Source organism: Macaca fascicularis, chromosome 1 (genome assembly GCF_037993035.2).
Source record: "Macaca fascicularis isolate 582-1 chromosome 1, T2T-MFA8v1.1".
NCBI classification, from domain to species: Eukaryota; Metazoa; Chordata; class Mammalia; order Primates; family Cercopithecidae; genus Macaca; species Macaca fascicularis.
The window spans coordinates 53714990-53787078 of NC_088375.1; the positions used below are offsets into that span (position 1 = coordinate 53714990).

Sequence of the window (72089 nt, forward strand, 5' to 3'; positions counted from 1 at the left end):
CCATCTGACCAAACAACTGGCCACATCCTATGAGTCAATATAAACCTATACTTCTAACTATTTCTTCTTCCAGGCAAAAAAAAATGAACGGTCAGGTGCACTGTTCAAGTTATGCCCACTGGGAAGATTTACCTTCACCACCGTCTTTCAGGGACATTTGAAAGACAGGCTGTAGGGCAGCAGCTGTCCTCTTTTGACAAATACTTGAATATTTTGCAGCATCACCAATAAATCACAGACCCAAATTTTATCTTCCTCATTAAATTAGTTGTAGGGAATTTTCCATGAGATTATAGTTGTGCACTGGGAGAGATAAGTTAACAAAGCAGAAGTAAGGACCATGGGCACTTGGGTCATTCCTTGGTCAACTCAACTTTCTTGTGCCTTCAGGGTCTGTTCAAGTCCCATCTCATCTGTACCACTGCCATTTGATAATGGACTGCTGTTGTGCATGACCAGTTTTATGGCTTGGTAGGTCAGAAAACACCCACTTCATGATGGGTAGTTTAGATCACATAATAACTTGGTGGTCTGTGGTCAAGCTTTCAATCTCAACTAAAGCCCTAAGGCAAGCCAAAAAAGCTGTTTCTCTCAAAAGGAAAATAGGTGTCCACATGGTTTTGCTCCAAAGCCTAATGGTGTGCATAATGATTCTCCTTTAGTGGACTGCTCAAGGCCCCAATCAGCACTCCTATCTGCCACCAACACTTTAACCACCATCAGATGTGGTGGGTCATAACATCTCACAGTCACAGCAGATTGTCCTGGACCTGTTGCAGAACCTTCTCTTACTCTGAACCCATCCATAACTGTAGATTTTAGAGGTAATTTGGTAAATAGGTTGAAATAGTACACCAAAATAGGAATTTCTGTTAATATCTACAGTCTTCTATGGTCATTGAAATAATTTCCTGGAAACATAACAAATTGAATATTATATAGGCATAATCTGATTCCTAAATAATAAAAATTCAATCATATTTGGAGATACTTATAAAGATACTTGGTCAGGGAATTTCAAAATTGTCTATCTACCACTCTTTAAAGATTTGATTGTTTTCAAATTAAAAACAAAATGTATTTCAATCAATGCTTCCATTTGTGGTCCACGTGTTGATGTGTACCTGGGAGTCTATTTATGTGGTAATTTCTTCAGTAAAAAATTCTGAAAAAATATTGATGCATTAAGTTTGTAAATTTCAGTAAATTCAGTTCATACTGATCTCTAGAGAAGGAATATTAAGATAGACCGTCAAAAAGCTGTATATGAGAATCCACAAAATATTTTATTAGATTGATAAACACAAATAATGGGGAAAACTTAATGCAATGTTCATTATTTAATTTATAGAAGGAAAGGCTAAAAGAAACTGACTATTTTATTGAAGAAGATGCAGAAATTTTATCTTCAGTGAATCAAAAAAAAAAAAAAGATGAAAAAAAGGAAAAAAGAAGAAAAAAGAAAGAAAGTGAGAGAGACAGAGATGTAGATTCTCAGCATTGAAAATATAATACATAGAATCAAAAAAAACCAGAAGACAGGTAGGTATTTATATTCCTTCAGCTTCACTTTTGTATTCACATTTATAATCCATAAATAATAAATATTTATAGAAATATTTAAGAGTATGATGAAACTTGAGTTTGTTGTAAACAGATGATTTCTAATAGAGAAAAATAAAATATGCTCTGCTGTATTTCTTGCTTGTCTTTATCTGTTTCTAACTTGGATAATTCATTTGGCTTCCCTCTATGCTAAATGTACACACACAAATTAAACTGAAGGTTTATTCAACATGCTGATTACTCAAGTTAACACCTTGTTAAGATACAGTAAATTGACTAATTTATTTGCTCTATTTAAGACTAATACCTTATTTTACAGCAGGTTTTATTCTGTGTTTTCCAAAGAGGTGCTGATACAAACCTCTGAGCTACTAATGAAACTGTTAAGAACTCCTCCTCCGTTTGTTAAAGTGCCAATTCCCATTTCTCCCTGCTGTGACTTTTACTGCTCTTTATATGGAAACCACATAGTGTCTTATCCTTCAAGAAACCATCCTCAGTAATTCACAATGGTGAGCGGGGCTCCTGGTAGGAGTACAGATGATTAACTGCAATCTCTCCTGCTGTTCTCAGTCAGCAACCAGCTCTATAACTGGCTCAACAGATGTTTCCCTTTTAGAGTTTTAAGAACTATAATTGGGTGGAAAAATAGCGTGTTTCACTAAACTCAATTTGCTGCTTGCATTCATTTGTTAGAAAACTCATAATTTAAAATCCAAATACATATATTGGCTTGATTAAATGGACTATGAGGTACATAATTTTTCCCACATGTCAACAAAATATATTGCACAGTGGTTGGTACCCATGAAAGGCAGTTTATCTGAAATTCAAGAAATTATATTTTTGAACTCAAGGGACTAGTTTTGTTATAGGCAATTTTTCCGTAGATGGGTGGGAGGATGATTCTGGGATGATTCAAGTGCATTACTTTATTGTGCACTTTATTTCTATTATTATTATATTTTGATATATAATGAAATAATTATACAGCCCACCATATTGAAGAATCAATGGGGGCCTCAAGCTGGTTTTCCTGAAAATAGATGGTCCCATCTGGGGGTGATGAAAGATGGTGACAGGTCATAAGGCATTAGATTATCATAAGGAGCATGCAACCTAGACCCCTTGCATGCACGGTTCACAACTGGTTTCGCACTCCAATGAGAATCTAATACCACTTCTGATCTGACAGGAGGCGGAGCTTAGGCCTCTTTTCTAGTTTGAATGGCTTTGTTTCTGTCTCTTGCCTGATTGCTCTGGCTAGGGCTTCCAGTACTGTGTTAAATAAAAGTGGGCATCATAGAATGAATTAGGAAGAAGCCCCTTCTCTTCAATTATTTGGAATAGTTTGAAAAAAATTGGTGTTCTTTAGAAGTTTGTAGAATTCAAGCAGTAAATCCTTTCTGTTCTGGACTTTTCATTTTGGGAGACTTTTTGCTGAATCAATCTTATTATTTGTTATTACTCTGTTAGAGTTTTCTACTTCTTCCTAGTTCAATCGTGGTAGGTTATATGTGTTCAAAAATTTATTCATTTCTTATTGATTTTTCAATTTCGTGGTGTATCATTGTTTATAATAGTCTCTAATGACCTTTTTTATGTCTGTGATATCAGTTGTAATGCCTTCTTTTTCATTTCTAGTTTTATTTTTTGGAGGGTCATCTTACTTTTTCCTTAGTAAGTCTAGCTATGGTTTCTCAACTTTGTCTTTTCAAAAAACAACTTTAGATTTCATTTTTAAAATATTTTCTTGTCTCTATTTCATTTAGTTCTGCTGTGATCGTTATTATTTTCCCTTCAACTAAGTTTGGGTTTGGTTTGTTCTTGCTTTTGTAGTGCTTTGAGGTGCATTCTTAGGCTGTTTATTTGAAATATTTCTACTTTTTTGATCAAGGCATTTATTCCTATAAATTTCCCTCTTAGTGCTGCTTTTGTTGTATGCCATAGGATTTGGTATAGTTTTACAGTTTATTTTTATTTGTTTCAAAATATTTTATAATTAAAAAAAATTTCTTCATAGACACATTGGTAGTTCAAGACCATGATGTTTTATTTCCATTTATTTTTACGGTTTTCAAAGTTTTTCTTGCTATTGATTTTCAGGTTTATTCCATTGTTGTCTGAGAAAATATTTTATACAATTTCAAGTTTTAAAAATGTGTCAAGGCTTGTTTTGTGGCCCAACATATAGTCTATCTTGGAGAATGTTCCATGTGCTGAGGAGGAAAATGTGTATTCTGAAGCTTTTGGATGAAATGTTTTCTAAAGGTCGTTTGGGTCCATTTGATCTAGTGTGCAGCTTAAGTCTGATTTTTAAAAATTTTCTGTCAAGATGATATCTCCATTGCTGAAAGCGAGGCGTTGAAGTCCCCTACTAATATTATTTTGGGGTCTCTTTCCCTTTAGCTCTAATATTTGCTTTATATATTTGGGTGCTCCAGTATTGAGTGCGCATATGAATTTAATCATTCTTGCTGAGTTTATTCCTTCATCATTATATAATAACTACCTTTGTATATATTTTTTATATTTTTTATTTATTTATTTTTTCGAGACGGAGACTTGCTCTGTCGCCCAGGCTGGAGTGCAGTGGCCGGATCTCTGCTCACTGCAAGCTCCGCCTCCTGGGTTTACACCATTCTCCTTCCTCAGTCTCCGGAGTAGCTGGGACTACAGGCGCCTGCCACCTTGCCCGGCTAGTTTTTTTTGTATTTTTTAGTAGAGACGGGGTTTCACCAGTTAGCCAGGATGGTCTCGATCTCCTGACCTCGTGATCCGCCTGTCTCGGCCTCCCAAAGTGCTGGGATTACGGGCTTGAGCCACCGCGCCCGGCCTATATATTTTTAATTCTTTTGACTTAAAGCCTATTTTACCTAATACAAAGATAGCTACTTCTGCATGCTTTTTGTTTCCACATGCATGGAATATAACTTTCCATTCCTTCACTTTCAGCCTATGTGTGTCTCTACAGGTAAAATGAGTCATTTGTAGCTAGCATATAGCTGGGTCAAGTTGTCTTATTCATTCACCACTCTATGTCTTTTAAGTGGGGTATTTGAACTATTTCCAGGTGTAGGACTTCCTTACACATATCTCACAGGGCTGGGCCAGTGGTGATGAATGCCCTGTTTTTGCTTGTCTGAGAGGTATTTTATTTTTTCTTTATTTTGGAAGAATTGCTTTGCTCAAAATAGTATTCTTGACTAAAAGTTTTTTGTTTTTGTTTTTTTCCCCCTATTTCAGCACTTCAAATATGTTATTCATGTCCTGGACTATAAGATTTATGTTCAGAAATCTGCTGTTAGTCTGATGGAGATTCTCTTATTTGTGACTTGACACATTTGCTATTTTTACAATTTTCTCCTTGTCTTTGACTTTTGACAGTTTAACTATTTGCCTCAGAGATGATCGTTTGGGTTAAATTTATTTGGGACTCACTGAGCCTTCTATATCTAAATGTCTATATTTCCCGCAAGGCTTGAGAATGTTTCAGCTATTTTATTATTAAAGACGTTTTCTATGCTTTTCTACCTGCTTCTGTGAATTTCAATATGCAAATATTTGTTTGCTTAATGGTGTCACATTAGTCACATAGGCTTTCTTCGTTCTGATTTTTATTTTTCTTTTTTTTCTAATTTATTTGAAAATATGTGTCTTCCAGTTCATAAATTATTTGTTTCTGTTTGATCTAGTTTATTGCTGAAGCTTTCAACTGTATTTTTATTTTATGGATTTAATTATTCATTTCCAAGATTTCTGTTTGGTTCTTTTTTATGATATCACTCTCCCTTTTGAAAGTCTCATTGAATCATGAATTGTGTCCTTGATTTCTTTGTATTATCTACCTATTATCTCCTTTAGCTTGCTGAGTTTTCTTAAGATCAGTATTTTTAATTCAGTTGTAGAAATTTTATAGATTTTGTTTTATTGGGGATCTGTTCATGGGAAATTAACATGTTCCTTTGGAGGTATTATTTCTTTATTTTTCATTTTTTGTACCAATATTAATATCTATGCATCTATTGTAACAGTCACTTATTCCAGTTTGGAAGAATGTAGATTTTTCCAAAATGTGGATTTTCCTGTAGATTCATCTGTGGTATCTGCTACGCAGGATAATTTGATTTTGGTTCTGGATGAGCAGAGTAGTGTAGCCTTTACATTATTTATTTGGCTATAATCAACATCAACAGTATCTGTGAGTTCCTCAGTAGCTTAATTTATAGTTGTGTGTGCAGGCTGTATTATTTTGCATTTTACTACAATAAAATGAATATAAAGGAATATATAAAGGGATATATAAGTTGACATCTTTTAATATATGTAAAAAGACATAAAGAGATTGTAAACTTGGAAGATGGAGTACTTTTCAAATATCTGTGATTTTAACTTTTTTATTACAGATGAGAGAGAATTGAAACAACATTGCAATGTCTTTATTCAGTTACTCAGTATTTCATATCAATTGCGTTGTTACATCGTATTTTAATACTCGTTTAAATTTGAACTAATATAGTATATTACTTGATCAGAATACTGTATAATTATATTTGTGGTCTAGTTGATAATTTTTACAATAGGACCAATAAAACCTTTTTTTGGATATTTATTTTGCTAGGCAAATATTATTCCAAATTATTCATCGTGGTTTACATATTTTTAGTATGAAGAGGAAGACTATAATTATAATTTAAATTTAGTTTTAGAACATGCTAAGAAATCCTGTAGAGCTTCTTTATAGTCTTGGAGTTGGGACTTGAATCTATCCAATGTCCAAAGTGTAAATAATTTAATCATTTAATTTTAGGGTTTTACTATATGTACTTGTTATGCTGCTGTATAATTACTGTATAATATTTCTGGAATAATTTACACAAAACAACCTTTAAAAGGCTCATCAAACATGAGAATCAACTATAAATCCATGAAATAACTCTTAATTTTAATTTACTTCACTACTGTATATGCAGTACATAATTTTCTTCTTTAATAAACACCTTGTCACATAAATGAGGCAGTTTGTGGGGCCTTCTAAGAAGTTCAGAACACATGGGAAAGGTTATTTTCTATCTCTTAATAAAGTTGTAAATTATTTTTCTTGGGAAAATTAAAGTCATATTGTAACAATTAAAATAATCATAAACATTAATCTTTATTCAAATCATATAGTTTTTCAAATTTAGCAAGTAAGAGAAGGCATTCCTAAAATAATCATAAATGTAGTGTAAAAACATTGTTTATAGCAAAACATTAGAAAGCAGCCCACCAACAAAATACTAAGAAAAATATTTATTTCAATTTAAAGAGTATTCACTTCTTAGAATCATAATCTGCATCATATTTCTGATTCTCTATAAATTATAGTCACAATTTTATCATTCTATTTTAGCTATAATATGTGAATTCCTCAATGTAATTCCATAAGCCTCAAAAATACTCTCAATTCTCAGTTATGGATAGGTTCTCTTCTATTCAGACTTTCCTTTCTCTCAATCTTTCTTTTATTTCACACATTTCTTATAGTGTCTTGAATTATCTAACTACATTAACCACTTTTCCATGCATACTCAATGTCATCAAATAATTTTGGTTATTTATTGAAGCCAAACACTCTTAATTTTCTCTCTCATTGATAAGGAGTGTCTCTTTGGGGTGAATTATGTCTCCTTTTCACCTTTCTCACCCCGACACCACTCTATATGGCTAAAAAACAAAAGAAAGTCTTTAAGAAAAACATTAGCCACAATATCACAACATAAAAGCTAATCAATTCATGTATAAAAAATTTTAGATAATGGAAACCTAATTACTGAAAGTATGAATCATTTCCCTTAATGCAAAAAGGATCCTATAATAATATCCCAGAAAATAAAAAAAAAAAAAAGGTTAATAGTCTTTGCTTGAACAATTCTCGCAGTGGGGAAAATCTCTGCTTTATTAAGGAGTTCATTTTCTTGCTGGACAGCTTTGAAATTAGAAAGTTGCACCTGATATTTATTCATTTCTTCATACAGATTATGAGCAAAGTATAAAAATAATGTAGCTGACCTCATCTGGACTCTGATCAGTGGCTGTTTTCCTGCATTTGTATACTTTGTTTTCTAGATGATGAGATAGAAAATAGCTCTGTAGGATTAATCATTCAAAATGTTCTCATATAAAAATATCTACAGTGATTTTTTTCTTTGAAATTTTACAAAGATGATAAAAATGCTCTCTTGATAACTGAATTCATTTTCTGAAATGAGAATCTAAACGCACAATGAATTTTAAATCTTCATCTCTTCCTCATCAGTAAGTGATGAAACTCTTAGCTCCTGTTCCTGAAATGACCATCCTGGCCTGGTCTAGTCTGGGTCCTACATAGTGTCCTACATAGTTTGTCATATTCCATGTAGTCTATAAATACATTTGTCTCTTTTTAACTAGGTGTGCTAGCTTACTCCTCCTCCCTTTGCTTAAAGCATAATATTTTATATTAAATATTTTGCATTTAAGGAAAAATCTCGTCTTCCTACAGTGTACCTGCTGACTGTGTAGCTCTGTTCATCTATCGGAGTGTTGGATGCAGTGAAAATGGAAAGGAGATGGTTAATGGCACTGGCATTAAGTCTTTTTGCAAGGCAAATCCAATCTTCTGAGTGCGAACTCAAAATTTATAATATATCCTTTCAACTTTACCACAATGCCTGTGTAATGGTCCTCAGGTATCATTAGCTGTGAAAATTTTGATATTTGAATTTGACAGAGGGGTAGAACACCACCAGAAGTCCTGCCATTGGTGTCTTGGTTGGAAGGTATTTAGGATGTGTAAATACAATTTTTATTTTGAAGATATATATATATATATATATCCCTGTATAACTTTCAAATAAGATATCAACTATCATCTTTAAGTATCTGAATATATATATATATCAACTAGACATACAAAACTAAACCTGCTAATTGTAATTAACTAACAGAGGTTCAGATGTTTATCTAAAATATAATAATGGAATAAGTGTAGTTTCTTTGCTTACTTTGATGTATTCTAAGCCTTTACTATCTTTTATCTACACATAATACAAATAAATACTTTATATATAGTTTGTAATATATCCAGATTATCAAAAGTAAGATACAAAAAATTAAAACTACTATAAATGTGTAATATTTCTAAAGAAATCTTTTTTCCCCTTTGCTTTAAAATATTGCAATATGGGCCGGGCGCGTTGACTCGTCACTGCACTCCAGCCAGCCTGGGCGACAGAGCGAGACTCCGTCTCAAAAAAAAAAAAAAAAAAAAAAAGATTGCGATATGATAAAAATATATTAAGTGAATTGATATTTGACACAAAGCTAAATTGAATTGTGTAGATTTTACATTCAACAAATGGTTTAGACATTTCATTTCAAAAACACATTCTTCTTTTTTTTTTTTTGAGATGGAGTCTTGCTCTGTTGCCCAGGCTGGAGTGCAGTGGCACAATCTCTCCTGACTGCAACCTCCGCCTCTGGGTTCAAGCGATTCTCCTGTCTCAGCCTTCCGAGTAGCTGAGATTACAGGCATGTGCCACCATGCCCAGCTAATTCTTATATTTTTAGTAAAGACGGGATTTCACCATGTTGGCCAGGCTGATCTTGAACTCCTGACCTCAAGTGATCCTCCCTCCTTGGCCTCTCAAAGTGCTGGGATTACAGGCATGAGGCACCGTGCCCAGCCAGAAAACACATTCTTATAATGGTTTCAAATGCATCAGAGCAACCAAATAATTTACTTCTTTTTCCCAGGTTTTGAGTGTCATTTTTATACTATTTGTTATTTAAAAAATATTTCCAGTGATTCTGCAAGAAATGTGAAAAATAGGGATAGGGGTTTCTGAAAATAATAAAAAGGAGATACTTTATACTGGATCTGTCTTTGAATAAATGATATATTAAGGATTGGGAAATAGAAACATTAGTATTCAGGTATCATAGTAAACTCAGAGAGAAGTTTGACTAAATGAATAATAAGCATATGGAACATGTCACCAAGGAGACCAATTAAAAGTGTGATAAATCAAAAGTTCTGCCATCATTTCGAGTGCAATAGAAGTAAAGAGAGTAAGACAAGAGAACACAACTAGATGCTTGCTTTATTGACAAAGTTAAGCCATTATTTCTTTTCTTTATATAAAATATTCCAATTGATCTCTCTATTGGTGTAAAATGTTTAACAGCAACCTCACCTTTACATACATAATTTTTAAAATTAGCACTTTTCCTATCAGAATTCTATTTTAAAATACTAATTTTTGTATCTTTATTGTGTCATTATCTTTGTTAAGTCATTTTGCTGACTATAAAAATTCTGAATTTTCTTAAACTTTGAAGATATATATCTTCTTTTTTGGTATTATTGTAATAGATGAATATGCAACCAATTCTATTTACTGAGATAATCTTTCACACGTGGTAGCTACGAGCATCTTTCTTCACTTCCTGTATATCTTCACCATTTCCTCAGATACTATTTAAATAACCAAAAATGCAATATTTGTAATTAAGGCATCCTTGACCTTTCTCTTAAAATGAAAACTTCTCCAGAGATATAATGTATACATAACCAGCTGTATCTTGTAATAAGATTTATTATATTACTTTCCAACAAGACTTAACAGAGAAACTAAAACCTGGGCCACGTTAACTTTTGATTAGTCAGAGGGAGCTGATATTGCAGAGTGCAGAGTTTTGCTCATCTCTAAAGATGTACAATCTCTGGGCAGGCAGAGAACTAGAAAGAAAGGATATAGGCCTCTGGAAACAGAACTGCATGGAAGAAAGATTAGGGATATCAGAATGGTTATGAAGAAAAATTTTAAAAAAAACTGATTTCATAATGCAAACTCTACATTTGGACTAGTCAATGTGTTTTACTATTTTAGTTTTATATATCATTAAATGTTTATAAATTTCTGTGAAAATAAACATGCAAATTAGCTCATCAAAATTTCGACTGTATGATTTTATTATTGATATTTTTAAAACACTTAGTAACAGACCACAAAATGGAACTGATATCTGCTCAATCACTCTACTAATAATGACTGAACATTGACTTTGCTCAGTGAACTGTGCTTGCACATAATTCGCAATACAGTAGCGAGTATGAATAATACTTCTTTAGTACTCTACAATGGATTATTACAGATACTTTCATACGTAGTCTAGTCTGATCTTATGGTGCTAAATGTTTTGATCTAGCTTTCAGTACTGAAGATAAATTTATTCATAAGATGGCAATTTAAAAGGAAAGAGAAGAAATACTGCATCGAAATGTTTTCAAGGAAATTGCATTTTAAAAACTATAAATGTACTTCATTTAGAAAGGATTTGTAACACATATACTTTGAAGAATTATGTGTCTACATGTTTTCTATTTTTCTTAATCTCTGAATGAAAAAAAATTATGAAGTGATATATTTGAGTATTATGTTTCTTTGAAAAGGAATGATAGCTCATTGAAATGTTTTCTAAGTCATTTCATAGTTTCATATAAAATGTCAGCAGTGGATAAAATCTTTGAGTTCCTGCTAAGGTAAATTATTTTGCATTATGCTTAGTTTTCTATTTAACTCCATATAAAATTGAAACTGGATTCTTCTAGAAAATAATTGTAATGCTAAGATGTTATCAAAGTGCACAACAGATTGCATCACACTATAAATTATATTTTTAAAATTAGTATTTTCTGTTAATGTTATGACTAAAATACATCACAAACACAACAGTGAAAGATAGCCAGTTTGCTAAATATTGGAATACAAGCTTCTTTTGGTATATTTGTATATAAACCGTGCCTAAAATAGTCCCAATCACTTAATAAAGGTACTTAATAAATCTTTGTTAATTTAGAGGGAGAGAGAAGTTAGAACATTTACTATCTACATTTACCTATAGTGCCTTCGCCCTTCCTCTCAGTACCCTTCATCTCCTGGTTCATGCATCTTTCTCCAATTACTACTAAGGGGATCAGAGCTACTACAGAGTTTCTGGGATACATTTGAACCTGCACTGGCTTATGCTGGAAATCGTCAATGCCATACTTAAAATACTCATACTGCTTACAAAATGTTCTAGTTACATATTATTCTGCAATACCACCCTCAACTGTATGCTATATTGATAATTACCTAATGAGAATATAGATAACCTTCTATTTGATAATTAAGAATGGTCATTTCACAAGATATTTCTTTATAACCACAAAACAAGCAAACGATTAAAAAAAAAAAAAAAGTCTCTTTTCCTACACTTAAGATGTCCAGGAAACCCAAGGAAAAATAAACTCTGTATTTTTATGTATTTTAAGAACTTAATGTTTTAATTTCTCATCAGGACATTTGACCCTGCCTATTAGTCTCTTTTCTCAATTTTTCTTTTATACTTCATTACCCTCTTCAAATCCCCATCTCTGGTGAACATTCTGCTAATTATTGAATGATAATTTACAATTCATGAATTTTCTCAAATTTTTATTCTCATAGAGAAATATGTGTTCTCCTTTTCAACTACACTCTCAGAAACAATAAAAAGCATAATAATACTCTTTACTGATCTGTTAATATATTCAAAGAATTGTGCTAAAAAGAGTCATTATCAATAATTATGTTACTTAATATCAGATAGATACTCACATTGGCATCTTTTTAAAAAAATAATGAAACTGAAGTTTCAAATGGTTAGGTAATATTGCAGAGGTTAATTAATATCCGCGTAGTTAATATGTAGCGAACAAGAATTTGCACCATCATCATTGGAGATCTCTCTGTTACCTAAATTGAAAGGGAATAAATATTATTTCTTTCCATCAGATTTAATTCTCAGCCTGTGCTATAGACACTTCCTCCATAATTATCCATTGGAGAAATAAATAGAAGAGAGTTAGAAGAGAATGTGGTCAATTGTTTTATTTCTTAATTTCTCAGCTTCTTTCATTACCTCTACTAATGGCCCTTGCTCTATTACACTTTATTTTTTAGTTATATTTAAGCTGTTTTTGTCTTCCACTATTTCATGCACACCCTTTACCTCCAAGTTACATATTTATATAGTTAACTTTATTTCCCTCTAGACTTAAACCTTTTTTGTGGGCAGACTCTTACCATTTCTTTTTTAATTTTATCTCCTGTGTCTTGAGTATCTGCTACAATTGATATAGTTGATCAATTGTATCATAGTTGATACTCAATAAATAGGTGTTTAATGAATACATCTCAGTGTCTCTGTCATAATCATTAAGAATTGTCTTCTTCAGGTTTTTTGGAAACTACATGGTAACTCTTTTGTTTCTTCATTCAACTGGTAAAGGCTAGTGACACCCAGAGTTTTTTCCTTAGTCATCTATCTTCACTCTATCATCTTCCTTTGGAAAATTTGTTCCATATTCAACACTGAATTTCTACTTGTAATATGCTAGTTATTTCTGATGAATCTCTCTTCTGCTCAGGCCTCTATTTTCTGCATTTGTCTTATATATTCAACTTCCATTTATACGTGAGTGTCCCATATGCATCAGGTATAAAATTAAGCTTCTCTTCCCCCATAACATACTTGTCCTATATTCACTGCTGGTGAAAGACACCAGTGATTACCTACTTTCTTAAGCTAGAAGCCTGTGAGTTATATAAAATAGATGTACTTTCTTGTTCACATATAACTTCTCTACACCAAAATATAACAGACTTCCCCTTGCTTGCCATCACTGCTACCACTGTATTAACTTAGTACTTTATCTTTTCTTTCATGTATTAATAATTTTAACTAATATTCTCTATTTTTCTCAATGCATTATGTATGAATTTTCAAAAGTACAGTCCTGATTCTGCAATACTCTTATTTAAAATCCTTTGTGTTTTCCTTATTTTCAAAACAAAAATCCAAACTACTCTACATGTTATGTACAAAACATGCTTCATAAGATATACAAGTTTTTTACTTTATTCATAGTGAAATAAATATATAAACTATGTTAACCAAATCGAACAGTTTTTTTATGCATGTGTGCAGTTGAATGCTATCATAGCAATGAAAAATATGGGTTATTTCTTTTTCTCTCAATTGATATATTTATTCAACTCAGAAATTTTATGTAACTGTGAATTTCCTCATTTTTCTATTCTGTTAGTCAAAAACAGCACATCTAAAATTGCAAATGAACTCTTCAATTTCAGAAATATTGTGAATATCATTTGGACCACAGTCTCTGTTCTGATTATTCTGTTAGAATTCCTTATCTGGATACATGGTTTTTAACTATATTTTCTATGTACATAAAAAATAGCCAGTGTCCTGCAGATAGAAAGTTTAAAGTCAGTTTTTAACCTGATGTTAAATTGATTTACCATCATTATTAGAAGTACATGGAGATAAAGAAATTAACAATCACATTCATTTTTGCTATGATGTTTTCTGTTCCTTTTTCCCCCAAATAGCAATGTTGTTGAGTAATTCATTTAAGGATATTAAGATTTTTAAACGCTGTAAGTTTTATTTTTCTAACCTGGTTGTTTTAAGATTAGCTATATATAATTTATTCCTTGAATTTAGGGCACAAATGTTCACTTTTCAGACTGTAGCAGCACAGTTTTTATTTCTGGCTTGCAATTTTGATATTAAACTTCATACTTCTAAAAATGATAAATAAATACCACACTTTAATGAAAAACCTGTCTTCAATGAAACTCTAGTTTCTAGTCTCCTGGTTAGTCAACCAGAAAAAAATAAAAACAACTTTTGCAAATGTTCTTTGCTCTAAAATACTTGACATTTTCTATTCCTATTCTTCTCTATTTTTTGTGTGTTGTTCTTCCTGCAATTTTTTGCATATTTTTTCTGGCAATTATTTGCAACTCTGGATTATTTTGATTCAAGATTTAATTTAGCTGGCATTTGTTGAAATTCTGCCAAGTAACATGTTGGTCATAAAGGGTAAGCACATGAGATAAGCACAGACTCTAGACTTCACTATTCACACACAAAAAATTGGGAAAGTCAGCATTTATTGAGCTCGTACTATTAGATAATACGCCTCTGATATTTATGACAGACATAACCTCTCACGTTGAAATGACTACCCTTAAGAGGTGTTATCACCTATTATTTATGAATAGGAAGAGCTCTAAACATTAGATGTGAGTCTTAAACAGTTGGGCCAAGATTTAAATGTACCACGATGTAATAGTATGCACACTATGTCTACTACAACATGGTGCTTCAAAAATTATTATTTTTTAGTATCAATACATGTTCAATCTTATAAATTTGTTTAATGTAAATTTTAGCTTTAGTTTCAATTGAGTATCACCAGACTCTGGATATTTTCAAGTATGTCTTCCTAATATGACCCAAACATGGCCTCTGTTGTTTTTTAAATACCTTTGACATAAAGTAAATTGAAGAATTTGTCTTTCTTGACATCAATACATCATACTCTGGATTGATGTAGCTTTACATTGTGTTTGAAAGATAGTATTAATACTCTTTGTCTCTTCTGAGAGTTTTGTGGGATTTCTTTTTAAACAAAATTGCTTTGATTATTCCAGGCCCTTTGTATTTTCACATGAATGTTAAAATCAGTTAGTTAATCTCTACTAAAACTTTTGTGGAAATTTCCATTGGAATCGTATTGAACCTATATACTAATTTAGGGAGAATTGACATTTCAATGATTAATATGTCTTCTGACTCATGAATATGGTAATCTCTCTCTGTCTATGTTTCCTTAATTATTTCAGCAATTTTTTTGTAGTTTCCAGCATACGTATATTTCACAATTTTTTTTTCAGATTTATCTCTATGTGTTTACCACTTGTTGATGCTATTGTAAATGGTATTTTTAAATTTTAGTTTCTTATTTTCATTGTTAATATATAGAAATGTAATAGATTATTTATATTTATGTGTATCCTTTCATATATGCATTACTATTGTTCTATTAGATTTTAAGTAGATTCCAGCAAACATTTTAAAAAGACAATTATGCCTTGTGTGGATTAAAATAGTTTAATTCTTCCTTTCCAATTTGGACAATTTTTGTTTCATTTTTCTTTTTTATTGCACTGTTTAAGCCTCCAGTAAAATGTTTAACAGAAATGATTAAAGTAGACCTCCTTGTTTTGTTCCTGATTTAGGCAGAAAGCATCCAGTCTTCTACCATTAAATATGATGAGATATATAGATTTTCATAGATGGTACTTATCAGGTTGAGGAAGCTCCTTCCTATGCCTAGTTGTCTGAAAACTTTTATTAGGAATTCTAGATTTTGTCAAATGACTTTTTCCATAGCTATTGAGATGACGTTTTTCTAAATAATTTAATATGGTGAACTACAATGCATTTTTTGCATTCCTAAGTAAAACCCACTTTGTCACCATGTATTATTCATTTTGCATATTATTGTATTCTGATTGATTTTGTTTTAGCTTTTTGCAACTTTCATCAGGCAGTATTTTGGTATGTAATTTTCTTGAAGTGTTTCTGTCTAGGTTTTTGTGTCAGGTTAATTCCTCACACATGATTCACTTGGGAAGTATTCCTTTCCACTTTTCTGGAAGAGTTTGTTTAGAATTTGTATTATTTTTCTCTCGAATATATTGTAGAAATCACTGGTGATGTAATTTGGACATAGAATTTTATTTGTTGGAAGGTTTGTTCCTACAAATGTAATTCCTTTATATATAGGACTCTACAATTTATTTCTTCTTGGGTAAGCTTTGGTAGTTGATGTCTTTCAAAAAACTGGTACATTTCATATAAATTGTTAAATATATCTGTATAAAGGTGTTCATAACATTCTCCTAATATTCTTTTAGTATCTAAAGAAACTGTACTAATATCACTTTTCCTAATAAATCTTTAATTAGGTTAAAGGTTTAAACCTTTAATCTGGTTAAAGGTTAAAATCAACTTCATTAATTATGCTAAAAAAAAACTATTGATTTTGATTTTGACCTTTCTTCTTTTTTATTATAGGAATTCAGTGCTATAAAATTTTTACCACTGTGGTATAAATTTTTCCTATATACTGCTTTTGCAATATATAATGTATCTTTTCAAATGTTATCTTTTCCTTTTCATTTAGGTCGAAATACTTGTAATTTTCTTTCAGATTTCTCACTGGCTCATCAGTTATTTAGAAGTGATTGTTTATTTTGAAACTACTTAGGGGTTTCTCAGAAATCTTTCTGTCTTTAATATCAAATTTTATTCCATTGTGGCCAGAAAATGTACTTAGTAGACTTGAATCATTTTGGATTTATTAAAAGTTGTTAGTTATTATAGCTGATTTGTTAAAAGTTGCTAGCATATGATCAATCTTTGTAAAACTATTACATGCAGAAACTCTTCCCAAAAAATGACAAAGTATGAATACTTCCCAAATAATTCCCTGTATTCAACATCAGAAGAATGTGTATTCTGATTTTATTGGGTAGACTACTCTATACATTAAATTCAATCAAGTAAGTTGACCTAATTTCAATTAATATATATTGTTCAAGTCAACTACTGTATACCTGGGATGATTTTCTGACTATTCAATAAACTCTTATATAGAAAGTGGTATTAAAGTCTCCAGCTATCATCATTAATTTATCTATCTTGTCTTAAAACCCTATTAGACTTTATGTATTCTTAAGTTCTGTTATTTTGAAACCATTTTTAAATACATAAACATCTAAACTTTTAATACTTTATGCTTTTATTATTATGAGATGGACCACTTTACCCCTAGCCATATTCTTTGCTCTGAACTCTAATATTTAAAAAGAATCTTTAGCTTTCTTTTGATAGTATGACAGTCTTAGCATGGTATACATTTTTAAAATATTTATATCTTTACATTTAAAGTATTTTTCTTAAAGGTGGTATTTTTTTTTATGCTACTCTTCTCTTTTAATTTTTCTATTTGTACATTTTGACTTTTTAGATCATTTACATAAAATGTGACTATGGAAATTTTTAGGTTTAAAACTATCAGTTTGCTGTATACTTTGTATCTCCCACTTATTATTTATTCTATTTCTTTTGATTATTTTCTATTTCTCTGCCTTTTGGATTTATTTAATTTTGTGATTCCATTTTACCTTCTTTGTCAACATATTAGCTACAACTCTTTATTTTGATAGAATACATTTTTAACTTATTACTCTTTATCTTCAAATGATGTTATATTACCTCACTTATACTATAAGAACGGTAAATAATGGACTTCCCTTTTATCCCCAGCTGGGACTTGTTTGTTATTGTTACATCTACTTGATACACTTCACTTTCAATTTTGTTGCTATTATCTATATTTAAGTAGTCAACTATATTTTAAATGAATTTAGATAAAAATAGATGTATATTTTTTTCTCCACATATTCACATTTACATTTCCAGTACGTTCTTTTATTTGTACAGCTGATGAATTTGAAGTTTTCTGTAAGCATATTAAGAGTTACAGGTCACATACAGTCTCTGTTTTAGATTCTCTCTCTTTTTTTTCTTTATCATCCTTTAAAAGTATAAAAAGCAGGCTATCTCATGGCTATACAAAAAGAGGGTGCTAGGCAGATTGTGATACATGGTTTGCCAATCCCTGGCATAGATCTGTGTTTATATCAAGTATCACTTTTTCTTCTGCCTGAAAAATATAGCTTAACATTTAGATGGTGAGAGAATGCCAGTGATTAATTATTTCAATTTTTCATTGCCTTAAACTGTATTTATTATTCCCTTTTTAAACTCACTTTTCTTTTTTTTAATTTTTGAAGGATATTTTCATGGGCTATACAATTCTGGGTTGACAGTTTCTTTTTCTGCAGCACTCTAGATCTTTAAATATTTGTATCTACTCTCTTCTTGTTTGCATTGTTTCAGATGAGACAGCTGATGTAATCTTCATTTGTTTCCTCTGTACATAACATGTTTCTTTCCTTTGGATTTTTTAAAAGATTTTCTCTCATCACTAGTTTTGAAATATTTGATTATTATGTGTTTTGGTATAGTAGTCTTTCATTGGGATTTACTGAGCTTCTCAGATCATCAGGTATGTACCTTTCACCAAATTTGAAAGCTTTAGCCATTACTATGTCAGTTTTCTTTTGGACTCCTCTTTTTTAGGGACTCCAATTACAGGTTTATTAGGTAACTTGAAGTTGTACCACAGCTCACAGATGCTGTTCATTTTCTTCTCCTCGTTAATGTCTATGTGAAATTATAGATGATTTGTATTGCTATGCCTTCAAGTTTATTATTTTTTCAATTTCTACATAGTCATTAACCTATCAAGTTATTTTTCAAATTTGACATTGTAGTTTTTTCTTTAATAGTTCCATTTGAGTCTTTTTAAACGTTTTCTCTCTCTTTTTAAATGCATGGAAAACAGTTTTGTTAGTTTTTCTCCTCTCCTCATTATAGGTCACATTTTTCTGTTTCTTTGCATGCCTGCTAATTTTTTCATTGGATTCAAACATTTGAATTTTACTTTTTTTTTTTTTTTTTTTTTTGAGACGGAGTCTCGCTCTGTCGCCCGGGCTGGAGTGCAGTGGCCGGATCTCAGCTCACTGCAAGCTCCGCCTCCCGGGTTCACACCATTCTCCTGCCTCAGCCTCCCAAGTAGCTGGGACTACAGGCGCCCGCTACCTCGCCCAGCTAGTTTTTTGTATTTTTTAGTAGAGACGGGGTTTCACGGTGTTAGCCAGGATGATCTCGATCTCCTGACCTCGTGATCCACCCGTCTCGGCCTCCCAAAGTGCTGGGATTACACGCTTGAGCCACCGCGCCCGGCCTGAATTTTACTTTTATGGAGGATGGAAATTTTTATGTTTCTATAAATATTATTTATTTATTTATTTTTGAGACGGTGTCTCGCTCTGTTGCCCAGGCTAGAGTGCAGTGGCAAGATCTTGGCTCACTGCAAGCTCCGCTTCCCGGGTTCACGCCATTCTCCTGCCTCAGCCTCCTGAGTAGCTGGGACTGCAGGCGCCGGCCACCACGCCCGGCTAATTTCTTGTATTTTTAGTGGAGACGGGGTTTCACCGTGTTAGCCAGGATTGTCTCGATCTCCTGACCTCGTGATCTGCCCGCCTCGGCCTCCCGAAGTGCTGGGATTACAGGCGTGAGCCACCGCGCTGGGCCTATAAATATTCTTAAGCTTTGTTTTGTGATGAAGTTAACTACTTGGAAAGAGTTTTACCCCTTTTTGTCTTGCTTTTGAAGTTTGCTGGGTGGTTCTGGAGCAGTCCTCATTCTAGGGCTAATTGTTCTCCACTGCTAAAGCGTTACTTTTCTGTATACTTTACCCAATGCCCTGTCAATTATGTTATTTTCCATCCTGTTTAGTGGGAACAGACACTACTCCACAAACTCTATGAGTGCTAGATATTCTTCTTCTAATCTTTCATGCTCTTCTCCTGGCCTTGGGTAGTTTCCTCCTACATATTGCTAGTCAAGACTCATGGAATATTTAACGGTGATCCTCTATAGATCCCCAGAATTCTATTTCTGGATATCTCTTTAGTCTATGGTATGCTGTCCTAAAAATTCTAGTGTCTTTGTCATTCCTCAACCCTTAGCTTCATCTCTTTAACTCAAGGATTCCATAGTCTCCATCTGGTTCTCTCTCTATATACCAAGATCTGGAAACTCTCTCAAGGCAATACACTGGAGTAATTCTAGGACTTGCCTCATTATTTCTCATCTTTCAGAATCACTGTTATCTATTGCCTGATAATAACTCTCTCGGGTCACCATTTTATATATTTGGTTAGTTTTTATTTATTCCTATAGGAGGGTAAACCTGATCCTTGTTAATCCATCTGGTCAAAAGCATAAGTGGCCTTCAGCTGTTTTTAATCTATTCTACAATATGGTCAGAACTGAATTAAATATGACTATAGGGACCTGGAATTAAAGTAAATAGACAAGTAACATTTTAATTTTTTCTTGATATCTATTTTAGCTATAGATTTACACCAATTTGGACTTTATTTCTCAAGTTAAAGTGTTCTAATTGTAATTTGCTTTAAGTAGGGTAATCATGTTGTACATGATAAGTTTCAATTAGCCTAATTATTTATTTGAATTCCTTCCAAAGGCTCAAGACCATTTCCTAGTAGTCTTGAGCCTTTGGAAGGAATTAAAATAAATAATCTGGCTTTGAGTTTCCTAGATCTTACAGACTAAGTTCTCCCTTCCTGATTTTTGGGTCAAAACACTTTGCATTTTAACTGACCACTTTGTAATAAAAAATAAATACAACTAATTATTTGCAGGTCTCTTTTTCTATTTCCCTATGGCTCCAGTATAGTAAGTTTAAGGGACTTGGAGCCTGATCAGAGAAAAAGATATAATCGCCAAGTGGCAGAAACACACAATGAGCTTTATTTGGGTAACAGTTTAACAAGTTTGCATGCTTGGGAAGACCATTATAGCCTACGACCATCCAGAGGCTATGACACAGAAGGAGAAGAAGGCAAAGGAACTCCCACGGGATATGGTACCAGTTAGGGGGATTATGTGTCTGGGGGACATCAGTCAGCAACACAGCAGGGGGTCTTTGGGTCGGAGAGCACCAAAGGGCAGCAGCAGCTGAGGCTCCTTCTTAGCTACAGTGTTTATTTTATCAATGGCTTATGGATGTTAAATGCAGTTTTGCATGATACACATAGAAGATAGCCTAAGTTGCTGTTTATAATCTGCTTTTTGGAGCTATGTGTAAAACCACAAACAGCTTTGGGTTTGATGCTGGAGGCCTTCTGAGCTAATTGGCCCCAGCTTACTATGAAGAAGTAAACAGCAGAGGGTCAATAACACAGAGGGTATCCTTATCTTATGTATATCACAACGCATTCCTTGGTCTCGTATTGTTTTACAATCTAATTCTTGCATTTAGAGCCAGTGATGAAATATCTTTAAGATTCAGACTCTTAAAAGGATGTGAACTAGTATTTTAGAGGGAATTTGCAGCTTGTCTGACCATGTACTAAGGAAAAGCAAAGCAAACATCTCAGAAAAGACTTTAATTTGCTCAATCTCTTTGGGCAGTACAGTGCTATTATGGCCCCTTTGCTGCATGTTCCTGTCTATCCACATACTGCAAGATGTTTAACTGGAGTACAGACTCCTCATTTGGTAGCCAGTAAAAAATCTAGGACTATGGAATTATCTAACATAATGACCGCTAATGTATGGTAAGATTCAGTCAAGGGTTCTAGTCCTTGGGTCATTTAATTTGTGTGGCTAACACCTTACACATGGATAACCATATTTCTTTAATTGTGTTTGGTACGTTGTACATATGCTATTCTTATTGTCCCAGAAATGTGTGACCCTAAAGTGGTTAGTACTTTGAAGACTATTAGGAAAACTCGTTTGCAGCATTGGAGAGTTGTGGCTAGTGTGGTTTATAGAGGCAAGAACTTTGGAAGGAGGAGGCATGGTGGGCTTCCACTGCCAAGTAAAAAGGTACTGGAATTTTGATCCAAATCCAAGTGCAGGAAATAACGTCCAGGGTCTGATGAGGGAAAGCCATTTGATTCTCTTACAGGCCCACAAGACTTCCTCTATTCTGTGTCTCTATGAAGGTTTTTATAGTTTGGTGCAATTGCAGACAGTGTTGGTAAAGGTTAGGGTAAAATAAGCATGTATGATATGAGCACTTGGGTCTACTAAATCGGTTATGGGCTCAATTTATCATTGTCCAGATATTTGCATGATATCAGTCTCTGTACATTATTGTTGGATGCGGAGAGTTATTGGAATAGGCTCATTATGATCAATGAAGTTTGCAGGGGAACTTGGACAGGGGAGAGTATTATTCTATGTTACTTAAAATCAGATTGGCAGAAGCAACCCCAGCATGTGGTTAAATATGCCATAGTACATGTTTCTGAGTCAATGACTATGTACACGTTTGGTTTGGTGGACAATTGCATGTCCCTCTTTGTTCAGATTGGTATATACCAGCGCTTGAATTGCCTGCCAACTGCCATTAGTAAATGTCATAAGCTATAAGCATGGGAGAAGCCTTGCAGGTGCTCTTGGTTATTTGAACAATCAACATTACACGTTAATATTTCTTGGTATTTTCACTTACTCTACTATTTTACAGGAACATGTATCATAAAAGAAATATGGGCCTTAAAACAGGGCCTATTGAGAGAACTTGGATGACAATGGCCTTCCAAGTGGTTAAAAATACTCACCACAGACCTAGTAATATTAAGTTCACAGTTTTATGGCATAAGTACATCATATTTAAATTCACAGCCAATAAGGAGACCACCTGGAGAGACACTGATATCTCTGCTGGTATATACACCCACAATAGACACAACCACAATTTCTAGTTTGCACAGAAAAATGCAAACCAATTTGCATGGGAGCCCTGGCAGTACTGCCGACACCAAAGGAATATCACCGGATAATTTCATCTTTTTCTTGTCTCTTGTAGAAAATTCAACATGTAGAAATTCAACATGATGTAGAAATAATTGCCCCCCACCCCAGACCAGATAATATCATTTGGTCGATACCAAGGGTAAAATCTGATCTCCTGCTTCTTGCTGAAGATGACCTCCAACTTTAACCTCTACTATGTTGTTCTTCCTTCTTACGTGAAAAGTTCTTACCTTTGCTAGTGGTAACTACACATCCACTGCAGAATCATGTTAGTCTTGGTAATTTATACCCTATCACTGACAAGATATGACTGAAAACAGCATGCAATCTGTACACCAGGAAAATAACATGAGTCAGTATGGGGATAATGGAACCACACTGTTGACTATTTGGGTAGGTCAGTCCTAGTAACATCACCATGAACATTAACATTTAGGCTAGCACTCCTCCTCCTATTCTACCTCCAGTAGCAACACTCATTCCAGCTAAACCAGAGTCTTGGGTATCACTTGTGACTCAATGACACCTTCTAAGTCCTATCAGCCAACTTCTACTTCAAATCAACAAAATAAAACACACTTTATTAACTAGTGCTATCAAACAAACAGAACAGTGAATCACTGTCTATCAAGTCTTATTTATGGAATGTCCAGAAATTGTGTTCACCCAATATTACAATAAAAATGCTCACACGTGCTACAATCAAAATGCTATAATTCATAGCCAATACCAACAAACACTACAGCATTAAAGCAATAACATTATAGCTTTTACTAATCCCTGCGATAGCAATAAAAGTAACCCTTGCCAAAAATATACACCCCTTGCTATGTACTAAATATTTGTGACCCCTCTAAAATTTACATGTTGAAATGTTAACCCCCACTGTGATAGTATTGGGATGGCACCTACAGTAGGTGATTACATTAAAAGGCCAGAACCTTCACAGACAGGATTAGTTTCCTTATAAAGAGAAGTCAGAGAGCTCTCTTGCCCCTTTTGCCCCATGAGGACACCATGAGAAGTTGACAATTTGCAACCTGGAAGAGGACCCTCACCAGAATCCGGCAATACTAGCATCCTGATCTCAGACGTCCTAACCTTTAGAACTGTGAGAGATAGATTTCTGTTGCTTATAAGCAGTGCATGGATTTTTTAAATTTATTTATTTATAGCAGGTGTAGCTGACTAAGACAGCTTTACAACTCTTAGTCTCTTTTCCTGCGAGTTATGTGCCACATAAGGACTTTTGATAAATGACAGACCACATATTCGATGGTGGTACCATAAGATTAAAATAATATATTTTATTGTACCTTTTCTATGTTTACATATGCTTAAACAAATACACATGACTAATTACTGAAATTTACATTAGAGTTGAATGTATTAAGGTAATTGCCCTGATTCTTCACTTTCAGGCACACAGAGTTTAATTATGGACTTACCTGCATTTCAAATACTTGGTTTCAACAAGATAGAGAACTAAGAAATAATTAAGAGAAAATGATAAAGTATCATTCTACTGAGGAAAATGTTAAGAACCATAATATATCTGAGTAAAAATAATAATAATCTGAAATTCAAATTAAAAGGTCAAAAGTTACTTAGAAGGTTGCAGTGCCATACAAGGCATTGAGCGATGTTACATAGCAAACTGTGAATGAGATAATAATAGACAGCCAAAAGGACAATTATTCCCTATGCTGCATATCAAAATGCATTGTGCTGCCAACTAGTAAGATCATGATCTCCATATATTAAAAATAAAAGCAGCATATGAGATACACTTGCTCTTAGTGGACTGTAAGGTAAGGAATATCTAAGACACTGGCGAGTAAAAGCTAATTTATCACTTTTCTGAGTGTCAGTGATATGCGGTTGGAACTCTAGGGAAGGGGTAAGGTGATAAACGTTAAGCTATTTACCTTCAAAATTCTCCTATGAACTGATGACAATTGTGCTTCAAATCTGCTTTTCTGAGAAATTCTTTTTTGCTTCTTACTTTTTTCTGCATAGAGTCCCTGCTGCCTGATCATTTCCACTTTGCTTTTTCGAAAACACCAGTCCATGTTGTTCTAAGGAACAATTGAAATTCTACCTTCTTTTGCCTGTAGAGATATTGATTAGTCCTAAATTGTGATTGTAGCTTTATTCCCATTTATATCTCCGTTCTGTGAAAGGGTCACGTGTGCAAAGTGGCCCCCAAACACCATAGGAGCCTAGAAACCAAAGAACGAGGCAGACATATCCAGTTTGTCAGTAAAATATGTTTTAATGTGGGAACTTAGAGACAGAAGTGGGGCCTTGGGAGGCCACAAGGCAGGTAGATCTCTACACTGTCACTTCCCAGACTTATATTCCACAGGGAATATATTCCCTATGCTTATTCCACAGGCTTATATGCCATAGGGAAAAAAGGTACAATGCTTCAGCAAGACGATTATGTACAACTCTCCAGACCTGGCAAGAATGTTATGCATATCATAGCCTATTATTTGTGCAATAGCATGAAGACTGACATTTCTTACACTAAAGTCCTTAAAGTGTAAGAATTATAAGGACGGTAAATAAAGTAAGAATCAGGAGGCATTCATGGGACCAAAGTTAATCAGAAATCAACATGACAGATCAAGATGGAGTCACTTTTGTCTCCACAATCTCTTTAGCTTCAAGAATACGTAATATTTATGGGAAAATCATACACACTATTTAGAATCTGGAAAAAATGTTTAGTCCTGCTAAATCACTTACTACCTTTTTGAATTGGTGAAATCGTTTAACCTATGACACTTAGAATTTTTTGTCTATAAAAACAGAGATAATAAAGACTTGCTTGTAAGATTATTACGAGTCTTGAATAAAGTTTTTGTGAAAATTACCAGGAACACTTTTAGTGTTAATTTTTCTCCTCTTTCACTTCTTAAAAAATAGTAACTTATGCTTGTATGAAAATATCGCATAAACCCCATAAATATAAATGCCTAATACATACCCATTTTTTAAAAATAACAGTGAAAATAAATTCAATGAATGAGGAAAAATAAGGACTTGCATCTGGCTTTTTCTTCTATGTAATCTTCATGCCGTTGAAGTGAAAGTATTTTCACATTGTCTGAAATACAATTTGATTAATTAAAGCAATATTTTTATACTGAAGATCATGATCTCTAAAATTAATGAGATTAATGTTTTTTTTTTATTTCACAGCTAATATTTACCATTATGCTAGTGATAAGATTGGATTCACAATGTTTTATTACTTGGCTCAGAACCAAAATTAGAGACAAAATCATGTGCATGGCTTCTTATGTGAATCATCTTGGCACGATATTAACATCAATATGAGATGAAAGGCTGATGCAATTCCACAGACCATTGAATCAACAAGCTCTTTATTATTGAACCATCCTCAGTGATTCTACTGTGAATGATATGAAAAGTATCACAAAATTATTCCTAACTTCAAGTTCCTTTTCTTTTTGAAATAACAACTATTTATCTTGCAAAAACTGACTCATTTTTGCCATTTATCAAAAATATTAACAGTAGAAAAATAGTAACTGATTAATTTTTAAAGGAAAGATAAAATAAGTATTAAGTGAAACTTACAAAGTCTATTTCTGTTAAAGGATTTACACTACTATGTGATGGTCATTGAGAGTCAAACATGAATTCCCTGTTTATATTAGGAATCAGCATCATGTCAGACATAGAAATTTGGTATCATTATTTTATTTTTATGATCAAGTATTATTCTGATTTAACACCTTACCTTTAATTTGCAAGTTGATCATTAACCTAAACTAAGAAACCTGTAAATGATCTCTTTCTATTTGATTTCATTGTACAAAAGGGAGAAAATTTATCTATAAAGAGCCATCAAGGAAAAAAAAAATGAAACACTGTGTTCATAAAACAAGCAGTTTGCCCACACACATGACCTTTCAGGTATGCATCTTGGTCAGGTCTTTTCAAAATGAATCTAACACAGCTTGAGTTTATTGTAGTTGACTGTGGCTTAACTCTCCTTGCACTGATTCCTCACTCCTAGGCTATCAGAAGACCTCCCGTTATCTTCTAAATTTTGATTCTTTTGAACAAGTCAGACACCAGATTTTTACTTTCCAAAATCTGAGGGATACATATGAACACTGTTAGATATCTTTCACTCTCCTGGGATTTTATAATGGCACCAATCCTCTCATGGTCCTGGGTTTGGCATGTGGGAATTATCATCCTCTTCCCCTCTCCAATGGCTGGGAGTAGAAAACACCATCGTATTCTCTGTTACACAAATATCTGTTTTCAAAGAACTCCTGACTTTGATCAAACCCTATCACGGCCCCGCAGCTTTCTCCCATACATAGGCTGGAAGTAGGGGATGGATTGGAGAGTCTAGAACATATTGTTGGCCACTTTTTAGAGTCTTAGCAGGATGCACCAGCATCACTCTTTTGAATGTGTGACTGTTTAACATCCATTATCATCAATACAGGGACATCAATTAAAACTCTAAGACAACAGGAAAAGTAAATTTAAGTTAACTTTTTCTAAAATTCTATTACATTCTCACATTTTCTCTATGTAGGTATTTTTTGTTTTACACGACAATACAATAGGGAAGTTAAATAATTCACCTAATAGCTCTCATCTAGAAGGAAGATTTTAAGAAATTCTAATGCAAATCTCTAAACTCCACTACTTTCCAAAAGGTGGAATCTTCATAAGCACATAGTTTATTGGCATAGTTAAGCTGAGGACCCTCCTCAAGTTTAAGGCAATAAGCCTGATTTCCAGTTGTAGTTACTGGAGAAAATGGGGCCATTACTATACTATTAGGCCCATTAATGATTGGTCCCTGCAGAGAAAGAAGCTGAGTCCACAAGGTGAAGGACTTCTGGCCTTGTATTAATTGGATAAAGTAAAGCAGTACCAATAATGCAGTACCTTATTGGGGGTGGGGAAGAAGCAGTTTGTTATTCTCACAGCATTTGAAGCAAGTGAATTATATTTCATGTGGTTTTTCAGAAATAGGAATACTTCACAGATTTTAACTTTCCCATTTCCTTGAGTATTACCATTGTCAAGGACAAAGATAGGCTGATATATGCATATTCCCCCTTAAAAGAAAAGAGTTTATTAAAGCCTATTATCATTTGAAGGCAGGCTTTACCAAGGAAGTGGGACACTTCCACCAATTCCGTGGATGAGCGCTTACTATGGTTTAAACGTGTGTGTCTCCCTTCCAAATTCATATGTTCAAATCCTAACCTTTAAATGATAATGTTAGGAGATGGGACTTTTACAAAAATAACTGAATTATGAAAAAGGGCCCCAATGACTGGGATTTGTGTCCTTATAAAAGAGACTGTGGAGAACCAACTAGCCCCTTCCACCATGTAAGGAAACAGTAAAAAGACACCCTCTGTAAGGATCAGGACCCTCACCAGACACTGAATCTGCCAACACATTATGTTATACTTCCCAGCCTCCAGAACTGAGGAATATATACATGTTGTTTATAAGCTACCCAGGTTATGGTATTTTGTTATAGCAGCCAAAATGGACTAAGTGAGAACTTAATAATGGGTTTACATTTAATGGAGAAAGAGGTGTATAATAGGGTATATCTGAGTAGTCAAGTACTTGACTATAATACTTGTATTATGGAAGAAGAGGAGACAAGTTATTTTGGGAAAGCAGTATTTGGCACTGACCTACACTAAGACCCAATTGCAAATGAACAAAACTAAGGAGATAGGCAGAAAATATAATAAAGTATGGAGAAAAGATACAACACACAAAGGCAATGGGTGTCCATAACGTAAAATACGGACAACAATGTTAGAACTAGAGAGGAGATGATATTTATAACACACATAATAGGCTTAAATATTTGAAAGCAAGGATAAATAAGGTTGGGTAAGTAGGAAAGATCCACCCTCAAGAGGTGTTGGAGGGCTTCAAGAAGAGGACATATGGAATCTGTGTGGTTTAGTGAAAAAAAAGAAAATCTAAAATAAAATTTGAACAAAGAATATGGAGAAGTGGATTCCAGCAATAGCATCATTTTTGTTGATAACATAGGTAAGTCAGTCTTTCCAAACCTCAATTTCCCCATCTATAAAATGAATATACTATATTCCAATATTATTAAGACTCTTCTCAGCTATAATGTTTTCAGCTATATAAAAAAGAATCTACATAGAAAAGGATATGTTTTGTTTGGAATAACAAGCTAGGACCATTATTTTAGGAAGTTTGGTTGTATAATAAAGCATTTGTCAAGGCAGAGAAAATAACAAAGTTGACACTAAAATTCTGTTCGCATTAAAGATAGACATAAAAAATTCTATAGTAGAATGATGAGAGCAAGATTTGAAAGGAATAACAAACTTCTGGAGCTGTGCTTCTTAATATGGAAGTCATTAGCAACATGGTGATTTTATAAAAATTGAAGACCTTTATTGAAGTATAATTGACATCTAATAAATTTTATATGTTTAAAGCATAAAATTTTGATGAATTTTGACACCACAATCAAGATAATGAATGTATGCATCACCAGCCCCCACCAAAATTTTCCTTCTGTTGCTTTATAAACCCTTCCTTCTACCCCTCATCATTACCTTCCATTCCCAAGCAAGTACTGAACTGTTTTCTGTCACTAAAGGTAAATTTGCATTATTTAGAATTTTATATAAATGAATCATATAATTTTTTCTTTACAAAATGTAGCAGTTTTTACTTGATACAACTATTTTGAGATTCATCTATGTTTTTGTGCATGTCAGTAGACCATTCCTTTATATGACTGAGCCACACTCCATCATATGAATGTACCATAGTTTGTTGAATGTATCATGTTTGTCCATCCACCTCTTGATGGACTTTTGTTTTTTCTTTCTTTCATTTTTTGGCTATTATAATGGACACAGCTATAAACATCTATGTACAAGTCTTATTTTTAAATCTGTTTTGTGTAAAAACTCAGTTGTATACTTGCTGGATTATACGGTAAGCAAACGTTTGGCTTCTTTAGAAACTACTAGGCATTTTTTTTTCTTTTTTCTTTTTTTTTTAATTTATTTATTATTATTATACTTTAAGTTGTAGCTGGAAACCATCATTCTTAGCAAACTATCACTACTAGGCATTTTTAAGTGGTGATATCATTTTTCAGTCTCAACACCAAAATATAGAACTTCCAGTTAATCCATACCTTTGTCAACACATGATATGTAAATCTGTTTAATTTCAGCCATTCTGATAGGTTTGTAGTGGTATCTCATTGTAATTTTAATTTTTTTCCCTCATAAATACTGATATTGAGCATCTTTCCCCGTTCTTGCTAGCCATCAGTTTATTTTCCTTAAAATGTCACCTTTATTGCAGCAATATTCACAATAGCAAAGACTTGGAACCAACCCAAATGTCCATTAGTGACATACTGGATTAAGAAAATGTGGCACATATACACCATGGAATACTATGCAGCCATAAAAAAGGATGAGTTCGTGTCCTTTGTAGGGACATGGATGCAGCTGGAAACCATCATTCTCAGCAAACTATTGCAAGAACAGAAAACCAAACACAGCATGTTCTCACTCATAGATGGGAATTGAACAATGAGATCACTGAAACATGGGAAGGGGAATATAACATCGGGGCCTATTATGGTGAGGGGGGAGGGGGGAGGGATGGCATTGGGAGTTATAACTGATGTAAATGACGAGTTGATGGGTGCTGACGAGTTGATGGGTGCAGCACACCAACATGGCACATGTATACATATGTAACAACCTGCATGTTGTGCACATGTACCCTAGAACTTAAAGTATTAAAAAAAAAAAGTGTCTACCCAAATATTTTGCACACTTTAAAGTGGATTGTGTGTTCCATTGTTATGGGGTTTTGAGGTTTTGTGAAATATTCTACATTTAAGCCTTTGCAGATGTGTAATTTGCACATCGGTTTTCCTGGTTTGCAGCCTCTTTTTCCATCCTCTTAAAACTGACTAAATAAGTCAAATTTGTAAATATGTTACCTTGTAGATCATGGTTATATTATCACCTCTAAGAAATCACTGGCTAATTCAAAACCACAGAAGTTTTCTCTTATGTTTTTGTCTAGAGATTTTATAACCTTAAGTTTTACATTTAGGTCTACAATCCATTTTTATTTATTTTTTGCTCTTGGTGCTTGGTAATAGATCAAAAGTATACTTTTACATATGAATATGCAATTGTTCCAGTTCCATTTATTGAAAAGACTACCCTTTCGCCACTAAATTGCCTTTGTAACTTTGCCATAAATCAGTTGAGCATATATGTGTGGATTGGTTTCTCTACTCTTTGTTCTATTCCATTGACTTATTTGTCTGCCTTAATTACTATAGCTTTATGATAAGTGTTGAATTCACATAGTATAAGTCCTCCAATTTTACATCTGCATATAAATTTTAGAACCAGCTTCCCACATTTTTCAAAAACATAAACAAACACAACACTTACTACCAGGAGCTTTGGCATCTAAACAATCTTATAATCTATGAACACAGTGTCTCTCTCCATTTATTTACATCTTTTTAATATTCTCAGCAATATTTTATACTTTTAATTATACAGGTCTTGCACATATTTTGTATTATTTATCACTAAATGTTTTATATTTTTGATACTACTCTATGGAGACATTGTAAATGGGTGTTTTCTAAGCAGAATGTGTACAGCAGTACTAAACAAGTAAAATGTACATGATACAACTTTTCTTCAATTTAGTCTTCTCAAGGATCTCTTCCATTTGTTACAAACGTATTTTTAAAAATATTAAAAGAGTTTCTTGTAATAATTGCCAAAATAACTTGTGATTATTTTCAAGCCACCTGGGAGTTATGATTTACGTAAGAATGGCTCTAAAGACATCAATCCGTTGTTCAGTGTTAGTGAAATTCTTTCACATCATGGCATAAGAGAAAGTAATCACGTTTGGATGGCATGCTACCATACAGGAGCAGACTTGGGAAGATTTATGGGATTGCAGAAAATAGATTCATTACATTTCTACTACATAATTGAAATAAAATAAAGTGGAAAATATTAGAAAATACATTAAATATTGAATTCCCATGACATTTCCAAATAAGAGCTTCTGTTTTCAAGGTAGTTTACAGCATTATTACTATTATTATTTTTTTTTTTGAGACAGCGTCTCACTCTGTTTTCAGGCTGGAGTGCAGTGGTGTGATCTCTGCTACTGCAACTTCCACCTTCCAGTTCAAGTGATTCTCCTGCCTCAACCTCCCGAGTAGCTAGGACTACAGGCACATGCCACCATGCCCAGCTAATGTTTGTATTTTTAGTAGAGATGGGGTCTCACCATGTTGGCCAGGATGGTCTCAATCTCTTGACCTTGTGATCCACCTGCCTCAGCCTCCCAAAGTGCTGGCATTACAGGAGTGAGCCACTGCGCCCGGCCTACAACACAGTATTTTATATCTAATAGCACTCTAGATATTTGCATCACAGTTGATGAATTATCTATAAATAATTATCTGCCTTTGTGTTAAGTTTCATTTTTTATGTGTACCTACTTCTGTATATTAACTATTAAAGAAATTTGATAGCTAGAGTACTAGAGCCATAAAGAGGGGAAGATTTCTGTAGCACTGAATCTATAAGTAGTTCTCTTTGTGTGGAAAATCAGAGGTGTATAAAATATAGCCAACTACAAAAAGGAAACATGAGCAATGACAGAGACCTATAGCAGATATATTTCAGAAGACCTCATCAGGGTACATTAACTGAGAAAGAACTATATTTTTAGCCACAGTAGTTTGGTTGCCTTAAACAAAAAAGAAAAAGAGCATGAGCAATATAAAGACAGCATGCAAATGACAGAATGCTCAAAAAAATGCACACTACTCAATGACCATTTTGTGAGGGCTTCTCTTTTTCTGACTTTCATTTGGGGTATAAAATATTTGTCTACTATTTTCAAGTACATTTGTCCAATTTAGCTAACTCTCCTCAAAGTGTTTGACTCAGTAATGAAACTAAGAGCTTATATAATAAAATTAAAAAGCAAGAGATTTATTAAAATGACTAAATTTATAGTGGAATAAACTATGTATATTTAAATAATGAGTTTATAAATTGTATTCAGGAAATGTCAGTGTACTTTTGTGTAAAATTTGTTGGTTCACTGGCGTTTTCTTTATTATTTTATGACAAACTATATCTCAACCAGCGGTATATATTTCATTTCTTCCTCCTGTTTTTATTTTTTAATAGGCTTTATTTTTTAGAGAAGTTTTAGGTTTATAGAAAAATTGAAGGAAGGAACAGAGACGTTCTCGTATACCTTCTACCACGGTATGTGCATAGCTCCTTAATCAACATCCTCCGCCAAAGAGGTACATTTGGTAGAATAGATAAACCTACATTGGTACATCATTATCATTCAAAGTCAGTGGTTTACATTAGGGTCCATTTTGGGGTTGCACATTCTATGGGTTTCGACAAATATATAATGAACCTGTGTACACTATTAAAGTACCATACGGAGTAGCTTCACTGCCCTAAAAATCATCTTTCTCTCCCCAAACTCCTGATATTTGTAGTTCTTTCAGATTGGCTTCTTTCACTTAGCAATATGCAGTTAAGATTCCTGAATGTCTTTTTATGGCTTGATAGCTCCTTTCTTTTTAATACTGAATGATATTCCATTGTCTGAAGGTACCAGTTTATCTGTCAAGTTTTGGCAATTATGAATAAAGCTACTATAAACATCCATTTTTAGAGGAATTTTCAATTCCTTTAGGTAAATACCAAGGAGGATGATCATACGGTAAGGTTACTGGGTCATATGATAAGGTTATATTTAGTTGTGTGAAAATCTGCCAAACTGTCTCCCAAAGTGGCTGTGCCATTTTGCTTGCCCACCAGCAAGGAATGAGAGTTTCTGTTGCTCTACATCCTCATTCATTCCAGCACTTCACCCTCATCTTAAAATGTGTCAATTTTCTTGAATCCAGAGACATTCTAAACCAATCTCCTCAAAGAAAACCCCCAGTCTATTGCTAGTCATGGCTTAAAAAATAGGAAGAGCAGCAAATTATAACATTGCTCAAAGAACTTTCCATTTCATCATCTCTCTAATTTTCTGAACTGTGACTCTAAAAATCAGTGTTTGCTTTTTAAATCTTGATAGATTAAACTTTCTTAAACTTAAGAACCCAGCTTTTTGCTTCAACTTCTCATGATTGCTTTTTTGTTTACTGTTGTTATGGTGATCACACATCAGATCACACACTACGATATACTCCTTTTAGTAATCTATATCAAAATCTCTACATAAGGAGAACTACAATCAACGTATTTCTAAGCTCTAACAGCCTTCTTGCAATATGTTATAACTATAGAGACTGTGATAAACACGGAGAATGTCTCCAGTAAAGATATCAACAATTTTAATGTGACAATATAGAAGTTGTTAGCTGCTACTAAATAAAAAGAAAACACATGCTATAAGCAAACACACCACATTGATTTTTGTAAGTTAAAAGTGCTAAAACATATTCTCAATATTTTTCATTAATTATGTGGTTAATTGGAACTTTAAGAAAAATTACATTGAAAAACTGTCTAGCTTCCTGAAAACGCTAATGTTAGAAACAAATAACTCGGGAAGGGAATTGTGTAGTTATGTCTGCATTAGACATCTCATCCCAGGGGCATTATAAACATGTTCAACAAGTACCATTTCTGTCATGCTAGTGTTACCTTTCACTGTAGTTGAGACATCTGACAAGCAAAGTCTCCATGCTAGACTACACAAACTCTCTAGACACCTTAGGCTTTCAATAATGTTAATCCTACTTGTTGAATTTCAAAAGAGTTTCAATAAATCAGAAAACCCAGCCGGGTTTTCCTTCTCCCTACACATTACACAAACAAGAATCACATTATTGTTTACTTAAAAAGGATTAGTGATTATGCCAGCTACCTTTATTTTGTTATTTTTGTTTGAAAAATATTTTTATTCTCAAATGAAATAAATTTGAAAATTCTTATCTTAGCTCTAAGCTGAACAACATCACAACACAAATAATTCAACTTTTCATTTGTTTTGATTCAGTGCACATGACAATAGTCTGGAAAAATATGATTTGGTCACATTAGAGATTAAAATTGATGCTTTTTCTTTGATAAAATTTACAGTAATAGAACTTTGAATAATATCCATACAACACTTCTCTGACATCTTTCAGCTGATACACACTACCAATACCCTCATCCAGCTTACTATCACCTTTTGCTTGGATTAAGAAAATGGCAACATAATTAGTCTTCCTACAAATTTCCTCTAATCAATTTTCCATCCTAAGTATCTTTCTAAAATCCAAAACTAATTATGTCATGTTGGGGTCCGCGTGTTTCCTAAACAAAGGAATGAACACACAAGACAACACAGGACAAGACAAACATGGCGGCCGCCCCAAGCAGCACGCTCTGTTTTATTTTATACACGCTTATGGAATTTTACTACGTCACAAGGCACAAGTTGTTTTTATGACACAAGTTGTTTTTATGTCATGAGTTGTTTTTCTGACCTTTCCCTAACTTTCTGATTTCTCAAGATGCTTAAACATTAACCAGTTCCCAGTCTGCTGCTTGCGGCTGACTCCTGTGTTCTTCCTGTTTGCAGAGAAGAAACGTCCTGCTTTGTTTGCAAGAGCAGGACTTATCGAGAACATCTGGTTTGCGAGCACGTAGTCTTCTACAATGTCATTCTTCTCCTTGAAACCTCCAATAGCTCCACATTGCTTTTATAACTGAATTCTTTAAATCTGCTCCTGTGATCTTTATAATACAGCAACAAGTCCTCTTTTTGTTGTTAGAGTTGCCTCATTTCTTTCCAATATGAATTTACATAGAGCACATATTATTCCCTATGCTTGGACAAAGCTCTCCTCTCCTTCATTCAACATCATCTTTCTACTCATTCCCTAAAATCTCAGTTTAAATGGCCCATGATAAAGAAAATGTTTCCTAACCTTTGAGACTTTCAATTTCCCAATCATATGATTAAACAATTAATTAATCGCCGGGCGTGGTGGCTCACGCCTGTAATCCCAGCACTTTGGGAGGCCGAGGCGGGCGGATCACAAGGTCAGGAGATCGAGACCACGGTGAAACCCCGTCTCTACTAAAAATACAAAAAATTAGCCTGGCGCGGTGGCGGGCGCCTGTAGTCCCAGCTACTCAGGAGGCTGAGGCAGGAGAATGGCGTAAACCCAGGAGGCGGAGCTTGCAGTGAGCCGAGATCGCGCCACTGCACTCCAGCCTGGGCGACAGAGCGAGACTCCGTCTCAAAAAAAAAAAAAAAAACAAAAAAAAAACAAAACAAAAAAAACAATTAATTAATTGCTAGTAATTTCAAATAACTGTTAATAACTGTAACAGTTATTAATATATAACAAGTTGTACATTTGGCTGGTTGATGTCCATCATCCATGCTAAAACTGTCTTTGAGGCCAGGTTTATATCTGTTTCATCATTGCACCATCTCTACCCTGCAGAGTAGAAGCTCAATAAATATTTCTTGAACCTAAAAATGTATACTGTGCACAAATCCAACCTACAGCCATGGCAATATCAGTACTAAACTAACTTGAAATTACCATTTTTAATGTTCCCAAAGAGTTCTGTCACAGTTCTGTAGTTAGCTGGCCCATAATGCTTAAGTACTAGTATTCAAGATATATGCCTTCCACTTCCACCACTATTTAAAAAATAATGCTTCAACAAAATGAGCAAGAGTGGCGTCAATGAGCGGAAAACTTTGAAACCTCTCTAATTTTGCAAAGCTACACAATCAAAATACTAAGCACCTTATCATTCGTTATATGTAATCTGTAATACATCTCATAATATTATGATTGAGGACCAGCAATGTAGATAATAAATGCTATGAAAAAAACTTGCAGAGTAAATCCTTTTTTCAAAATATTTAATAAAAACTATTACAGACTCTTTTTTCAAACACTTAAATTTTGCCCTGAATTCTTTATTGCTACTAGGTAAAAAGAGTAAATAAAAATGACGATATTGCAATTAGACTTCAAGTTTTATAAATTGAATTTTGTGTATAATTTTGGGAGGTGGCAAATAATACATGCCTTTTCTAAGAATCACTGTACTTAATATGTTAATACATAAGATTAAAGGTAAGAGGAAAGAAAGCTAGAAGGTTACAGAGTTCCTCACAAGACTCATAGCAGCAAAAATCAGTCCAAGGAAGGAAACAAACTACTTGAAGTAATCTAAGAAAAAAAAAAAAAAAAAAACTAATATGGAGAACTGCGTGTTACCAAATTATTGGAAATGCTGAAGTTACCTTAGCATGATCCCATGATCATGAAAAACTGGCCTGCCAGAGATACCTCTGAGACCACTGAAGGCATCAGTTCATAGACACAAAACAATATCTTCAATCCGGGAAATAAAGAACATACATGGATATACCACTGACATTGCATAGACAACAAACCAAGACCAGAGAATGAACAATGGAATACTGTCACAGATAAAACTCAAAATTTCCTAACTCTGCTTACTAGCAGAAAGAGCCAAAAAGATGGGAAGATGGATTCTGCCTCTCTTCTACCCTTTTAATTGCAAGCAAGAACTTCTAAATAATATCTATTTTGCATTTTAAATCCTAAACATCCACTATAGCTATGAATGGGTGCATATGTTTTTAAGTCTACTGAATGGAGAAAATAGCTCTTCTGGAAAAGTGACTTCAAATATTAACAATGTAACCCTTTACAGGACACCTTACTTAAGTAACCAGGTGAGGATGACTATACTTCTATGCTGAAAGTACTATTATTCTTTAGAGGCTTTAGTTCTAAATGTGTGTGTGTATGTGTGTGTGTGTGTATGCGTGTGTGTTAGGTAAAGGAATAGTAGGTCTTACAAATTTCATTGTATTCACTACTTATCTGACATTCTCTTTTTAAAATGTCATTACTACATTACTATCAATGTTATTAATGTCTTATTTAAAGCTGTACTAATACCTATTATTCTTACCATTTGTAAAGGTCTGTTATCCACCAGGATGTACACACACAAACAAAAATACATATATTTTAATTATTTCCAATTTCATCTATCCCAACATTAACTAGTGATCCTTATTAATTTCATATAAAAGATGAGGAAACGGAGACAACAAGCAATTTTCCTGATGACACTCAGGAAAAAGTAAGAATTGGCCACACAGATTCAAAACTAAATCGATATATCCTTGTTAGGCTAAACCATCACATTCTTAAAACTCAACTAGTTTAACATATAATGTTGGTATAACTGATACCATATCTAATACTATTAAACATAACATGAAAGAAAATTGAGTCAAAGGATATGGAAAGAGATATTTGAGACCTTTATGTGTAATACCTAACTATTAAACTTTTCTAAAACTTTTCTGATACTGAACACAAAAAGGGCTTGTTAGGTTGTGAAGGTTGTTGCAAGTTAGCCTCATAAAATGAAGTGTCATCTGCAGACTAACAATATATACTCCAGAGCTAAAATATCTTTCTTGGAAATGTAAAGCCAGAATAAAATGAAATGCAAAAATATTATCTAAAATGAGTATGAACAAATAAAGAGCTCTGTATTATTAAAAATATCACAATATTTACATGTGCAATTTAAGTTAAACATATTTAACTCCATGGTAAAATGTTTATTATAAAGTTTCAGAGAGAAGAGAAAAATGAACTGGGAATTAGCCCTAATTATTTCACTTAAAAATATGTATTAATATATTTCAGATATTGACTTAAGCACAAAGAGATAAAAAGTGGGCAAAAGTAGACATTGCGTCTACCTTCACAAATGTCATATTAGGAAGAAACTAAGATATTAATTAAATTATCACAAATAAATAGAAAATTATAATTACGGTAAATGTATAAACATAAAGTACACAATTGTGTGAGGCCATATAAAAGACACAGGACCTCATTTATCCATTTAAGAAGAGTTACTTCAAGACAGATATTTACTTAAAAATTTACTCAGCGAAGGTTTGGGAAAGCAGAAAAGAAACACCCGGTAAAAGAAATAATAAGGAATTCACAATAAAAATGTTAAGGTCCACCTTAACAATATAAAAAATTATTCCTCTATGTTTCTCTATGTGATACAAATAGTTCCTCAGTTGACGAATGGAGGGTGATTAAACACATACACACACATACCCTTAGATGATATGTATACAAATAGTAATACATATATCTGCACATATATATGCATTTAAAATGGAATAATACTCAAAACATGAATGTGGGTAAATTGTCATTATTGTTCTGTGCTTCCAGATTTCTGAGAAAATGCAACAGTGTTACCTGGTAGATATTTCAAAGTTCAAGAAATTTGGAGGGAAAAAATTATGGCTCTGAAGTCTTAACAGTAAACAATGGCTCCGAAAAGTGGCCAAAGAGGATTTTAGTCTTATATATATACACAAACACACACTAAAAAATAAACATATATCACATATATAATTAATATGTGATATTAACTATATATGTGGCATATATTTATTTTATATATATATTTTAAAAATTAATGTAATTAATTTAATAACTCAAAATAGACTGAAGTGCAGTGGCGCTGTCTCGGCTTACTGCATCCTCTGCCTCCTGGGTTCACGATTATCCTGCTTCACACCCCTAAGTAGCTGTGACTACAGGGTCACACCACGCCCAGCTACTTTATGTATTTCTAGTGGAGACACAGTTTTGCCATATGCCTGGGCTTGTGTTGAACTCCTGGACTCAAGTGACCCTCCTGCCTTGACCTCCCAAAGTGCTCAGATTAAAGGCATGAGCTGCTGCACGTGGACAGAGCTTAAAATTTTTAAAATATACACTTTATTGAAAAAAATATTGAGTAATGCTTGGAAAGATAAATTTGGCTGCCTATTAAATATTGATTACTTCATGCTTTAATAATTATTTTATGATGCACATGAAGTAATAAACGAAATTTCAACTTGTTAAAGTCAAATTACTAATTAATGAATTAATATTTTATATATTCCTATAAATGTTTGCCACACTCCCGTGTGTGATTGCCTCTGTTCACAGCCCAGGTTTAATGAAAGAATTCAAGACTTGTTTATAGGGCTATACAATTTTCAGTTTTATAAACTTCCACTTTTCCAGTGAATGCTTGCCACAGAAAAAATGTATGATAGAGACTTTGCAGCCTGAAACACATGCACAATTTTAGAACACCACTAACTTCTTGAGCAAATAATTTATTTTATCTCAGTTACAGTTTTGCATCTGAAAAACAGACATTCTAACACTAAACTCCAGAGTTGTTTGGGGGATAAAGAAGCTTTTAAATCACCTGCCATCCTTGAAGTGCTTACTAAATTTGCCACAATAGATGCAATATGGTGAAAAGATAATTCGATGGGGGATAATATGATTCTGATTTAAGTCCTAACAAAACAATCATTAGCTATTTGATTCTTATATATGACACCTTCTGAGAGCTCGTTTCTTATTTACTAAACTGAAAGAATAAAACTTGTCCTGCAGTTTTGTGAACATCAAAAGAAATAATATATGAGAAAAAGCATCAAAACTAAGCTGATGCAGTCAATGCTTTGCACACATAGTTCTATGAAAGTTATTCCCACGCTGTTGTGTAAGTATGCATTGCTTAACCAAGGAAATAATTAAAAAGGAGTAGGTAGGCTAGGGCTACTTGATAACACTCCAGGTATTTCAGGACACAAATCACTTTCACTAATTTCTACTCCCTCACCTAACACACCTCATGACTTTATCCTTGCTTGCTTAAAATCACCCCCTACAGGAAGGAAAAAAGTGGCATCCAAAGAAACCCATGTAGTATTTGCATTGGGGTAAGTTTTTACTGGTTATTCACTGATATGAGAGTGCTATGTTCATTTGCTATTCTTATGATAGATCCTATTAATTTATCCACTACAAATGAGAATTTTCATTCTGACAAAAGGATGATGATAATTTCACTTTATTTGTATCAATTTTAAAGGCAAGTGGAATACGTGTAAATGTGTTTTGCTTTTGAAAACGAAAGACATGAGTATAGTTGATATACTGCATAAAACAGTAAAGTGTTGTGTTTATATTATTTAGATACATCAATTTTTAAATGATATTTGAAATCTGTATGAAAACTGTAAGAGAAAATGGTGAAGAAAACAAGTGAAAATAACTGTATTGTTCTAAATTGTTGTAATTTAAATAAACATAATTTTTCTGATTTTTAAATATTTTATATACCCATTTAATGTAGCATATGATTAAATGATAACAGAACGCTTTGCTCCATCTTATTTCAAATTACTACTCTGATACATATACAAATGGTTATTCATGCACACGTCACACACAATGTCAAATAACTGTCATTGTCATTATATGCAATATAATCTACTGGCAATGCTTGTCTATTTAAGACTACATTTTTTTAAAAAAAGCATACAGCTCTTGTTTCTCTTTCTCTGAAGGTTATAATGTTGCTTGAAATATGCCAGCAATTTTAACTTTGTGTTAAAAATACTCATGAAGAAAAGAAGAAAGCAGAAAAAAAGAAATTTGGAAGGCAAGAGATTTAACCAAAAAATAAACTATAAATTTCTGACTTCATTATATGTGCTAAAAATCCCTCTTGTGCATACTTTATACATTGAGATTTGTTAATATTCAGGATGCCTAAATGGAAGTAGATATGCATAGTAAAATTTAAGAATAGGATATTTATAAAAAAAGAATCCTCCAATGACTTGACACAGTTTCACATTTTGTCCTTGACCAAAATGAATGAACATCAGTTTTCCTGGGCATTATAATTGATTAATGCTAGATCAATTGCAGCAAGATACAGAATACATGAAGATGCCGTTTCAAATGGCATCAGGATAATTATTAGCAAAGTGTCCTTTTTAATAAATGGTCAATGATATCTATTACCTCATGTTTTGCTAGTATGACTTTTTAAAATATTATTTTATTAAAGATTAGGGAGAAAGTAAAAGACTGAAAAATTGAACCCAGGGGTTTGAAATAAATTTCCTATCTGTCAGAGCTAATACATGAAGAATCAAGTAAAATATGTTTACACTGCAATATAACTCAAATAAATTATTCTAGCTATCTGTTTTGTATTACTCATATGTACCCATGTGAATCTGATTTATTTCCATAAAATTTTAAGCCTAATTGTTAAAGCTACAGGTAAAATTTAATGCATAACTTTTACTGGATACCATATACATACATATATATCCCTTGTTAATAATGTTTTATTGGCCTCTGTGGAATAAATTTTAAATTTAATTAAGTAAAAAGATAAATACTGTCACATTGTAAAAATAAGTCCCAAACCTTCATAATTACTTATCTATTAAGAACCATAAAATCTGAAGACTCAACAAATATTTTCTGAGAATTTTTCTGTTTTTCTCATGATTCTTTTTGCTGAATATAACAAAAAAAAAGCCTCCATAATTTCAGAATTTATTAAATGAATTATACCCTCTTGTAAATATCAAATATCAAAGTGATCAGAATATGAAGTCAGCATTATTTAGCTCAGCATTATGAAGAACATTCTTGGTTAACAGAGGGGAAGGAGCAAGTAAGTACAATAGGTGTGGAAAGTGAAGTGAGACAATTGAAGAGGAAAATGTTGAAGAAAACTTGGTGGAAACCTGAATGTTCTAGAGAAAAGATACTCGTCTATGATGTCAGAAATACTGACATATTGGCTATGACATAGCAATCTGGGATTTAATTCACTCATTCTAATGTACTTTATGCACTTAGGAGGGTAAAATTGCCTTCTTTCCAAAGATAGTAAATTAAATCTGGAATTGTATGCGGTTCGCTTGACATATACACAAGCTCAGTAATTTTTAGCTACTATTTGTATTCACAAAGAGAATAATATATGAGCTCATCCTAGAAAATGACTACCATTTCTTCAGATAGAGTATGGAGAATGCTAATTTCAGTTCAAAGAAAATACAAAATACAGATATAAATGAAAATGTAGTACACATGAGTAACATTAAATATTCTATAGTGGCTAAAAGCCATACAAACAGAGCAGTGGATGATAAGGCTGGAGAAGCAGACTTGGTCCTGATAATAAAAAATGTAAATTATTTGCACATAAATGTGGACTGGATTGTGTAAACAATGGGGACCCAGAATGAGCGATGGAGGTCTGAAGTAGGCAGTAATAGTGATAAGTTATACGTAAATAAATCTTCATTGTGATTAATCACAATCTGAACAATACTGCCAGATTATGATAGACCTATCTATCTTACACGTGGAATAAAGATGCAAAACAGTTCAGTCAGTGCCATGATACTTTCAGTGATATACACCCTCTTAGTAATTTTCTCTTAGTTTTTAAAACTATAAAATATTATAGACATAAAAACATCAGAGAAAATAATATAACTGAAACCCGTGTAAGTACCAAGTTGTAATACATGTAAACATATTGTTACCTTTACTTCATGATTTTTAAAAAGCAACATATTATGTATACATTAGAAATTCCAGAGATTCACTTTAGGTATGATAACATGAAGAGCTCCACTGACACAATCCCCAGGGAAATTGGGAGAAATTATTTTCCAAAAATGAATCCAATCATTTAAACCTGGAATTGATCCTAAGAGCACCAAGTAAAAGAAGAAACACCTATTCAAGAAAATCTACAAAAATTGGTTAAGAAGGGTGATAATACAGAACTTGAACCTATACCAGTCCCTCCCTCCTCTCCAGCTCAGCGAAGCAGACACCTCTCCAGACTGCAGTAGCCAAAAACACAGGTCTCCCTCATCCTCCCACTCCCCACCCTAGCGCCCAGTTGGAGAATTTCCTTCTCCAGAGGATAAGGACTTTAGCATTTTTCATCCTACTCCCAGCTTCGGGATGCTGAGGTGATCAAGAGAAAGTTGGAGTGGCTTTACTAATAGATTTTAAAACAAAGGCAATAGATTTTAAAACAAAAAATGTTGCCAGAGTTAAAGAATATTTTATAATGATAAAGGGTCAGGATATCAAAAAGAAATAACAATGACAAATACGGGGGTTCCCTGATTTAAAATGGGGATATGTCCTGATAAACCCAAGATAAAACCCCATACTCTAGGTTTAAAATGCATTTAATACCTCGATGAACCCATAGTTAAGCTGAAAATTCACAGATCAAGTCACCATAAGTTGGGGACCCATCTGGATATAAGTAGCTAATGACCAAGTACAAAAGATGCATAAAGTCATAGTAATCATACAGTGTAGTATTGACATAAAGATAGACACATAGTTGAATGGAAGAGATTAGAGAGCCACATATACATGGACAACAGATTTCTACAAGGAGATTTAGTTGGGAAAGACAGTCTTCAAAAACTGTGAAAGAACTATTGAAATAACTTATACAAAGTAAAAAATTTTAAATTAACTTTTATCCAAACCTCACGTCATATACAATAATTAAGTCAAATGATGATATGCCTACATGTGAAATGTAAAATTTTGAAATTTCTAGACTAGGCAAAGATTGCTGGGATACAATACTGTAAGCCAAAAACAAATCTCTAATCCCCACAACTGACTGAATGGATGCCCCTCTCAGCCAAGAGGACTCCAAAGACTTGAAAAATTAGTTCAGGCCCTTACAGAAAGTGGGGAAGATTAGACAAGACTCATTGAAGCCTCCTCCCTTTGGAGTTTAGACACGGCTGCGCTGTCTATGGAGTAGCCACTCTCTCATTCCTTTCCTTTCTTAATAAACTTGCTTTCACTTTACTGTACAGGCTCGCCCTGAACTTTTCTTGAGCAACATCCAAGATCCCTCTCTCGAGATCTGCGTCGGAACCCCTTTCCTGTAACAATAGGCTGTAATTAAACTAAAGAACTTCTGCACAGAAAGATAAACTATCAAATGAGTAAACAGACAACCTATTGAGTGGGAGAAAATATTCACAAACTATGCATCCAACAAAGGCTTATTATCTAGATTATATAAGGAACTTAAATCAACAAGGAAAAAACAAAGTGGCAAAGAACATGAACAGACACTTCTCACAAGAAGACATACAAGCATCCACTAAACATACATCAATGTTCTTCATCACTAATCATCAGAGAAATGCAAATCGAAATCACAATGAGACAACTCTCACATGAGTCAGAATGGCTATTATTTTAAAAATACAGATAGCTATTATTTTAAAAAATAACATGGTGAGGCTGTGAAGAAAAGGAACACTTATGAACTGTTGGTGGCAATGTAAATTAATTCAGCCACTGTGGAAAGCAGTTTGGAGATTTCTTGAAGAACTGAGAGTTGAACTAACATTCACCTCAGCAATTCCACTACTGGGTATATATATCCAAAGAAAAAAAATTTTGACCAAAAATACATGTGTACTCATATGTTCATTGCAGCATTATTCACAATAGCAAACACATGGAATCAACCCAGGTACCCATCAAGAGTAGATCTGATAAAGAAAATGTGGTACATATGTACATATGTACCATCAGATATTATGTAGGCGTATAAAAGAAAGAAATCGTGATCTTTGCAGCAACATGGATGCAGCTGGAAACCATTATCATCAGCAAACTCATGTAGAAACAGAAAATCAAATACTACATGTTCTTGCTTGTAAGGGCAAACTACACACTGGATACAAATGGTCATAAAAATGAGAACAACAGAGATTGGAGAATGTAATAAGGGAGAGCGAGAGAGGGGGTTAAGTGTTGAAAAAAACTACCTGTTGGGTCCTATGCTCACTGCCTGTGTGACAGATTCATTTGTACTCCAAACCTCAGGATCATGCAATGTATCCTTGTAACACACCTGCATGTATTATTCCTGATTCTAAAATAAAAGTTGAAAAAAGTATTTTTAAACCTGAACATTTCAAATCCTGGCAAGGAAGTTGAGGAACTGGAACTTTCATATACTGCTGGGAGGCATGTAAAGTGTTACAACAGCTTTAGAAAACCATTTCGCAGTTTCATTAAAAGTTAAAAATATGCCTACTCTGATCCAGCCATCTCATTTGTACGCAAACATTTATACAACTTTATCATAGCCAAAACTTGAAACAACTGAACTTTCCGTCACCAGGTGAGTGAAAAAGCAAACTGTATTATGTACATTCAAAATATTCCTCAGCAATAAATAACAATCTTCTGTTGATATATATTACAGCATGAATGAGTCTCAACATAATTTTGTTGAGAGAAGCCAGATAATTAAGAAGAACATACAGTATGATTTAATTTACAAAAATATCTTGACAATGTGAAATAGTCCACAGTGATAGAAAGTAGATCAGTTACTGCTTAGGGGTTGGGATAGGGAAGAATGGAGTACAAAGAGGCACCGGGAAAGTTTGCCTGTAACGTACACATTCATTATCTTGATCATGGTGATGGTTTCCCAGGTATATACATATGTCAAATTTTATCAAGTTGTTTGTTTTAATTATGTGCAACCTGTTATATGCCAACTATATCTCAATGTCACCTTTAAAAAATACTTTAAAAATCAATATCCAAAGCTGCCTTAAAACACACACACACACACACACACACACACCCCTTCACATGTCTGCTGCCCCTGAAATAACATTAGAGAGGAAATCGATAATTGAAAAAAAATTTATTCCATGTCCTAGCTTGTAGACCAAATTGTTGCTCGTGCTGTGACCTTTGAAATCTTCAATTACTTATTAGTAACTGAATTTTACCTCTGAGTTTCTTTACAGAGTTTGCCCAAGAACTCGTATCACTTTCCAAGCAAAAGGTCAGAATGTTCTGCCATGTAATACGGTTTTTCGTTATTTCCTTATAAACTATGACATTTTCAAAATGTCAGCATTGGAGAAAGCTTGAGTGCTCTTCCATTCTTTCTTCTTAATACATACTAGCAAACATACAACATGAAAAATATATGAAATAAGTATTTATTGTGATGTGTAATAAGTGGTGATAAATAAAAGTAGTAGAGAAGATTTTAAAAAGACGCTCTTACAGAATTTAAAGTCACATTGAAGTACCTTTCTAAGATACCTAAGAATATAAATATAAGAATATTAATAAATCACAGTTACATTAAAATATCTTCTAATTAATTTTTGTGGTGTCTGAATCCAAATAATAAACCAGTGAAATTAATGTGTAGTCTTAAAATGAAGAAAATAGGAGTTAATAAGATATACAGTATAAATTTGGAATAATTAAGAATAGATAATACTCCCAACATAGTAAAAATGGTTTTATATTTTTTTATTTTTATTTATTTTTATTTTTTTTGAGCTGGAGTGCAGTGGCCCGATCTCGGCTCACTGCAAGCTCCACCTCCCGGGTTCACACCAGTCTCCTGCCTCAGCCTCCTGAGTAGCTGGGACTACAGGCGCCGCCACCACGCCCGGCTAATTTTTTGTATTTTTAGTAGAGGCGGGGTTTCACCGTGGTCTCCATCTCCTGACCTTGTGATCCGCCCGCCTCGGCCTCCCAAAGTGCTGGGATTACAAGCGTGAGCCACCGCGCGCGGCCGTAAAAATGGTTTTAAATGCTTCTTTTAAAAAAACTGAAATTTCATTAGCTTAGTAGCTAACTAAAACTTTTTAACATACTCTATTGATTTTAAAGTACGCTATTCTGATTTTCATTCAGTACAGGGTTTAGAAGTCAAATTATTTTAATTAACTGCATATATACTCCAAAGACAACTAGTAGGATATACTACATACTTTTTCATTGGAACTGGCACTTACATTTTCTAAGACCTCTGGTTTCCAGTTGGCTATAACTCAGGATTTCCTATATTAAATCATGTTCAGTTTAATTTATTTATTATTAATACCGGATTTTTGGAAGCGTATGATGAAAACAAAATCACATTTTATTATAATCAACAGCATTTTCATGCTGGCAGAGTAGGAGAACCTGTGCGAATTTGAAAAAGCTCCCTTTCCCACTTGTCATTTATTTCCCTTGGTATTATATCTATAGAAGTACTCATCAAAGGACACAGTTATTTTTAGAAAAAAGAAAAAAAGGCCTGACTTGGTTTTCAGAAAGTTGTAGTCTTCATTTTATTGCTTGTCTTTTCTTCTACCAATAACTTTTCTAATTAAGGCAATTGCTGTGATTGCCTATTGAATAAGTGGCAGCTAAAGATGAATTGATATTGCTGTTGGTTTTTTAATTTTAAAAATTAGATAGGGTGATTAGTATTTATATATTAATTATAATCATTGTAATTAGCTGTAAAAATGAGCACCCAGGACTCTACATTGTATTCATACAATAATATTACCTGAGCTACATGATGTAAAAAAAGACAAGACATGAAGAGAAAAACAGACTTCGCCTTCTATTAATTATTTATTACGATAGTTGATTCAACTGGGATTTCTAATTTTTATCATAACCGAGGAACTGGAAAAAGATATGTCTCCCTCTATAAACTGCTATGAAACTGGAAAAATTTGAGACAACAAAAATTAAAATGCAGGAATATAATTTTTGAAAAAGGAAAACATATGATTTTATACCTGTTTCTGGACTGGATTCCAGCCTGGGGGCACTTTTCACTGCACACTGAAGAGACAACGAATCCAAAAGAGACAACAATCTCACCACACTGCTGGTGCAAGTTTCAAGCTTGGACAAGAGGCGAGGATTTCAGGGTCTGAAAAGGAAAAAGCTGTGCATAGGAGCAATAGCAGACATTTGCATGGAATCTTTAAATAAAGGCTGGGCTGTAATATGCACAAGTAGACTCCATGAGCACTACCTGAGAATGGCTGCTGTGGGTTTGGAAGCCAAACATAGGTATGATAACTTTCTCAGTACAGATATATATAAAAAATTGGGAGGCTCTGGTAAACCTTGAGAGACTACAAAAGTAAGTGAGAGTAAGGGCAATTCTTAGGACAAAACTAAAATAGATCTGTCTTAATAAAAAATAAAATGGAGCCTGATAGAATCAAGAGGATGCTTCATAATCAAACTGCCTGCCATAACAAATCACCATAACTTTTACAGAAAAACAACATAATTCACATACTGCAAGTGTCACCCATGATGTCCAACATACAATAAAAACTTGCAATCTATGTAAAGAAGTAGAAAAATATAGCCCATGATCAAGAAAAAAAAAAATTCAAAAGAGACACCAAGGTGAAAAGATGTTGGAATTAGCAGGGACAAGGTTTTTGTTTGTTTGTTTGTTTGTTTTTTAAGTTGCTAAAATATATCAAAGGACTGCAAGGCAGAAAATGGATAAAGTGAATGAAAAAGTGGGAAATCTTGAGAAATGGGAAGTTATGAAGAAATTGATGGAAATTCTGTAACTTAAAAGTACATGATCTGAAACGAAAAGTAGCCTGGATTGGAATAACAGCATTAAACACCTACAAAAGAAAAGACTGATGAACTTGGAGAAAAATTAATAAGCATTATTAAATCTAAATAATAAATAAAAATATTAAAACTTTATCAAAGACCTGAGATAGCTGAGGGGCAGTATGAAGTAATAATAAAATACATGACCAAAAAAAGGGAAGGATAATAACTTCATTAAATTTCTTTACGTTGGCTGGGCACGGAGGCTCACTCCTGTAATCCCAGCACTTCGGGAGGCTAGGCAGACAGACAACCTGAGGTCAGGAGTTAGAAACCAGCCTGGCCAACATGGCAAAACCCCATGTCTACTGAAAATACAAAAAATAGCCAGGCGTAGTGGCGTGCGTCTGTAATCCCAGCTATTTGGGAGGCTGAGATAGGAGAATCATTTGAACTTGAGACGTAGGAGTTGAAGTGAGCTGAGATTGCGCCACTACACTCCAGCCTGGGTGAAAGAGTGAGACTCCATCTAAAAAAAAAAAAAAAAAAAAAAAAATTCTTTAAGTCACATTTTACACTAAATGGGGACACAATAACAACTTAAATAGATGTTAACAGTTTGAGGATATCTATTGCAATCTCTTGAAAAGCACATAAAAAATAATACAAGGGACATAGCTATAGGACAAATAAAGGAAAGTGAAATAATGCATTAATGTCAAAGTACTTTACTGATTCAAAATAAAGCAAAAATAAAATAAAAAATAACACAAAAAAGAGATGAAATACAAAACAAGTAGCAAAATAATAGAAATCAGTCCAAACACATGAATAATTGCACTAAACACAAATGGACTATTCAAATTAAAAGGAAATTATTGTCATACTGGATTTAAAAAAAAACACACACAACTATTTCTGCCTTTAAAAATACACTTTAAAATAAAAGCACAGGCCAGGCATGGTGGCTCATGGGTGTAATCCCAGCACTATGGGGGGCCAAGGCGGGCGTATCACTTGAGGTCAGGAGTTCGGGACCAGCCTGGCCAACATTGTGAAACCCTGTCTCCACTAAAAATATAAAAGTTATCCAGGCCTCATGGTGCATGCCTGTAATCCCAGCTACTCCAGAGGCTGAGGCAGGAGAATTACTTGAACCGAGAGGCAGAGGTTGCAGTGAGCTGAGATTGCACAACTGCACTCCAGCCTGGGTGACAGAGTGAGACTCTGTCTCAAAAAAATAAATAAATAAAATAAAAAATAAAAGCCCAGATTCATTGAAATAAAAGAATGTAAAGCAATGTACCATCCTAATAGTAAGCATGAGAAAGCTTGTATGGCTATATTAAGATCAGGCAGCATAAACTTGAAAACAAAAGTTAATAGCAGGGACAGAGGGAAACATTTCATGATTGTGAAAAAAATCATTTATCAGGAAGTTGTAATAAGCATTCACATATATGTGTCTAATCACAGAGCTGCAAAATACACAAGGAAAACCTGGCCAAACTAAAGGAAGAAATAATTCACAATCATAGTTAGATATTTTAATACCTCTTAGTAGTTGAAATCAAAGTGACAAAATATGAGTAAGTATACAAATCTGAACAACCTAATTTGAGCTAATTGCTATTTACAAAATTTTATGTCCAACAAGATTGAGAGTTAAATGGTTCTATATCTGTCTTTTTAAATTAAATTTGTAAATAAATGCCTTAAAAACAACTTGAATTCCAGTTGATTTACTGGTAAATTATATCAAATTATAGCCAACATTAAGGATTTATAGCAAACATTTGAAGAAGAAATAATAGTGATATTAAAGATGTATTTACCTAATCTGTTCTACTTCACACATCACAATTTTCTCCCATTCAATTTCATACATAATCCTTTCTGACTTCTTCTTGATGTAAAAGGAAATCACAAAACATAAATGCAATTATATAGACATGTATCTTGTAGCATAAATTGGCTAGCTATTTCCCAACACTTATTTCATCTTGACACACTGTTAGATCTTCTTGACCAGGCCTCTTACCCATCAGACGTGATTGTTCTCAATAACGGAATGAAAATGAAATTGATGTGTGTCACCACTGGGCAAAAGTAATTGAGAGCATATGTATTTTCACCACAGTCTGAATTTCACTTCTCTGCTAGACAGATTTAGAAAACTGAGCCCTTAAAACGTGTGGAACCATAGGTACAAGAAGCCTGGATCCATGATACCTGCATGAAGCAGCCCTAACCGGAAAACACCTACTTCAATGAGGCATTAGTTTACTAATGACCAGTGACGTGAGTAAGAAATAAACCTTAATTATGGTAAGTTACTGAGATTTTAGGTTTGTTTTTATAGCAGTTAGTCCACCCTAACTAAAAACATCTTTAGTTTTTAAATCATCAAGCCAAACATTATAGCTAAACAGATACTTAAGAAATATAATATTTCATAATTATTAAATTGCAGTATGTTTACTCACTTAGTATGACCTTCAGCTATTTAGATCAACATTTGGCTTCAGCTTCGCTTATTTCTACTGGTTTCACTTCAGCTAAAACAAACTACTTTACTTGGCATTGGTAAATTCACAGAAATTCCCCTTTTATTATTCAGAAGCCATGTGATAGCTCTTCACAGAATCACTGATATCTTCTCTTTCATTTAGACTCAGGTTTTTCTATGCAGACAATAAACTTCTATTGAATCCTAAGCAGCTATGTCATCTTATAGTAACTATTGCTCTTAGAAGAGGAAGGTTACTTCTAAACACAGCTGATTTGATCACTAGTTGAAAGCATGTAAACTTGAAGTGATAGGAGACATACCTTCATCAATAGATTTATGTTAATTAAGAGTTAAATAATCAGATATAGTATAATACGGTAGACAAATACCCAGATCTTGCATTGTGAGAATTAACTTATAATTCTAGCTTTCCTATTAAAACTATTTCCTCAGGCAAGTCTTCCTAATATAAGAGTCTTAAGTTTTTTCACCACATGATAGCAGCTAGCAGATAATATTTATTGAGATCCAGTGCTAGGTAACAAATTAGCCCAAAACTTAGGGTTTAAAACAACAAACATTAATTATCGCAGAGTTTCCATGAAACAGGAGCCCATGCCTCACGGCACAGACCTGACAGAGAGAACAGCAGCTGCTGTGTAAAGGAAGCCTCATCTAGATCATTTTTTCCTGTCTCTTCTGCAAATTAAATCCTTCGATTTTTGGAGAAAGAAAACAAACATCTGTGATTTATTTCAGCAGTGTTTTGTAGTTCTCCTTGTAGAAATCTTTCATAAATCTAAAATAAAAGTTCAAATTATATATATATATATATATTTTTTTTTAAATAAGGCAACAAAAACTGTCACCCATATTCCATCACTGAAAGCTCACTACATCTACAGGAAGTTAATAGGAAAATAAAATCTGCTCCTGGAACTGTGGCAGGCATACATGTTGGCCCAGTAGATCTGCTAACTAAGACTGAAACAGTGTTACTAAGAAGTCCCCACCTCTAATACTGGAACTTAATCAGAATGAAAGAGAGTGCCATCTGGCGAGGTAACCAGCTAACAAATTGACTATGGCAGGGAATGTGGCAAGAATTTGGAGAGTATGCTGTCTGAGGTGAAGCAGAAAGGAAACTCCTAAAGTTGAGGATGGAACAGATATTGAGAAACTCCCACTGACAAAGCTTTTCTCACACTAAAAATAAGGTAATACTTGAGGTATCCGAGGCCTATGTACACTAAAGATAACAACAGCAACAACAAATCTCAAATCCAGTTCACTGTGTCACTAGGTTTACTTTTTCCCTTGGCCTTCACATTAAGGGTTCAGCTGAAGGAAAGGCAGGCCCATTTCCAGGTATAAAGCTGCTTATCCTGGCCTCCAATATCCTACACAAAATAGATTTCAATTAAAAAAAAAAAGCAGTGTAAAGAAGGTAATCAAGAGGACAATAGCCAATATGATTCAGATGCTACAGTATCAAACAGTGATTTTAGGTAAACTACGATTGCTATGTTAAGTGCTCTGGTGGAGAGTATGCATAACCTGGTGGGTGATTTTAGCAGAGAGATGAAAGCTATAAGACATAATCAAATGAAAATGTGAGAAATAAAATATATATGAGAAAAATGCGCTTTTTTTTTTTTTTTTTTTTTTTTTTTTTGGAGAGAGAGTTTCATTATCGTTGTTGCCCAGATTGGAGTGCAATGGCGTGATGTTGGCTCATTGCAACCTCCGCCTCCTTGGTTCAAGCAATTCTCCTGCCTCAGCCTCCTAAGTAGCTGGGATTAGTGGCATGTACCACCAAGCCCAGCTAATTTTTGTATTATTAGTAGAGATGGAGTTTTACCATGTTGGCCAGGCTGGTCTTGAACTCCTGACCTCAGGTGATCCGCCCACCTCAGCCTCCCAGAGTGCTGGGATTACAGGCATAAGCCATCGTGTCCGGCTGACTTTGACAAGCTTATTATTGACTCAACACAGCCAAGAAAAGAATCTGTAAACTTGAAGGTGTATTGGAGATATATAGAGATAGATCAACAGAAATTATGCAAACTGAAACACAAAGAGAAAAAGGAGTTCCAGGAAGGGAGAATCTTAAGAGCAAACATTCTAAGAGTCAGGAAGTGAAAGCTACCAAGAGGAACAGCCTCACTTCTGTCCTATTCTAAGTACCCCAAATAGTCAAAATTTCTGCCCAGGTTCAAGAGAGAGAAGAGAGACACTCTACTTCTTGATGGGGAATAGCCAATGTTACATTGCATAACATATGTGCAATGGGAGTTATTGTTGCAGCCATCTTTGGAAAGTATAATCTGTCACATAAATATTTATTGGATTTCTAGCTTGTGAAATTGCTGGAAGCCTTAAGATACGTCGTCCCTGAATCTGCTAACCATCTGGAGTGGAGTTCAGCAACAAAAATTCAAATAGTATAATACAAGGTTGAATGTGCCAGATATCATAAGCAAAGAATATAGAACTATGGAGTTTCAAAAGAAAGTAATCAACATTTCAGTGGAAAGAAATTGAAAAATAATGCACGCAGTAGTTGGAATGTGAGATGAACCTTGAAGGTCAGATAAAATTTTTATAGGTGAGAAAACAAGAAGACACATAACAGTCAGTGAATATTCTAAGTTGTGGAAAGAGAGAAGCAAAAACAACAAAAAATGGAGAAGAAGAAACACACACATACACACACCCCTCTTTCGGCTTCTTTGTAGGAGACAAGAAAGAACATTGTATATACATGAAGCCAAAAAGGAGAAGTATGTGACTATTTTAGGGCAGTGGAAAGGATGCATTTATTTGAATGCAGGCAGTACATCAAGCAGTGATCTGGATGCCTTATATAAATTAACTGATATAAATCTTCATAGTCATCTGGTAGGTTTTAAAACAAATAAGAAAGGTGGGGCTTTCAGAGTTTCAAAACCTTGCTCAGGGAAAAATGAAGAGTCAATCCATATCCTATTCCAAAGCCCATATATTATACACTTCACCAAATGCTTCTTTTTAAACTAAGGTCTAGTATTTGATTTGGTATTTAGTGGATATTCCTAGAAGGATGTGGACAAGAAGGTACAATGATTTTAACTGCACTTTGGAAACATTTGAGTGGCTTGAAGAAAGAACCGAGAGAAGGTAGGGATGCCATCCTGTGGTCACTATCATACTCCATTACAAGAAGGGTGAGACCTGAAATTATGTCCGGGCAAAGAAGTTAGAGAACAGGGAGCAGATTTAAAGGAACTTACACACTTAACATAAGACCCAACAACAGACAGTACAAAAGTGTATGAGATATGTAGAGAGTGGAGGGGTCAACAATTGGACAAAAGATTAGTACAGATTTAGTCAGGGAAGACACTTGAAGCTATATGTGCTCGCTGAGGTATTGATGAAGTTTTGTAAAAAATCAACTGTAAAAATAACCAACAACAACCAACATTACCAAAAGTGAAAATATAAGCATCACGGGAAAGGCATTTGCAGTAGTCTTGCATATTAAGAGACGACTGAAAATTCTCTGAAAGCTCTGTAAGTTTAATTACCAAAAATATATGAGAGGCAGGTGGGGTTTACGATTAACTTGGCATGCAGTTTTATTGTCTGCAAAGAGTTTTGGGTATTTATAAATGAGCCAGCTATAAACCTTCATAAACATTCTACTGTTTTCTCATCTAGGCAGTGACTTTTGATAACTGAAATATTAAAAAGTGAACTCATGTCAAAATCCCAGAGTTTTACTGGTCTATTTCTCTCAAAGAATGATCTAATATTTTTATGGTAGGTAGACAGTCATTTTTTAATGAAACACCACATCCACTTACTGACGAACAAAATAAATGGGATAACATTTCTCTCAGTTATATTAGCACAATTTCTTCCCTTGTGAACTATTGATTTATAAACTAATACTATGTTCCAATAGTAATTTTAATTAAAGTCAATATTATGTATTAGCTTAATTTTAATCTTAAAACTCCCTGAGAGGAAAAAAAGGCATAATATTCTATTCTATTATCTTCACTAAATAATTGTGGAATGTGCTACCTAGATGAATTTGTTAACTTACACAAAGTTTTACAGTCATTGTAAAGTCAGCACAGACGTTAGAACCCAAGAATCCTGATACCCAGAATTGATACCACTTCTCCTGAATTAAAATACATATGTTGTCACTAATAAAACATACGATCAAAATTATTTCAGTGATATTCTATTTCATGCCTATGCCCAACATATTTACAGATCTTGAAGTGTTTTACCCCTGTGAAATACATACACTTCAAAAAACTACATATATGTGTTTATATATATATATATCCCCACATAGATTCATTATGTATTTGTCAGTATTTCTATGCAATGAATTAATTCAGCATATATAAAACAAATCCTAATTATTTATACATTGTTCTTTAGGAAACCAAATGAAAGTTAAAAATTCAATGTCAAATTAAAGTTAAGATTACAAATGGGATCTAATTAAACTAAAGAGCTTCTACACAGCAAAAGAAACTATCATCAGAGTGAACAGGCAACCTAGAGAATGGAAGAAAAATTCTGCAATCTAATCCATCTGACTGAGTTCTAATATCCAGAATCTACAAGGAACTTAAATTTACAACAAACAAACAAACATCAACAACAAAAAAATCAAAAAGTGAGCGAAGGATATAAACAGACACTTCTCAAAAGAAGACATTTATGTGACCAGCAAACATAAAAAAGAAGCTCATCATTACTGGTCATTGGAGAAATGCAAATCAAAACCCCAATGAGATACCATCTCACGCCAGTTAGAATGGCGATCATTAAAAAGTCAGGAAACAACAGATGCTGGACAGGCTGTGGAGAAATAGGAGTGCTTTTCCACTGTTGCTGGGAATGTAAATTAGTTCAACAATTGTGAAAGACAGTGTGGCAGTTCCTAAAGGATCTAGAACTAGAAATACCATTTGACCCGGCAATCCCATTACTGGGTGTATACCCAAAGGATTATAGATCATTCTACTATAAAGACATATGCAGACGTTTGTTTCTTGCAGCATTATTCACAATAGCAAAGACTTGGAACCAACCCAAATGCCCGTCAGTGATAGACTGGATAAAGAAAATGTGACACATATACAGCATGAAATACTATGCGACCATACAAAAGAATGTGTTCACGTCCTTTGCAGGGACATGGATGAAGCTGGAAACTATCATTATCAGCAAACTAACAGGAACAGAAAACCAAAAACCGCATGTTCTCACTCATAAGTGGGAGTTGAGCAATGAGAACACATGGACACAGGGAGGGGAACATCACACACCAGGGCCTGTCAGGGGGTGAGTAGAAAGGGTGGGGAGAGCATTAGGGCAAATATCTAATGCACGAAGGGCTTAAAACCTAGATGATGGTTTGATAGGTGCAGCAAACCATGATGGCACATGTGTACCTATGTAACAAACCTGCATGTTCTGCACATGCATCCCAGAACTTAGAGTAAAATAAAACTAAACAAATTTAAAAAGTAAAAAAATAAAATTATGCCAATACTAGATATCCTGATTTGTACTATTCTAATCTAATTATGTCCAATTTTCTGGGGACTGGGGGAATGTTCATCTATTTGTAACACAAATAAGAGACTATGACTTTTGACTGACATCTTAAACTTCCTGATAGGATTCACTGAAAAAAAAAACAGAGGATCAGTTCTGTGATAGTCTAGACAAAATTGCATCAAGTTAATGTAATTATGAGGAAACACCAAATAAATGCAAATAAAGGGACCTTTGACCAAATGGCCTCTAATCTTCTAAACAGTCAAGTAATGAATGTCAAAGAAAGACTTCTATTCTGAAGTAAGGAGACTACAGAAAGTCCAAATGAAATGCAATCTTCATTTGGATTGGATCCTGAACCAGAGAATCTTTCTTTCTCTTTCTATAAAGAAAAATAGTGAAACAATTGCAAAATTAGAATGCCTATATATTAGGTATTAATAGTGTATTAACATTACTTTTCTGATTTCGAAAATTTAACTGAAGTTATGGAATAGAATTTCTTGACTCTAGTAAATATGCATTAAATTATTATTTTTTTAAATTTATTTATTATTATTATACTTTAAGTTGTAGGGTACATGTACATAACGTGCAGGTTTGTTACATATGTATACTTGTGCCATGCTGCTGTGCTGCACCAATCAACTCGTCCTTTACATCAGGTATAACTCCCAATGCAATCCCTCCCCCTTCCCCCCTCCCCATGATAGGCCCCGGTGTGTGATGTTCTCCTTCCTGAGTACAAGTGATCTCATTGTTCACTTCCCACCTATGAGTGAGAACATGCGGTGTTTGGTTTTCTGTTCTTGTGATAGTTTGCTAAGAATGATGGTTTCCAGCTGCATCCATGTCCCTACAAAGGACACAAACTCATCCTTTTTGACGGCTGTATAGTATTCCATGGTGTATATGTGCCACATTTTCTTAATCCAGTCTGTCACTGATGGACATTTGGGTTGATTCCAAGTCTTTGCTATTATGAATAGTGCTGCAATAAACATACGTGTGCATGTGTCTTTATAGCAGCATAATTTATAATCCTTTGGGTATATACCCAGTAATGGGATAGCTGGGTCATATGGTACATCTAGTTCTAGATCCTTGAGGAATTGCCATACTGTTTTCCATAATGGTTGAACTAGTTTACAATCCCACCAACAGTGTAAAAGTGTTCCTATTTCTCCACATCCTCTCCAGCACCTGTTGTTTCCTGACTTTTTAATGATTGCCATTCTAACTGGTGTCAGATGGTATCTCATTGTGGTTTTGATTTGCATTTCTCTGATGGCCAGTGATGATGAGCATTTTTTCATGTGTCTGTTGGCTGTATGAATGTCTTCTTTTGATAAATGTCTGTTCATATCCTTTGCCCACTTTTTGATGGGGTTGTTTGATTTTTTCTTGTAAATTTGTTTGAGTTCTTTGTAGGTTCTGGATATTAGCCCTTTGTCAGATGAGTAGATTGCAAAAATTTTCTCCCATTCTGTAGGTTGCCTGTTCACTCTGATGGTAGTTTCTTTTGCTGTGCAGAAGCTCTTTAGTTTAATTAGATCCCATTTGTCCATTTTGGCTTTTGCTGCTGTTGCTTTTGGTGTTTTAGACATGAAGTCTTTGCCCATGCCTATGTCCTGAATGGTACTACCTAGGTTTTCCTCTAGGATTTTTATGGTATTAGGTCTAACACTTAAGTCTCTAATCCATCTTGAATTAATTTTCGTATAAGGAGTAAGGAAAGGATCCAGTTTCAGCTTTCTACTTATGGCTAGCCAATTTTCCCAGCACCATTTATTAAATAGGGAATCCTTTCCCCATTTCTTGTTTCTCTCAGGTTTGTCAAAGATCAGATGGCTGTAGATGTGTGGTATTATTTCTGAGGACTCTGTTCTGTTCCATTGGTCTATATCTCTGTTTTGGTACCAGTACCATGCTGTTTTGGTTACTGTAGCCTTGTAGTATAGTTTGAAGTCAGGTAGCGTCATTCCTCCAGCTTTGTTCTTTTGACTTAGGATTGTCTTGGAGATGCAGGCTCTTTTTTGGTTCCATATGAACTTTAAAGCAGTTTTTTCCAATTCTGTGAAGAAACTCATTGGTAGCTTGATGGGGATGGCATTGAATCTGTAAATTACCTTGGGCAGTATGGCCATTTTCACGATATTGATTCTTCCTATCCATGAGCATGGTATGTTCTTCCATTTGTTTGTGTCCTCTTTGATTTCACTGAGCAGTGGTTTGTAGTTCTCCTTGAAGAGGTCCTTTACATCCCTTGTAAGTTGGATTCCTAGGTATTTTATTCTCTTTGAAGCAATTGTGAATGGAAGTTCCTGATTTGGCTCTCTGTTTGTCTATTACTGGTGTATAAGAATGCTTGTGATTTTTGCACATTGATTTTGTATCCGGAGACTTTGCTGAAGTTGCTTATCAGCTTAAGGAGATTTTGGGCTGAGACAATGGGGTTCTCTAAATATACAATCATGTCATCTGCAAACAGGGACTATTTGACTTCTTCTTTTCCTAACTGAATACCCTTGATTTCTTTCTCTTGCCTAATTGCCCTAGCCAGAACTTCCAACACTATGTTGAATAGGAGTGGTGAGAGAGGGCATCCCTGTCTTGTGCCAGTTTTCAAAGGGAATTTTTCCAGTTTTTGCCCATTCAGTATGATATTGGCTGTGGGTTTGTCATAAATAGCTCTCATTATTTTGAGGTACGTTCCATCAATACCGAATTTATGGAGCGTTTTTAGCATGAAGGGCTGTTGAATTTTGTCAAAAGCCTTTTCTGCATCTATTGAGATAATCATGTGGTTCTTGTCTTTGGTTCTGTTTATATGCTGGATTATGTTTATTGATTTGCGAATGTTGAACCAGCCTTGCATCCCAGGGATGAAGCCCACTTGATCATGGTGGATAAGCTTTTTGATGTGTTGCTGAATCTGGTTTGCCAGTATTTTATTGAGGATTTTTGCATCGATGTTCATCAGGGATATTGGTCTAAAATTCTCTTTTTTTGTTGTATCTCTGCCAGGCTTTGGTATCAGGATGATGTTGGCCTCATAAAATGAGTTAGGGAGGATTCCCTCTTTTTCTATTGATTGGAATAATTTCAGAAGGAATGGTACCAACTCCTCCTTGTACCTCTGGTAGAATTCAGCTGTGAATCCATCTGGTCCTGGACTTTTTTTGGTTGGTAGGCTATTAATTATTGTCTCAATTTCAGAGCCTGCTATTGGTCTATTCAGGGATTCAACTTCTTCCTGGTTTAGTCTTGGAAGAGTGTAAGTGTCCAGGAAATTATCCATTTCTTCTAGATTTTCCAGTTTATTTGCATAGAGGTGTTTATAGTATTCTCTGATGGTAGTTTGTATTTCTGTGGGGTCGGTGGTGATATCCCCTTTATCATTTTTAATTGCGTCAATTTGATTCTTCTCTCTTTTCTTCTTTATTAGTCTTGCTAGTGGTCTGTCAATTTTGTTGATCTTTTCAAAAAACCAACTCCTGGATTCATTGATTTTTTGGAGGGTTTTTTGTGTCGCTATCTCCTTCAGTTCCGCTCTGATCTTAGTAATTTCTTGCCTTCTGCTAGCTTTCGAATGTGTTTGCTCTTGCTTCTCTAGTTCTTTTAATTGCGATGTTAGAGTGTCAATTTTAGATCTTTCCTGCTTTCTCTTGTGGGCATTTAGTGCTATAAATTTCCCTCTACACACTGCTTTAAATGTGTCCCAGAGATTCTGGTATGTTGTATCTTTGTTCTCATTGGTTTCAAAGAACATCTTTATTTCTGCCTTCATTTCGTTATGTACCCAGTAGTCATTCAGGAGCAGGTTGTTCAGTTTCCATGTAGTTGAGCGGTTTTGATTGAGTTTCTTAGTTCTGAGTTCTAGTTTGATTGCACTGTGGTCTGAGAGACAGTTTGTTATAATTTCTGTTCTTGTACATTTGCTGAGGAGTGCTTTACTTCCAATTACGTGGTCAATTTTGGAGTAAGTACGATGTGGTGCTGAGAAGAATGTATATTCTGTTGATTTGGGGTGGAGAGTTCTATAGATGTCTATTAGGTCTGCTTGCTGCAGAGATGAGTTCAATTCCTGGATATCCTTGTTAACTTTCTGTCTCGTTGATCTCTCTAATGTTGACAGTGGAGTGTTGAAGTCTCCCATTATTATTGTATGGGAGTCTAAGTTTCTTTGTAAGTCTCTAAGGACTTGCTTTATGAATCTGGGTGCTCCTGTATTGGGTGCATATATATTTAGGATAGTTAGCTCTTCCTGTTGAATTGATCCCTTTACCATTATGTAATGGCCTTCTTTGTCTCTTTTGATCTTTGATGGTTTAAAGTCTGTTTTATCAGAGACTAGTATTGCAACCCCCGCTTTTTTTTGTTCTCCATTTGCTTGGTAAATCTTCCTCCATCCCTTTATTTTGAGTCTATGTATGTCTCTGCATGTGAGATGGGTCTCCTGAATACAGCAGACTGATGGGTCTTGACTCTTGATCCAGTTTGCCAGTCTGTGTCTTTTAATTGGAGCATTTAGTCCATTTACATTTAAGGTTAAGATTGTTATGTGTGAACTTGATCCTGCCATTATGATATTAACTGGTTATTTTGCTCGTTAGTTGATGCAGTTTCTTCCTAGCCTCAATGGTCTTTACACTTTGGCATGTTTTTGCAATGGCTGGTACCAGTTGTTCCCTTCCATGTTTAGTGCTTCCTTCAGGGTCTCTTGTAAGGCAGGCCTAGTAGTGACAAAATCTCTAAGCATTTGCTTATCTGTAAAGGATTTTATTTCTCCTTCACTTATGAAACTTTGTTTGGCTGGATATGAAATTCTGGGTTGAAAATTCTTTTCTTTAAGAATGTTGAATATTGGCCCCCACTCTCTTCTGGCTTGCAGAGTTTCTGCCGAGAGATCTGCTGTTAGTCTGATGGGCTTCCCTTTGTGGGTAACCCGACCTTTCTCTCTGGCTGCCCTTAAGATTTTTTCCTTCATTTCAACTTTGGTGAATCTGGCAATTATGTGTCTTGGAGTTGCTCTTCTCGAGGAGTATCTTTGTGGCATTCTCTGTATTTCATGGATTTGAATGTTGGCCTGCCCTACTAGGTTGGGGAAGTTCTCCTGGATGATATCCTGAAGAGTGTTTTCCAACTTGGTTCCATTTTCCCCCTCACTTTCAGGCACCCCAATCAGACGTAGATTTGGTCTTTTTACATAATCCCATACTTCTTGCAGACTTTGTTCATTTCTTTTTCTTCTTTTTTCTTTTGGTTTCTCTTCTCGTTTCATTTCATTCATTTGATCCTCAATCGCTGATACTCTTTCTTCCAGTTGATCGAGTCGGTTACTGAAGCTTGTGCATTTGTCACGTATTTCTCGTGTCATGGTTTTCATCTCTTTCATTTCGTTTATGACCTTCTCTGCATTAATTACTTTAGCCATCAATTCTTCCACTTTTTTTTCAAGATTTTTAGTTTCTTTGCGCTGGGTACGTAATTCCTCCTTTAGCTCTGAGAAATTTGATGGACTGAAGCCTTCTTCTCTCATCTTGTCAAAGTCATTCTCTGTCCAGCTTTGATCCGTTGCTGGCGATGAGCTGCGCTCCTTTGCCGGGGGAGATGTGCTCTTATTTTTTGAATTTCCAGCTTTTCTGCCCTGCTTTTTCCCCATCTTTGTGGTTTTATCTGCCTCTGGTCTTTGATGATGGTGATGTACTGATGGGGTTTTGGCATAGGTGTCCTTCCTGTTTGATAGTTTTCCTTCTAACAGTCAGGACCCTCAGCTGTAGGTCTATTGGAGATTGCTTGAGGTCCACTCCAGACCCTGTTTGCCTGGGTATCAGCAGCAGAGGCTGCAGAAGATAGAATATTTCTGAACAGCGAGTGTACCTGTCTGATTCTTGCTTTGGAAGCTTCCTCTCAGGGGTGTACTCCACCCTGTGAGGTGTGGGGTGTCAGACTGCCCCTAGTGGGGGATGTCTCCCAGTTAGGCTACTCAGGGGTCAGGGACCCACTTGAGCAGGGAGTCTGACCCTTCTCAGATCTCAACCTCCGTGTTGGGAGATCCACTGCTCTCTTCAAAGCTGTCAGACAGAGTTGTTTGCGTCTGCAGAGGCTTCTGCTGCGTTTGTTATTGTTTACTGTGCCCTGTCCCCAGAGGTGGAGTCTACAGAGACGGGCAGGTTTGCTTGAGCTGCTGTGAGCTCCACCCAGTTCGAGCTTCCCAGCAGCTTTGTTTACCTACTTAAGCCTCAGCAATGGCAGGCGCCTCTCCCCCAGCCTCGCTGCTGCTTTGCCGGTAGATCACAGACTGCTGTGCTAGCAATGAGGGAGGCTCCGTGGGTGTGGGACCCTCCCGGCCAGGTGTGGGCTATGATCTCCTGGTGTGCCTGTTTGCTTAAAGCTCAGTATTGGGGTGGGAGTTACCCGATTTTCCAGGTGTTGTGTGTCTCAGTTCCCCTGGCTAGGAAAAGGGATTCCCTTCCCCCTTGCGCTTCCCAGGTGAGGCAATGCCTCGCCCTGCTTCAGCTCTCGCTGGTCGGGCTGCAGCAGCTGACCAGCACCGATCGTCCGGCACTCCCCAGTGAGATGAACCCAGTACCTCAGTTGAAAATGCAGAAATCACCGGTCTTTTGTGTCGCTCGCGCTGGGAGTTGGAGACTGGAGCTGTTCCTATTCGGCCATCTTGCTCCACCCCCACTCTGCATTAAATTATTTAGCAGTATGTCATCAGCTTGACAACTTACACTTAAACATTACAGAAGAAAGTACACACGCACACACACGTACACACAAGTACTCACTTGGAGAGAGAATAGAAATAAAGAGAAAATAATAAAGCAAATACAGTAAAATGCTAACTTTGGGAGAATATCTGTGATTTGCATGGGGATTCTTTGTATTATTTTTCAACTTTTCAGTAAGTCTGAGTTTTTTTCAAAATAAAATGTTAAAAAAGGAATATGAGTTCTTGTTATGCTCAAGGTTGAATTTTCTGAAGCCAAGAAAAATGAAACAACACACATTAAAAAGAGAAAAAGACTGTCCCAATCAAGGAAAAGTAGGTTCTACATGGGATAAAATATTACCATAATGTAGCCCCAAAAAGTGAATGCTGAATGGTTAGAAAGGGTAGAAATTGCTCACTGTAGAGGAGAAAGGGCATATGAAAGAGATTCGATTTGAAGTGGTTCATAAGTGATAGCCTTGATTAATTTGCATTTAGTTTCTAAATACTACTTTAAAGATTTATATTAATATTAGTGGATATATAAGAATGAGGGTAAGTTGCAATCAGATTTTATTTCAAGTTAGATAAATTCTGCAAATTGCCAAGTATCTCTAGCCAAATGTAAAAGTATCACTGTTAGAATTTGTTGAATTATATATCTTGGCTCTTTAAGCACAAAACCATATAGAAATACTCAGAATTTTTAAATTAGTTACCTCTGTAATTAGGAAGAAATAAGTCCTTATTTGAACATCTTCAAAATAATTAACTTATAAATGAATAATATTCCTGTTACTGGTATATGTAATAACAGTGTGGCAGAGAGGGGTTCTCAGCAGCCCTTAATTTTCTGAAAACTCTAAGCTAGTCTCTAATTCTTAAAATAATCCCTTCCCCTTAACTTGAAATCTGTATTATCCCCTTCTTTACATTCCATAACCTTTTGTTTATACCTTTAATATAGGATATCACATCTCAGTATAAATAATCAGTTTCTTTTCTGCATTGAAATGTCTTAAAAAATGGGTACTGTTTCCTATTTTTCTATGTATTTCCAGAAGTCAGCAAATATTTTCTATGTTATATAGATTTACACTATTATAATAAAGTAGGCTAGAGAAAAAAAAAATGTTAGTAAGAAAACCATAACAAAGAGAAAACATAATTACTGGTCATTAAGTGGAATTGGATCATTATTCAAAGCTTCATCCTCACTGGCTTCATGTTGAGCAGACTGAGGAGGAGGAGGAGAAACAAAAGTTGGTGTATCTGTCTCAGAGGTGGCAGAGGCAGAAGAGGAAAGAAGCTGAAAGGGAAAACAGGAGAGGCAGGCACACTCCATGTAACTTGAAAACGTCGTAATTTCTGACATTTTGCTTTCACATTTCTCCAAAAATGTTTCTACACAGTACCCATCCTTACTGCATCGTTTTGTTTTGTTTTGTTTTGTTTTGTTTTGTTTCAGTGTTCATATCACAGAAGGGTTCATCTTGTAAAAGATGTCAAAAACAGTTGTGAATAATTGGAACCCTTCTGACAGATTATGTCATTTTTTTTTTCCTCTGGCACCTCTTCTTTCTCATCATCTGGCACTGACCTGAAAGCAGTCACCTCCACCGAGTCATCTTCTGTTAATTCCTCCATTGCAGTGTCTATCCGTTCTTAAATTTCTCCAAGATCCATATCCAGAAAGCCTTTAGCACTCCCGCCAACCCCCACACAGCTTTTTTTTTTTTTTTTTTTTTCCGTTTCCTGCCATATCCACAATCTCTTTTATGTTCTGCTGGATTGGTTCTGTCCTAAATCCTGGGAAGTCATGGCCACATTTGAACATAGATTTTTCCTGCAGGAATTTATTATCTCAGGCTTGATGGCTTTCACAGCTCTTTCTCTAACAATGATGACTTCTTCATGATGTAACCCTTCCAGGCTTTCATAATGTTCTTTCTATTGAAGTTCTCTTCCATAGCATTGATAATTCTTTCCAAAAAGTACAGTGTGTAATGAGCCTTAATGGTACCATTGAACTTCTGATCTAGAGGCTGAATTAGAGGTGTGTTTGGGGTCAAGTAGACCACTTTGACACAAACTCGTGAGGTTCTGGGTTGCTAGGGGCATTGTCCAACGTCAAAAGAACTTTAAAAGGCAACCCTTTACTGGCAAGGTCCATCCTGACTTAAGGGACAAAGTATCATTGAAACCAATGCAGAAAAAAAAAGGATTCTTATTGTTCAGGCCTTCTTGGTATGGAGACAAAACACTTTCAGCTTGTGTTTATCTTTCCCTTCAAGGTTCAGGGGTTAGCAGCTTTATATCCTGATCGTAAGCCCGACTACATTTTCACAAAATTGTGGGGTTAGCCTATATCCCTTCTTGCCTTAAATAGTGATACTTACTTCTCTTCCTTACTAATAAATGTCCTTGTGGCTTTTGCCCCCAGAACAGTCAACTATTGTCTGCTTTCGGAAGGATGCCCTTTCTCCTCTAAGATTTTCCTAATGGTTTCTGATAACTCTGCTGCCTCTTGGTCAGCAGAAGCTGCTTCTCCTGTTATCTTGACATATTTTAAGCCAAACCCCTCTGGCTAGGCTTAAATTATCAAATCATCTAAATTTCTAAATTTATCAAATCATCCTTTGCTGGTGGTAAGTTCTGTAGATGTAGATCCTTCATCGTCCTTTTGCTTTAAGTTTTCATGTAATTACTTAACTTTTTCTCAAATTATATTAGAGTCTATAGGTATGCCTTTCTTATAGCAGTTTTGCACCCACATAAAAGCTGTATTTTCAGTATAAGATAAGAAGGCATTTTACAAAAAGTGCAAGATTTTTGTGCTTACTGGCATAGCTGCAGTGACAGCTTCATGAATTTCCTTTTCTTCTTTTACAATGGCCCTTATGCTGGATTTATTTATCTTGAAATGGCAGGCAGCTGCAGCTGTAGACCTCAATCTACAGTACATATCAAACAATTCAACTTTCTTTTGTAATGTCATGACTTTGCTTCTTTGAAGCACTTCTAGTCTCACTAGTGGCACTTTGTATGGGCCCTATAATGTTATTCAGGTTTTATAGGCACTAAACATGATGAAAAATATGCAAGACACACAAGAGACCACTTTTTGCTTGTGATCTGCAATTTACTGAGAGACAAACTTTTCACATGGAGATGATTGGTGTCACACAGTGTTTTATGGGATATTCACAACACTTTAGCTCACTGCAATAGCAACAGGGAGTAACTACAAAATTGTTAGCCATACAGTATATACTACAGTCAATTTTATACAGTTATAATTTAATATTGAATCTTTACATTTGTTTACATTTCTCTTGACTGGTGGTAAGTATCATCTTTAGGTATTCGCGTGTCTAAGTTTTGATCAACTTTAATTTTTAAAATATATTTGTGTATATTTTATGGTAGTAAATTATAGACTAGCATCCACATATATTTTGTGCATTCATGGCAGCTTTTTCTTAATATTTTTGACATTTCTGGGCTATGTAGTTCATCTGCTAGTTTTTTTAGTTTTTAAAAAATTCTTTAAAACATTTTCCAATATTTTTATTGAAAAAAAAAAAAAGCATGTATTAGTGGACCAATGCAGTAAGAGCTCATATTCTTCGAGGGCCAATTGCATGTTACTTCTGGGGAAGAAGCAGAGCAAGATGGTGGAATACAAGGCTCCCGTGATCATTATCCCAGCCCCCTACAAGGACAGCGCGTTAACAAGTATTCACAAGAAAAAACACCTTCATTGGAACCAAAAATCAGGTAAGCACCCATATTACCTGTCTGTAACTTCAAATGATTAAAAGAGGAATTAAAGGGATAGAAAACAAAACAAAAGTCCTGAATCACTGACACCACGCCTTCTCTACCCTGGCAGCAGGGAGTGGTGAGAGAGCATGCTGAGTATTGCAGGAGAAGAATTCAGCAATTGAGAGACATTGAACTCAGTGCTGTCCTGTTAGAGCACAAAGGAAGATAGAAGCAAACTCAGTTGATGCCCACCCATGGAGGGAACCAGCCCTAGCCAGAGGGGAATCAACCATCCCGGTGGTCCAAAATTGAGTTCCTGCAAACCGTGCCCCCAAGGGCTATAGCACTCTGTGTCTCCAACTACATTTGAAAGGCAATCTAGGGCATAAGGACTGCAACACTTATGGAAGTCCTAGCACTGAACCTTGCTCAGAGACAGTAGACAGGGTCAGCATGTGACATTCTGAGATACCACCTGGGGAAGCCAAAATAGTGCTGGAATCACCCATCCCCTAACCCCAGGCTGCACAGCTCAACACGCCAACAGAGACTTCTTCCTTCTGCTTAGGAGAGGAGAGGGAAGAGTGGAGAGTATTTTGTCTTGTATCTTGGAGAACACCTCAGCCACAGCAGGATACGATACCTGTCAGAATCATGAGGCCCCTGTTCCAGGTCCTAGCTCCCAGATGAAATTTCTAGACATCCACTGAGCAGAAGGAAAGCCACTGCCTTGAAGGAAAGACCCAGTCATGCCAGCATTTATCACCTGTTAACTGAAGAGCTTTTGGTTCTTGAATAACAAGCAGAAATACGCAGGTACTACATCAAAAACCTTGGGTGAGCCTCAGAAAAGCTGGCTTCAGGTGAGACTCAGCACATTACTAGCTGTGGTTTAAGGGGAGGGTCTCCTTCTGCTTGAGAAAAGCAGAAGAAAAAGTAAAGGGGACTTCATCTTGCACCTTAGGTACCAGCATGTCCACAGGCAGGTAGAGCACCAAGTGGGCGCTTGGGTTCTCTGATTCCAAGACTTGATACTTGGATGACATTTCTGGACTTACACTGGGCCAGATGGGATCCCACTGCCATGAAGTCCCAGGCCAGGCAGCATTCACAAGAGACTTAAGAGACTTTGGGCCTTAGGAGAACATCAGCAGTAGTCTGGCAATACTCCTTGTGGCTTGTGGGGTGAGCCTCCTCTGCCTTTGGAAAAAGAAGAAAGGAGTAAGAAGAACTGCATCTTGTGATTTGAGTGTTGGCTCAGCCACAGTACAGGAAAGTACCAAGTAGACTTCTAAGGTTTTTAAATCTAGTCCTTGACTACCAGATGGCACTTCTGGAACCACCTAAGGCCTGGGGGATGTAAATTCGCTGAAGGGAAGGATGAAGGCTGGACTGGCTTTGCCACCTGCTGATTGTAGAGCCCCAGGACCTTAAGCAAACTTAGACAGTAGCCAGGGAGCAGTTACAGCAGGCCTTGCGTAAGGCCCAGTACTGTGCTGGCTTTACATCTCAGCCAGTGCAGTCATAGTGGTGGCCACAGGGATGCTCATGTCACTCCACGTCTTGCTTTAAGTGGTTGAGAACAGAGAATGCAACTCTGTTTTGGAGAAAGTGAGAGAAGAGGACAAGAATCCCTGCCTAGCAATCCAGAAAATTCTTCTGGATCTTGTTCAAGACCATCAAGGCAGTACCTCTAAAGTCTACAAGAATCACAGTGTTACTGGACCTGGGGAGCCCCCTAAAGCAGATACAACTTAGATGACAACTCTCAAGCTCTTTCAAATATCTGGAAAGCCTTCCCAAGAAGTATGGCTACAAAGAAGTCCAGACAGTGAAGACTGTAACATATACCTGACTCTTCAGTGCCCAGACACTGTAGGACATCTACCAGCATCAACACCATCCAGGAAGATAAGACCTCACCAAATGAACTAAATAAGGCACCAGATACTAATTCTGGAGAAACACATATATGTGACTTTTCAGATAGAGAATTCAAAATAGCTGTCTTGGGGAAATTCAAAGAAATTAAAGATAACATAGAGAAGGAATTTAGAGTGCCACCAAAGAAATTTAACAAAGAAATTGAAATGATTAAAAATAAGCAGAAATTCTAGAGCTGAAAATGCAGTTAGCATACTGAAGAATGCATCATAGTGGTGGGGTCTGACCCGCAGACCCAGGCTGCACGACAGATGAATAATGTACTCAGACACAGATATTCAGTGAAAGAGCAGGCCAGGGGGCTGGGCCACTCACAGAAAGAGTTGTGGCAGCTGCGCACTGACTAGCCGGCGTTGCCGTCATTTATTCAGCATAGATTTAATGACAAAGGCTTTTAGTCACAAACCTAAATTTGTGACTAAATTTGTGGGAAATTAATCTCTTCGCCCTCCCCTGGAGACAGCAGTCCTACAAATAATCAAAGGTTGGTCTTAGGACCACATGAGTAAACAAGCTCTTTGGATAAACTCCCTTATATTCTTATATACCTACTTTAAGTTATTAACTCAAGGTAAGAGGATTAGACTGCCATAAGCCAAATCTTTTACTGAAGCTATGCGAACCTCCAGACCTTTTCTGTTTTTTGCATCAGGTTTTGTTGATTGAAGAATACAGAAGTGTGCAGCAACATGTCAGTCAGGCATGGTGGTCACTGCTGGTATTCCAGCTTTGCATCCTAGAATTAGCGAATAGCATAAGACATACATGAGTATAATCAACAACATTCTTTTCCAATCAAGGTGTGACCCTCAAGAGTGGGGTCCTGTCTGGGAGAGATGATCTTGCACACCCTTCCATAGGGCTGTTTGTTGGGTGTGTAGATCTATGGTGTGAAGGGATTCTAAAATTTTAGTTTTAAGTTGTTTCACGTCTGCTGTTAAATTGTCATGACAGGTTCCTCAAAGTTGTTGTTTCACCTAATCCCAACGATGTATTGATTGATTCCATGGCAGAGAAGTGACACAGATATGTTTATGCCCCCAGTCGCAGTTTAATTGCTGTCAGAATACCAGTGCATTTTGTCACTCCCCAACATATTCCAAGGTAGCATCAAGGGCCTGCAGATGTGCAAGAATGTCTTCATTTATACCCTGCTGTAAGAGAAGTTCATTACATACATTTCTGGCCAAATTATCTACAAAAGTAGCTGTTTGTACTGATTCAGTAATAGATGCTACAGCAGCACTAGCAGTTGCTAGGATGACTTTAGTGGAGACTATAAAAGCTAAAAGTGTGCCTATGAATCTTTTGCATCTGATCTGGGATAGGGTACATTCTAAGGTGGTAAGAACAGAGGAACCTTGCCAATCACATGTCAAATTGACTGGTAGGAATGCCACGGATTGTCTTTTTAATACCATGACACTAGTAATATTTAAATTAGATATATTGTAATTAGTGATGCATGAGGTGAACCAAGCCTGTCCCTGCACCTGGGTCACAAATGTGGAGCTTTGGGGTGTAATGGAAATATTAGTTCCCATAAGGAAACATATGGATGGGTAGTGCAAATTAGGCACTGGTCAGTGTGATTATGAATAAAGGTTATAGTATAATTGTGACTGGAATTATGATATGTCCCATGCCAGGTGTTAAGAGAGGTGCTAAGATGTCCCAGACACCATAAAGTGTCTTGGGGTGGCAAGAACTTTACTTGGAGTCCGTGATACCCCATCCCTGCATTGGCCCAAATCATAGGGAAACAGGATGTGGCTACGAAACTGTGATTGATGTGATGATGGATGAAGACGTCAGTAAGGTCACCCTGCAAATAGCCATGGAGACTCCAGTTTAAGAGGTTATAATTGCCTACCTCAAGGCTACAGGCTTGTAGAAGAAACTGGGGATAGAAGGAACATATGCCAATATAAGAAAAGCCATATACAACAGACCCACAGCTAGTATTATGCTGAAGGAGAAAACATGAAAGCCTTTCCTCTAAGATCTGAAACACAACAAGAATGCCCATTGTTACCACTGTTTTTCAACATGGTACTGGAAGTTTTAGCTTGAACAATTAGACAAGAGAAAGATAGAAAAGGTAT

General features: G+C 35.0%; 1 long non-coding RNA gene across 1 annotated transcript; it reads right to left on the reverse strand.

The window, feature by feature from the left end:
• Positions 1–9672: 9672 nt before the first annotated feature.
• On the reverse strand, positions 9673–51513 carry LOC123572393 (uncharacterized). The gene is made up of 4 exons (XR_006696935.2): positions 51301–51513; positions 25976–26095; positions 24909–25091; positions 9673–10362 (listed from the first exon to the last, which is right to left on the reverse strand). It is a non-coding gene; the product is annotated as an uncharacterized lncRNA (long non-coding RNA).
• Positions 51514–72089: the final 20576 nt, after the last annotated feature.